Below are 72,089 nucleotides of genomic sequence, written 5' to 3'. Positions count from 1 at the left end.
ACACCCCTGATACCTCCTTTGTCCCACCTCCCACATATGCGGTGACCTCACCCATTACAACCAGCATGTCCAGAGATAAAACCTCTCTCATCATCACCCAGTGCCTTGGCTTACCTCCGCCGTACCCGCATACCACCATACCCCTGTCTGTGCATTATGCCCTGAATATATTCTACCATGCCCAGAAACCTGCTCCTCTTATTCTCTGTCCCCAACGCTCTAGGCGACCAGTTTTGATAGCCCTTAGCCGCACCCTCATACTACTCCTTCTCTGTTCCGCGGGTGATGTGGAGGCAAACCCGGGCCCTGCATGTCCCCAGGCACCCTCATTTGTTGACTTCTGTGATCGAAAAAGCCTTGGTTTCATGCATGTCAACATTAGAAGCCTCCTCCCTAAGTTTGTTTTACTCACTGCCTTAGCACACTCTGCTAAACCTGATGTCCTTGACGTGTCTGAATCCTGGCTCAGGAAGGCCACCAAAAATTCAGAGATTTCCATACCCAACTATAACATCTTCCGCCAAGATAGAACTGCCAAAGGGGGAGGAGTCGCAGTCTACTGCAGAGATAGCCTGCAAAGTAATGTCATACTTTCCAGGTCCATACCCAAACAGTTCGAACTACTAATTCTGAAAATGACTCTCTCCAGAAATAAGTCTCTCACTGTTGCCGCCTGCTACCGACCCCCCTCAGCTCCCAGCTGTGCCCTGGACACCATTTGTGAATTGATTGCCCCCCATCTAGCTTCTGAGTTTGTTCTGTTAGGTGACCTAAACTGGGATATGCTTAACACCCCGGCAGTCCTACAATCTAAGCTAGATGCCCTCAATCTCACACAAATCATCAAGGAACCCACCAGGTACAACCCTAACTCTGTAAGCAAGGGCACCCTCATAGACGTCATCCTGACCAACTGGCCCTCCAAATACACCTCCGCTGTCTTCAACCAGGATCTCAGCGACCACTGCCTCATTGCCTGTATCCGCTACGGTGCCGCAGTCAAACGACCACCCCTCATCACTGTCAAACGCTCCCTAAAACACTTCTGTGAGCAGGCCTTTCTAATCGACCTGGCCCGGGTATCCTGGAAGGACATTGACCTCATCCCGTCAGTTGAGGATGCCTGGTCATTCTTTAAGAGTAACTTCCTCACCATATTAGATAAGCATGCTCCGTTCAAAAAATGCAGAACTAAGAACAGATACAGCCCTTGGTTCACTCCAGACCTGACTGCCCTCGACCAGCACAAAAACATCCTGTGGCGGACTGCAATAGCATCGAACAGTCCCCGCGATATGCAACTGTTCAGGGAAGTCAGGAACCAATACACGCAGTCAGTCAGGAAAGCTAAGGCCAGCTTCTTCAGGCAGAATTTTGCATCCTGTAGCTCCAACTCCAAAAAGTTCTGGGACACTGTGAAGTCCATGGAGAACAAGAGCACCTCCTCCCAGCTGCCCACTGCACTGAGGCTAGGGAACACAGTCACCACCGACAAATCCATGATTATCGAAAACTTCAACAAGCATTTCTCAACGGCTGGCCATGCCTTCCGCCTGGCTACTCTTACCTCGGCCAACAGCTCCGGCCCCCGCAGCTCCTCGCCCAAGCCTCTCCAGGTTCTCCTTTACCCAAATCCAGATAGCAGATGTTCTGAAAGAGCTGCAAAACCTGGACACGTATAAATCAGCTGGGCTTGACAATCTGGACCCTCTATTTCTGAAACTATCCGCCGCCATTGTCGCAACCCCTATTACCAGCCTGTTCAAACTCTCTCTCATATCGTCTGAGATCCCCAAGGATTGAAAGCTGCCGCAGTCATCCCCTCTTCAAAGGGGGAGACACCCTGGACCCAAACTGTTACAGACCTATATCCATTCTGCCCTGCCTATCTAAGGTCTTCGAAAGCCAAGTCAACAAACAGGTCATTGACCATCTCGAATCCCACCGTACCTTCTCCGCTATGCAATCTGGTTTCCGAGCCGGTCACGGGTGCACCTCAGCCACACTCAAGGTACTAAACGACATCATAACCGCCATCGATAAAAGACAGTACTGTGCAGCCGTCTTCATCGACCTAGCCAAGGCTTTCGACTCTGTCAATCACCATATTCTTATCGGCAGACTCAGTAGCCTCGGCTTTTCGGATGACTGCCTTGCCTGGTTCACCAATTACTTTGCAGACAGAGTTCAGTGTGTCAAATCGGAGGGCATGTTGTCCGGTCCTCTGGCAGTCTCTATGGGGGTGCCACAGGGTTCAATTCTCGGGCCGACTCTTTTCTCTGTGTATATCAATGATGTTGCTCTTGCTGCGGGCGATTCCCTGATCCACCTCTACGCAGACGACACCATTCTATACACTTTTGGCCCGTCACTGGACACTGTGCTATCTAACCTCCAATCGAGCTTCAATGCCATACAACACTCCTTCCGTGGCCTCCAACTGCTCTTAAACGCTAGTAAAACCAAATGCATGCTTTTCAACCGATCGCTGCCTGCACCCGCTTGCCCGACTAGCATCACCACACTGGATGGTTCCGACCTTGAATATGTGGAGACCTATAAGTACCTAGGTGTCTGGCTAGACTGCAAACTCTCCTTCCAGACCCATATCAAACATCTCCAATCGAAAATCAAATCAAGAGTCGGCTTTCTATTCCGCAACAAAGCCTCCTTCACTCACGCTGCCAAGCTTACCCTAGTAAAACTGACTATCCTACCGATCCTCGACTTCGGCGATGTCATCTACAAAATGGCTTCCAACACTCTTCTCAGCAAACTGGATGCAGTTTATCACAGTGCCATCCGTTTTGTCATTAAAGCACCTTATACTACCCACCACTGCGACTTGTATGCTCTAGTCGGCTGGCCCTCGCTACATATTCGTCGCCAGACCCACTGGCTCCAGGTCATCTACAAGGCCATGCTAGGCAAAGCTCCGCCTTATCTCAGCTCACTGGTCACGATGGCAACACCCATCCATAGCACGCGCTCCAGCAGGTGTATCTCATTGAGCATCCCCAAAGCCAACACCTCATTCGGCCGCCTTTCCTTCCAGTACTCTGCTGCCTGTGACTGGAACGAATTGCAAAAATCGCTGAAGTTGGAGACTTTTATCTCCCTCACCAACTTCAAACATCAGCTATCTGAGCAGCTAACCGATCGCTGCAGCTGTACATAATCTATTGGTAAATAGCCCACCCATTTTCACCTACCTCATCCCCACAGTTTTTATTTATTTACTTTTCTGCTCTTTTGCACACAAATATCTCTACCTGTACATGATCATCGGATCATTTATCACTCCAGTGTTAATCTGCAATATTGTAATTATTCGCCTACCTCCTCATGCCTTTTGCACACATTGTATATAGACCCCCCCTTTTTTTTCTCTCTACTGTGTTATTGACTTGTTAATTGTTTACTCCATGTGTAACTCTGTGTTGTCTGATCACTCTGCTATGCTTTATCTTGGCCAGGTCGCAGTTGCAAATGAGAACCTGTTCTCAACTAGCCTACCTGGTTAAATAAAGGTGAAATAAAAAAATAAATAAAAATAAAAAATCACCAGGCTCCTCCTGTGAAGAAGAGACAGAGGAAACAGGAGGGATAGCAGACATTAAACATTTCACATGACAAGAGACGTTCCAGGAGAGGATAGAATTACTAGACCAATTAATAGAAGGATTATGACAAACTAGCCAGGGATGGCCCAAAACAACAGGTGTAAAAGGTGAACGAAAAATTAAAAAATAAATGGTTTCGCTATGATTACCAGAGACAGTGAGGGTTAAAGGTAGCGTTTCACGCTGAATCCTGGGGAGAGGACTACCATCCAAAGCGAACAAGGCCGTGGGCTCCCCTAACTGTCTGAGAGGAATGTCATGTTCCCGAGCCCAGGTTTCGTCCATAAAACAGCCCTCCGCCCCAGAGTCTATCAAGGCACTGCAGGAAGCTGACGAACCGGTCCAGCGTAGATGGACCGACAAGGTAGTGCAGGATCTTGAAGGAGAGACCAGAGTAGTAGCGCTCACCAGTAGCCCTCCGCTTACTGATGAGCTCTGGCTTTTACTGGACATGAAGTGACAAAATGACCAGCGGAACCGCAATAGAGACAGAGGCGGTTGGTGATTCTCCGTTCCCTCTCCTTAGTCGAGATGCGGATACCCCCCAGCTGCATAGGCTCAGCACCCGAGCCGGCGGAGGAAGATGGTAGTGATGCGGAGAGGGGGGCAACGGATAACGCGAGCTCCTTTCCACGAGCTCGGTGACGAAGATCAACCCGTCGCTCTATGCGAATAGCGAGTTCAATCAAGGAATCCACGCTGGAAGGAACCTCCCAGGAGAGAATCTCATCCTTTACCTCCGCGCGGAGACCCTCCAGAAAACGAGCGAGCAAAGCCGGCTCGTTCCAGTCACTGGAGGCAGCAAGAGTGCGAAACTCAATAGAGTAATCTGTTATGGATCGATTACCTTGACATAGGGAAGACAGGGCCCTGGAAGCTTCCTCCCCAAAAACAGAACGATCAAAAACCCGTAACATCTCCTCCTTAAAGTCCTGATACTGGTTAGTACACTCAGCCCTCGCCTCCCAGATTGCCGTGCCCCACTCACGAGCCCGTCCAGTAAGGAGAGATATGACGTAGGCGATACGAGCTGTGCTCCTGGAGTAAGTGTTGGGCTGGAGAGAAAACACAATATCACACTGGGTGAGGAACGAGCGGCATTCAGTGGGCTCCCCAGAGTAACACGGCGGGTTATTGATTCTGGGCCCGGAGATTCGGAAGCCCTGGAAGTGGCCGGTGGATCGAGGCGGAGATGGTGAATCTGTTTTGTGAGGTCGGAGACTTGGGCGGCCAGGGTCTCAACGGCATGTCGAGCAGCAGACAATTCCTGCTCGTGTCTGCCTAGCATCGCTCCCTGGATCTCGACGGCTGAGTGGAGAGGATCCGAAGTCGCTGGGTCCATTCTTGGTCAGATTCTTCTGTTATGCAGGTGAGTGAGGACCCAAAAGCGGTTTAACAAAAACAGAGTCCTTTAATGTCAAAACACAGGGAAGACATAGATCCTCTTCAGATGTATTGAATAGCAAAATAGACAACCCGCAGAGAGGGCGACAAATAAATCATAAAGTCCTTCTGATATTACAGAAAAGTCCCCTTCTTAGCAGCAGAGGAGAATAGCAGGGTTAGCGGCGACAGACTGCTGGTCTCTCTGGGTAGGCGCGGGTTGTAGATGACAGAGGTACCTGATCGCACGTAGCATCAGATGAACAGGCAGATTCCGACAGGACGAGACAAGGGTGAAGCAAACGTGACGATAGTTTGGTTCTGGCATGAGAAACTCAAAACGAGAATCTGACAAAGACAGAAGCAGGAACAGAGAGAGAAATAGAGAACTAATCAGAGGGAAAAAGGGAACAGGTGGGAAAAGGGTGAACGAGGTAGTTAGAGAAGATCAGGAACAGCTGGGGGAAGGAAAGGAAGAGAAGGTAACCTAATACGACCAGCAGGGGGAAACGAAGTGAAGAGAAAGAACAGGAACAAGACATAACATGACAATACATGACATTCTCCTGCTTTTTGCATTCTCCTTTTTCTAGTCCTCCTGGTTTTGCCCCTTGCCTGTTTCTGGACTTTGTACCTGCCTGCCTGACCATTCTGCTTGCCTTGACCACGAGCCTGTCTGCCACTCTGTACCTCCTGGACGCTGATCTAGTTTTGATCTGTCCACGACCATTCTCTTGCCTACCCCTTTGGATTCATAAACATTGTAATGCTCCAACCATCTGCCTCCTGTGTCTGCATTTGGGTCTCGCCTTGTGCCTTGATATTGGATACCATTTGGACCACATATCTTGTACACAAAAGCAATTATGATACTCTACTCCCGTGTTCTGTAACTCATCGAGCATAAAACAAACTAGGAGGTTGAATTAGAGTTTTTCTGGATGATTTCAGCTGAGCTCAGGGAAAAATCAACCCAATCCCAAACAATCATCTGATCATATCAAAAACACTCATGACGTGACAGAACTGTTGGGGGGTGGGAGAGAGAAAGTGTTGACAACGGATCTCTCTCTCTCTCTTTCTTACCTTATTTAACTCATCCTGCCCTTTACAGAACGGGTCCTGAAATGACTTAGTAATGCCTGTGCTGTGAGTAAGATTGATGGCATCTCGTGAAGGAGAGTTAGGAGACTCTCCTCTCCTCGGGACACTTGCGGCATTCACTCCCATATGCAGCAAGATTGATGGGTGAATTTGTGGCAGTGAATCGAAGATCAGAAACTACTATGCATATCACGATACGTGTGTGCACAAAATGAGTGTCTTGAGGCCGCATGGCATCAGTTTGAGTCAGATTCACAAATGTTGCCTTATGCTATTAGTTCTTGGTGCTGCTCATACTGTTTAAATGTAATGGCTACATAGGAAAATGATAACCTGAACTGACACTAACCAGGGAATACCTAGATGTCAGAGAATAACAGCTGCAGAGGACTGAGTCCCATATGGCACCCTATTCCCACTTTTGTCCAGAGCCCAATGGGGCACGGTCTCACTATATAGGGAATAGGGTGCCATTTGGTACTCAAACGAGGTCTCTCTTGTCTCCGTTTTCTGTATACGGCAGATCCTGCATAACTAAAACCTCTAAAATGCACTAGTCACATATGGCTAAAGGGACCATACTAAAAAAACAGGGAGATAACCAACATGTGGTATCAGCACATTTCAACCAGATGACATTGGCCTTGAACACCTGTCAAACTCAAGGGCTGTGTGTCTGCTGGTTTTTACTCCTTCCTTGTATGTGACTGATCAACTAAGGTAATTGATTAATTAGGAACTCCCCTCACCTGGTTGTGTAGGTCTTAATTGGACCCAAATTGAAAGTAAATAATAAAAACCAGCATACTAGCCTTCCTGGAATTGATTTTGACACCCCTGCGGCTTAGATGATAAGTCTGACAATAGAACTCATGCTAAGATACTTGTTGGGTCAGGTCTGTACAGCATGTGCAATTGTATATCTGATACATCACATGACAGAACTGTCACAACAGAGAAGAGTACACATTGACTTTGAGATCACATGGACTTCATCCCTGATTCTTCTGTCACTTTTTAGCTTGTTTTTCTCGCTCTCCCGTCTCGCGTCTTTATTCGCTGCCTCTGAGAAGAGGATTTGCAGCCTTCACCACTACCACCTAATTAAAGGCTCTGTGAAGGATCGTCTCCGTCTCCATTCCCATCTCTGTTGCTGCTACGCTAATAATTAAAATGATAATGAGACATTTTTATAGCTCCGGATAGCATGCAAATGAGGCCCTCTCTCTCTCTCTCTCTCTCTCTCTGTCTCTGTCTCGCTCTCTCTCTCTGTCTCTCTCTCTGACACAAACGATGCTACTCCATCTCCCCAGCAAACTAAACTCCCCACAACTGCTGCTTTTCAGAGAGGATCAACAGAGAAACGAGAAATACACCTGCAGCGAGTTACCCTGCGTCTGAACTCTGATTCATCTTGTCTTCAACAGAATTATAGATGAGAATATTAATCAGAGTGATACTGTGATGTTCAACAGACCCCGGTTCGATCCCGGGCTGTATCACAATCGACCATGATCGGAAGTCCCATAGGGCGGCACACAATTGGCCCAGAGTCTTCTGGGTTAGGGGAGGGGTTGGCCGTGGTAGGCCGTCATTGTAAAATAAGAATTTGTTCTTAACTGACTTGCCTAGTTAAATCAAAATAAAAGAAATAAACATGACTGTGACCTCTCTAGTGAATTGTTTGTTTCTGCACGTGGAACACTGTTATGCCATAGTATGCTCTGAAATGCATGGGCAAGACCAGGCTTCATCAGAAAGCCGTGAGAGTCTTTGTCTTTCCTCACTTCAACAGTCTTTCCTCACTTCTCTTGCATATGTAACCTACCGTGGCTGTCAAAGCAGACAGTAAGTAGCTCCACATAAAAGTGGTATTTCTTCTCTTGTGTTAACCCACACTCCAGAGAGAGACAGCCAGGGTTTGGATTCAGTCTGACTGAGCCTCCACAGACAGATGCTATTAAGTCTTTCCCCCCCCCCCCCCCCCCCCCTCTCTTCTCTATAATCTGTTGAGCTGTTGTGGGGAATTCGACAGAGAACCGGCCATAGATCATACTCCTTCTTTCAGACTTGAGTTGTTACAGCTTGTTTACTATGTTAAAACTCGTAAAAGTGTTTTGGAATATAATTATAGCACGCTTCGGTCCCCCTTCGAAACATGCTGCATCAAATGGCTGTCTAATGTCATGTAATTGTCCATGAAGGACGAAGTCTCAGTTATTGTTTGCCCATCAATGCTCACCTCTATGATCCTCTATTAACCTGTATAACCTTTTATGTCTCCCTATGAACTCTTGGTTCATGACAACTGTCCTTAAAGACCCTGTTTGTTGATATGTCACACCCTTAGGGTTTGTCACAAGGCAGTTACTCAAACTGTACTTTGCTTACATAACACTGCAGTTGATTTCTATCCTGACTAAATGGAAAACGGGATTTCAGGCTATACTTTCCTCATCTCTCAATGGCGTATCAGTCTGAAACCCTCTGGCAAACATGGGAAAATCCCAGACCGGTAATGGAACTTACATAACACGGAAAAATACACAATAAAACATATTGAAAGGACTTCTACATTCTTTTATGCAAACTCTCAAAAGAACGAGGGTCTGAATAGTTACGAGCTTTAGGGCCCTTAATTAGTACATAGTCTATAAAGGGTTATAACAAGTCAACCAAGTCAAAGGCTCTTTGACAGAGTCCAAGTGTCTCCTCTGGCTCTTTTCCTTACACTTTGATCAACAAATGGTTAATGGCTAATGTGAAGATTAAGACGTACGGTTTGAGAGATAAAAGAGGAGAGGAACGAGGGGAAGAGAGTAGTGTTCTATTTGAATAGAGGAATAACGGAATTGAGGACAACACACGTGTAGTCCGAGTGACTATGAAGCTGGCACATGTTCACGTGAAAAAAAAACCACATGTCCTGACTAAACATGTGCAACCTGCATGTCAAAACAGCCATCGTGTTCTCCGAGTGACTATGAAGCTTGCACACGGTCACTGAATGATGGCCCGACAGAATGTGTGCAATCTGCTCGTTACTCTATACCATTATGATGCCTTCCTAATCGCTGAGCCACATGGGAAAGGAGAAGGCGTAAGCACATTCCCATCCCCATCATCCCTGTTTGCGGAGGATAAAGCAGCCTCGAGCTCAGTGGGAGGAAAAAAAGAAGCACAGTCTCTCTTCTCCTTTCGGGAAGGAGCTCAGCTGATGTCGCTGGAGATGAAAGTCAATGGATTCATCTACTGAAGAAGGAAATAAAACAGAGAGATTTAAATATCCCCCACATTCATTCATGACCACCGAAATAATCCATAAGGAGAGGGGGCTGAAAAAGCAAGATTATTCAGTATTTAAGACCTGGATGGATAAACAAAAGAGAGAGTACAGTATATAAATGTGGATTAGTAGGTCTGTATTTTTTTTTTACAGTAGGTTAGGAATGAATGAGTGAGAGAGAGAAACAGCAAAACAGCGAGAGTTTTATGTGTGAGTGGGTGGGAAATGACGCAGGGGAAACTAGGGCAACAAAATAACACAGTCAATTGGAATTATCTTTATCTGTAGCTCCCCTGTCTGTCTCTGCTTGAGTCAGAGAGAAATAGGTGAGGAAATGTTTTAACCTGAGTTTTTGTGACTCTCACTGAAGCTGCCCGAGGAGGCCGTTGAATAAATGGCCACTTTTTTACCAGCCATGTACTTGACTATATAGAGAAACATAAAGTATATGCAATTATACACCTATGGAGTCACTAGTAATACTTACCACCTGAAGTAGACCTATTAGAGAAATCAGGCTATTTAAATCGACTAGGAAATTCAGTTGAAGATTAAGAAGTAGAAGAAGAGAAAAGGGGCACGGAGAGCAGAAACTAGTACTCAACTCCAACATCTAATGGGCTCCTTATAGCAGAATAACAACACTCTCTCTGCAGACATACCTCCAGGGCCTTTCACTTCTCATTCCTGAAAGTGAGTGCATCTCCTCTACATGCCCCCATAGATACATGTGTTCACTGACATCCCCTTGCTTTGCCCTGCTGTAAGAGCAAGGCAAGGCAAGCCCACCAAGGGGAAATGGCACGGCCGGGATGGAGGATGGAGTCTGTGTGTGTGAGTGTGTGTTAGGAGATGAGAGTTAAAAGCCTCTGTGAGAGGCAGTGAAGAGAGTATGGATGACAGGTGAAAGGATGTGAGAGGAGACAGGAGCAGAGTGCGTGCACTTCAGGACGAGTTTGTGGGAGAGAGAGAGGAGAGAGAGGAGAGAGTGAGAGCAAGAGAGAGAGAGAAAAAGTGTATCAAAAATGTGCACTAGATGTGCACTAGACAGCTGCTTTCACACCACTCTCACTCAGGTAGGAGTGTAGCAAAGTTGTGTGATGGAATGTGAGGGAGGAGATAGCTCCTGAATATTTCAGGAAGTGAGAATGAGTGCCTGAGTCCAATCCCTAGCTGGGTGGTGTCCCAAATGGCACCCGATTCCCTATATAGTGCACTATTTCTAACCAGAGCCCTATCGGTCCTGGTCAAAAGTAGTGCACTAAATAGGCAATAGGGTGCTATTTGGGACTCGCCCTGGTATCCTACAGTAGTTTATCCTAGAGGAACCACTCCTTTAGAGATCCAGAATTCCCTTTCATGTTGTATTTAATTGGCTGTGGTGTCTTACTTTAGACTGTAACCCAATAGCTACAGTCCAGGAGGAATATGCATTTAGTACACTAATGTTATGGTTGTACATAGTTTTAAATAGATTTATTGTGATTGCTATGCCAAATGACAAGCATTGTGTTTTTCAATTGGCATGCATGATTATGAAGGAAAACATGTTATTACATTGCTATTTCAATCTAGAAACTTAATAACCCATTGTAAACAACAGCTTCACAACCCAAATGTATATATGAAATTTGAAGATGACAATAGGGGTTTAAATGCTGTTTGTGCAAGACATTGCATTACCACCACAATAATACTGGATATCACTATGACTATAATCTTGTAGTATATAATGGCAATCGAAACAATATCTCTTTGGTTTTCAAAAGAACACATAATAGCGTCGACTAAGTCAGGTTAAGAAAGCTATATTCCCTCCCTTTGCAACCTGCACAGTACAAAAATGTCCTGTTCTTTTTAGGGTAACTTACTGCCAGCCAGTTGCCTGTAAGTTACCGTAAAAAAGGTACCGTATGTTACCATACCATATTTTACGCTATCCATACAGTTTCTGTAATTGTTGTTGTAGTCGCTTTACAGTAACAAATACTGTTATGGTAATCTTTGGTACCGTTGTTTTACTTTAAGTGCCAGAGAGTTACTGTAAAATCTGCACAACAACACACAGTACACAGTACATTACTGTAAAATGTACTGTGTTATACTGTAAAAACTTAAATTCTACTTTAATTGTAATGAATGAATGGATTAATTCAATTAATTGAGGGGAGGTCAGACTTGTATTTTACAGTATTGTACAGTAATTACTTGGGATTGGTGCAAGCATCGGATCCTCAAGAAGCTCAGGCAAAGCGTCAATCCAGCACTAAGATCGAATCGTACTACACCGGCTCTGACGATCTCGGATGTGGCAGGGCTTGCAAACTATTACATACTAGAAAGGGAAGCACAGCCGAGAGCTGCCCAGTGACACGAGCCTACCAGACAAGCTAAATTACATCTATGCTCGCTTCGAGGCAAGAAACACTGAAACATGCATGAGAGGATCAGCTGTTCCGGACGACTGTGCGATCACACTCTCCGCAGCCGATGTAAGACCTTTAAACAGGTCAACACTCACAAGGCCACAGGGCCAGATGGATTACCAGGACATGTTCTCCGAGCATGCGCTGACAAACTGGAAAGTGTCTTTACTGACATTATCAACCTCTCTCTGTCAGAGTCTGCAATACCAACACATTTCAAACAGACCACCATTGTCCCTGTGCCCAAGAACACGAAGGTAACCTGCCTAAATGCCTACTGACCCGTAGCACTCAAGTCGGTAGCCATGAAGTGCTTTGAAAGGCTGGTCATGGCTCACATCAAAACCATTATCCCAGAAACCCTAGACCCACTCCAATTTGCATACCGCCCCAACAGATCCACAGTCGATGCAATCTCTATTGCACTCCACACTGCCCTTTCACACCTGGACAAAAGGAACATCTATGTGAGAATGCAATTCATTGAATACAGCTCAGGGTTCAACACCATAGCGCCCTCAAAGCTCAACACTAAGCTAAGGACCCTGGGACTAAACACCTCCCTCTGCAACGGGATCCTGGACTTCCTAATGGGCCACCCCCAGGTGGTAAGGGTAGGTAACAACACATCCGCCACGCTGATCCTCAACACGGGGGCACCTCAGGGGGGGTGCGTGCTCAGTCTCCTCCTGTACTCCCTGTTCACTCATGACTGCACGGCCAGGCACGACTCCAACACCAAATCAAAATCAAATCAAATGTATTTGTCACATACACATGGTTAGCAGATGTTAATGAGAGTGTAGCAAAATGCTTGTGCTTCTAGATCCGACCATGAAGTTATATCTGACAAGTAATATAACCTAACAATTTCACAACAACTACCTTATACACACACAAGTGTAAAGGAATGAATACGAATATGTACATAAAAATATATGAATGAGTGATGCCCGAACGGCATAGGCAAGATACAGTAGATGGTATAGAGTACAGTACAGTGGGGCAAAAAAGTATTTAGTCAGCCACCAATTGTGCAAGTTCTCCAACTTAAAAAGATGAGAGAGGCCTGTAACTTTCATCATAGGTACACTTCAACTATGACAGACAAAATGAGGAAAAAAAATCCAGAAAATCACATTGTAGGATTTTTAATGAATTCATTTGCAAATTATGGTGGAAAATAAGTATTTGGTCAATAACAAAAGTTTATCTCAATACTTTGTTATATACCCTTTGTTGGCAATGACAGAGGTCAAACGTTTTCTGTAAGTCTTCACAAGGTTTTCACACACTGTTGCTGGTATTTTGGCCCATTCCTCCATGCAGATCTCCTCTAGAGCAGTGATGTTTTGGGGCTGTTGCTGGGCAACACGGACTTTCAACTCCCTCCAAAGATTTTCCATGGGTTTGAGATCTGGAGACTGGCTAGGCCACTCCAGGACCGTGAAATGCTTCTTACGAAGCCACCCCTTCGTTGCCCGGGCGGTGTGTTTGGGATCATTGTCATGCTGAAAGACCCAGCCACGTTTCATCTTCAATGCCCTTGCTGATGGTAGGCTTTGTTTGTTTGGTCCCAGCTCTCTGCAGGTCATTCACTAGGTCCCCCCGTGTGGTTCTGGGATGTTTGCCCACCGATCTTGTGATCATTTTGACCCCACGGGGAGAGATCTTGCGCGGAGCCCCAGATCGAGGGAGATTATCAGTGGCCTTGTATGTCTTCCATTTCCTAATAATTGCTCCCTCAGTTGATTTCTTCAAACCAAGCTGCTTACCTATTGCAAATTCAGTCTTCCAAGCCTGGTGCAGGTCTACAATTTTGTTTCTGGTGTCCTTTGACAGCTCGTTGGTCTTGGCCATAGTGGAGTTTGGAGTGTGACTGTTTGAGGTTGTGGACAGGTGTCTTTTATACTGATAACAAGTTCAAACAGGTGCCATTAATACAGGTAGCGAGTGGAGGACAGAGGAGCCTCTTAAAGAAGAAGTTACAGGTCTGTGAGAGCCAGAAATCTTGCTTGTTTGTTGGTGACCAAATACTTATTTTCCACCATAATTTGCAAATAAATTCATTAAAAATCCTACAATGTGATTTTCTGGATTTGTTTTCTCATTTTGTCTGTCATAGTTGAAGTGTACCTATGATGAACATTTACAGGCCTCTCTCATCTTTTTAAGTGGGAGACCTTGCACAATTGGTGGCTGACTAAATACTTTTTTGCCCCACTGTATATACATGAGATGAGTAATGTAGGGTATGAAAACATTATATGAAGTGGCATTGTTTAAAGTGGCTAGTGATACATTACATCAAGATGGCAAGATGCAGTAGATGGTATAGAGTACAGTATATACATATGAGATGAGTAATGTAGGGTATGAAAACATTATATAAAGTGGCATTGTTTAAAGTGGCTAGTGATACATTTAATTACATCAAGATGGCAAGATGCAGTAGATGGTATAGCGTACAGTATACACATATGAGTTTACTAATGTAGGGTAGGTAAGCATTATATAAAGTGGCTCGTGATAAATTAATGACATCGATTTTTCCATTATTAAAGTGGCTAGAGTTGAGTCAGTATGTTGGCAGCAGCCACTCAATGTTAGTGATGGCGGTTTAACAGTCTAATAGCCTTGAGATAGAAGCTGTTTTTCAGTCTCTCGGTCCCCGCTTTGATGCACCTGTACTGACCTCGCCTTCTGGATGATAGCAGGGTGAACAGGCAGTGGCTCGGGTGGTTGTTGTCCTTGATGATATTTTTGGCCTTCCTGTGACATCGTGTGGTGTAGGTGTCCTGGAGGGCAGGTAGTTTGCACCCGGTCATGAGTTTTGCAGACCTCACCACCCTCTGGAGAGCCTTACAGTTATGGGCGGAGCAGCTGCTGTACCAGGCGGTGATACAGCCCGACAGGATGCTCTCGATTGTGCATCTGTAAAAGTTTGTGAGTGTTTATGGTGACAAGCCGAATTTCTTCAGCCTCCTGAGGTTGAAGAGGCGCTGCTGCGCCTCTTTCACCACATTGTCTGTGTGGGTGGACCATTTCAGTTTGTCTGTGATGTGTACGCTGAGGAACTTAAAACTTTCTACCTTCTCCACTACTGTCCCGTCAATGTAGATAGGGGGCTGCTCCCTCTGCTGTTTCCTGAAGTCCACGATCATCTCCTTTGTGTTGTTGACATTGAGTGTGAGGTTATTTTCCTGACACCACACTCCGAGGGCCCTCACCTCCTCCCTGTAGGCCGTCTCGTCGTTGTTGGTAATCAAGGCTACCACTGTAGTGTCGTCTGCAAGCTTGATGATTGAGTTGGAGGCGTGCATGGCCACGCAGTCGTGGGTGAACAGGGAGTACAGGAGAGGGCACCCTTGAGAACGCACCCTTGTTGGGACCCAGTGTTGAGGATCAGCGGGGTGGAGATGTTGTTACCTACCCTCACCACCTGGGGGCGACCCGTCAGGAAGTCCAGGACCCAGTTGCACAGGGCGGGGTCGAGACCCAGGGTCTCAAGCTTAATGACGAGTTTGGAGGGTACTATGGTGTTAAATGCTGAGCTGTAATCGATGAACAGCATTCTTACATAGGTATTCCTCTTGTTCCGATGGGTTTAGGGCAGTGTGAGTGTGATGGCGAATGCATCGTCTGTGGACCTATTGTGGCGGTAAGCAAATTGGAGTGGGTCTAGGGTGTCAGGTAGGGTGGAGGTGATATGGTTCTTGACTTGTCTCTCAAAGCACTTCATGATGACGGAAGTCATTTAGATCAGTTACCCTAGCTTTCTTGGGAACAGGAACAATGGTGGCCCTCTTGAAGCATGTGGGAACAGCAGACTGGGATAAGGATTGATTGAATGTCTGCAAACACACCAGCCAGGTGGTCTGATCATGCTCTGAGGACGCGGCCGGGGATGCCGTCTGGGCCTGCAGCCTTGTGAGGGTTAACACGTTTAAATGTTTTACTCACATTGGCTACAGTGAAGGAGAGCCCGCAGGTTTTGGTAGCGGGCCGTGTCAGTGGCACTGTATTGTCCTCAAAGCGAGCAAAAAAGTTGTTTAGTCAGTCTGGGAGCAAGACATCGTGGTGCGCGACGAGGATGTTTTTCCTTTTGTAGTCCATGATTGACTGTAGACCCTGCCACATACCTCTCGTGTCTGAGCCATTGAATTGTGACTCCACTTTGTCTCTATACTGACGCTTAGCTTGTTTGATTGCCTTGCAGAGGGAATAGCTACACTGTTTGTATTCGGTCATGTTTACGGTCACCTTGCCCTGATTAAAAGCTGTGGTTCGGCTTTCAGTTTTGCCCGAATGCTGCCATCAATTGAACAGGCCTGCTTCCTGTTTTAGTTTCTGTCTATAGGCTGGGAGCAACAAAATGGAGTCGTGGTCAGCTTTTCCGGAGCGAGGGGGGGCTATATATGCGTCGCGGAAGTTAGAATAGAACAGTGATCTAGGGTTTGTCAGCCCTGGTAGCACAATCGATATGTTTGCCGATAACACAAAAGTGGTAAGCCTGATCACCAACAGCATATAGGGAGGGCATGTGGAGCCAGGACAACAATCTCTCCCTCAATGTGATCAAGACCAAGGAGAAGCATGTCCCCATTCTCATCGACGGAGCTGTAGTGGAGCAGGTTGAGAGCTTCAAGTTCCTTGGTGTCCATATCACCAACAAACTAACATGGTCCAAGCACATCAAGACAGTCGTGAAGAGGGCACGACAAAACCTATTCCCCCTCAGGAGACTGAAAAGATTTGGCATGGGTCCTCAGATCCTCAAAAGGTTCTACAGCTGCACCATCGAGAGCATCTTGACTGTTTGCATCACTGCCTGGTATGGTATCTGCTCAGCCTCCGACCACAAGGCACTACAGAGGCTAGTGCGTAGATCACTGGGGCCAAGCTTCCTGCCATCCAGGACCTCAAAACCAGGCGGTGTCAGAGGAAGGCCCGAAAAATAGTCAAAGACTCCAGCCACCCTAATCATAGAGTGTTCTCTCTGCTACCGCACGGCTTCTAAACAGCTTCTACCCCGAAGCCATAAGAATACTGAACATCTAATCAAATGGCTACCCAGACCGTTTGAATTGTCCCTCCCTCCTGTCGTTTTTATTTTTCATGGTTGGTTAAGGGCTTGTAAGTAAGCATTTCACTGTTGTATTCGGCGCATGTGACAAATACAATTTCATTTGATTTGAGTATCAACACTGTCCACCCACCCGACAGTATCTGCTTGGAACATCGCAGTGCGATATCAGACAGATTCATTTTACCTAGGTCCAAAATACTGTCGATCGTTTTTACATTATGCTATGAGACTTTTTTAACATGAATTCTTTGTTTTTATATTCATTGATGATGTGCTGCTGCTATTGGTGTCTGTGTGTCCTTGTTGTGTTTTAATTGTGTGTTTATTGGTGATGTACTCTATGTATTACCATAATGGCCTGATTGGTGGAGTGCTGCAGAGATGGTTGTCCTTCTGGAAGGTTCTCCCATCTCCACAGAGGAACTCTGGAGCTTTGTCAGAGTGAACATCGGGTTCTTGGTCACCTCCCTGACCAAGGCCCTTCTCCCCTGATAGCTCAGTTTGGTCGGGCGACCAGCTCTAGGAAGGGTCTTGGTGGTTCCAAACTTCTTCCATTTAAGAATGATGGAGGCCACTGTGTTCTTGGGGACCTTCAATGCTGCAGACATTTTTTGTTACCCTTCCCCAGATCTGTGTCTCGACACATTCCTTTCTAGGAGCTCTACAGACAATTCCTTTGATCTCTTGGCTTGGTTTTCACTCTGACATAGACTATCAACTGTGGAACCTTATATAAACAGGTGTGTGCCTTTCCAAATCATGTCCAATCAATTTAATTTACCACAGGTGGACTCCAGTGAAGTTGTAGAAACATCTCAAGGATGATCAATGGAAACAGGATACACCTGACCTCAGTTTTGATTGTCATAGCAAAGGTTCTGAATACTTATATAAATAAGGTATTTCTGTTTTAATTTGCATAAATTAGCATATATAAAAAAAACTGTTTTGGCTTTGTCCTTATGGGTTATTGTGTGTAGATTCATGAGGATTTTTTAAAGTTATTTTTAATCCATTTTAGAATAAGGCTGTAACGTAACAAAATGTGGAAAAGGTCAAGGGGTCTAAATACTTTCCGAATGCACTGTATATACAGACTTATTGGATCCCTTGATAAAGATGAGCAAAAAAGACTGTATAAAATAAATCATATATATATATTTATTTTACTATATTAATACAATTGCTCAGAGAAAGAGATTTTGTATAACAAGTATTAAAAAAATCTTTAGAAGAATAGGGGTCGAAATGATTGGATCCCTTGTTTTTCTTAGACCAGTCCGCCATACAGAATCTTTCCAGATCCTTGATATCCTTCGTCTGCTCTTATGGACTGCCCTCATCAATTCCAACCACATGGGGTTCAAGTCTGCAGACTGAGATGGCCATTGCAAAATGTTGATTTTGTGGTCAATTAACTATTTCTTTGTAGATTTTGATGTGTGTTTGGGGTTATTGTCTTGCTGGAAGTTCCAAGTGTCAGCCTCCTGGCAGAGGAAACCAGGTTTTTAGCTAAAATGTCATGGTACTGGTAAAGTTCATGATGTTGTTGACCTTAACGAAGGCACCAGGACCAGTGGAAGCAAAACAGCCCTATAACATCAAAGATTCAACAGCATATTTTACAGTAGGGATAGGGTTATTTTCTGCATATGCCTATTTCTTTCAACGCTAAACCCACCACCGGTGTTCATGGCCAAAGAGCTCTATTTTCATGTAATATGACCGTAGCATAGGTTCCAATCCAAGTGCCAGTGTCGTTTAGCAAACTCCAGGCATTTACATTAGATGACATGAAAATAGAGCTCTTTGGCCACGCACACCAGTGGTGGGTTGGGAGTCGAAAGATATAAAATATCGTCTCTGTCTGATGAAAACCTCATCTCCAAAACAGAAACTTTTCAGGAAATTAAACAAATGGACACATTTGACCATTAACAAACCTAAAATTACCATACTGCAGAAACTATTTTGCATACATTGTCTTGGTCCTAGAATCATGAAATGATCAGAGTACATTGAGGAGAGTTACTGCTTTTAATACATGCAAAATTCTGCACAAATTGAGTTACAAGGTTTTCATCAGACAGCAACGATGAAGGATATCAAGAATCTGGAAAGATTACGTATGGAGGAATGGTCTAAGATCCCTCCCAATGTCTTCAAATAAAACATTTTATAAACAGGCTCCATTATCCTCACAAGGTGAGGTATTGAAAGATATTGAAAACAGAGGCGCCAGTAAATTTAACCATTATCTGTCAAGATTTTTTTTAAATTACCTGTTAAAAAAATCTCTTTCTCTCAGCAATAAAATAATTTGTATAAAAAAACATAATTTCCCCCTTTTTTTAAGCATTCAGTATTTGTATGATTTATTTCATAAGGGTTCAATTTATTGACAACCCTGTTTTCAATACCTTTCAATACCTCACCTTGTGAGGATAATGGTACTGATAATTGTGAGGACAGACACTTGGAGATGAGAAGCAAGTACAGGGAGTGAACATTTAATAAATAACAGAAATGAAACCGAACACAGACAGTGTCTTACCAGGGGAAACAAAATGACATTAATGCTGGCATGGGCAACAAACTGAGGAGCAGACAGATATAGAGGGGGCAATCAACAAAGTGAAGGAGTCCAGGTGAGTCCAATGAAGCGCTGATGCGCGTAATGATGGTGACAGGTGTGCGTAATGATGGGTAGCCTGGCGCCCTCGAGGGCCAGAGAGGGGGTGCGGGAATGACAGATAATGATATTAATATATATATTTAGAAACTGGGTGGTTCGAGCCCTGAATGTTGATTGACTGACAGCCATGGTATGTCACAGGTATGACAAAACATTTATTTTTACTGCTCTAATTACGTTGGTAAAACGTTTATAATAGCAATAAGGGGACCTCGGGGGGTTGTGGTATATGGCTAATATACCACAGCTAAGGGTTGTATCCAGGATCTCCATGTTGCGTTGTGCCTAAGAACATCCCTTAGCCGTGGTATATTAGCCATATACACACCCCCTCGTGCCTTATTGCTTAAATATACAGTACCAGTCAAAAGTTTGGACACACCTACTCATTCAAGGGTTCTTCTTTATTTTTTTACTATTGTCTACATTTTAGAATAATAGTGAAGACATCAAAACTATGAAATAACACATATGGTAACATGTAGTAACCAAAAAAGTGCAAAAACAAATCAAAATATATTTTATATTATAGATTCTTCAAAGTAGCCATCATTTGCCTTGATGACAGTTTAGCACACTCAGGCGCACCGATGATCATACCATGCTCAAAGTCGTATATCACTTGCATTTTTAAAGGCCTTATCAAAGGCTTCCAAACTAGCAATGACTACAGTGCAAAACAGACCAAAGGACATGGCAAATACTCAATCATTACTTACTGACACTCCAATCTGTCCCCTATACACATGTAATTGTTGGTAAACTACTACAGTACCACATATCAATGAAATGGGTACATCACTCTCACTAACGGGTGCAATACATGCACCCTCTTACAAGGCACGCCTCAAAATATGTTAATGAGAGAAAAGGTTATAGGTGCTCCAAAAATACAGTGGGTACTGTATTCTGTGGAGTGAAATTACAGGACCATTCGAAATACAGCAAGTCTTTACAGTAATTTACTGTTAAACTACTACTGTTCTTTGGCATTTATTGGATAATTTACCAGACGTGATTGGGAGTCCCATAGGGCAGTGTACAATTGGCCCAGTGTCGTCCGGATTTGGACGTCATTGTAAATAAGAATTTGTTCTTAATTGACTTGCCTAGTTAAATAAAGGTCAAATAAAAAGAAATATCTGCCTAAGTCTATTAGCCTCTGTACCTGAGATGTAACTGTGCGCACACATTTTGTCACACTGTATAAGCAGTTTTAAAATGTAAGAATGAATGATGTATTTTGTATACCTCTTCACTTTTTAAATATTCTACCTACTACTAAAAAAACATCCTGTCACAACACAGTTGCATAGATTTACTCAGAAAAAGAACCGTTTCAAATGCAAATCTATCTGCATTGGACAATCAGCCAACAATCTCCACATTTAAATTACTCAGTAAAATAAAATGACCTCCACACATTTACTAGCATACCATTAAGTGTCAAAACCTCTCAGGAAAGTAAATAAAAGTGTACAAGTTTTTTTAACAAACATTTTAATTTCGAAAAAAATATGAATGTGTCTTACTGTACATACAGTTTGGTTTTTCTATTGTTGGCTAGTTATTATTCTACCAATAATTATTCTATATATACTGTATATATATATTTTTAAACCTTTATTTAACTACTACCAATGTAAACGAGGACGTAGCAACTAGAACACGGGTGAGTATCATGCTATTGAAGTGAGAACACATAGGTTGCGGTCCCAACACTTAAAAGACACACCCTCGTCCACTTGCCCTCGCCTTATGCCCTTGGGGGAATCCCCGTCGCCATCTTGGAAGGAGGTCCAAATGATTAGCCAAGCAAGGGGAGTTTGTAACGTAAGCCCCTCAGCCCTCGTTTTTAGTCGGCTTTGAGAGTGTACAATTATGTTCACTCCGGGGCCTGAAACTCTCCAAAATTCAATTTGCGACGATTGTACATCCGCTAAGAAAAGTCCACGAAAACTTAAAAACAACATCAATGGAGAAGTCAACATACAAGTATAAGTAAAAACGAATGCAAATAAGTTTGAAATTGTGATACTAATGCACATGACGGCACAAGCACGTCTCGTAAAAAGTAAATATGTTTTGTTTGGTTATCTTTTAGAAATTGTAGAAATAAAAAAATTTCCTTCTTCAGAAGTTCCAGCTACAGCAGTCAGGCTAACATTAGTTAGCTAATTCATTTGCTAGCTACAAGTGGTAGGCGTATATTAATAATTATATATTTAATATAAGTAGACATGCACTCAAAATTGACTGTAGGGCATACATGAAAACACAATCATTATGTGAAAAAACATGGGACCATCATACCACTCAGGAAGGAGACGCGTTCTGTCCCCTAGAGATGAACATACTTTGGTGTGCGAAAAGGGCAAATCAATCCCAGAACAACAGCAAAATACCTTGTGAAGATGCTGTAGGAAACAGGTACAAAAGTATCTATATCCACAGTAAAAGGAGTCCTATATCGACATAACCTGAAAGGCAGCTCAGCAAGGAAGAAGCCACTGCTCAAAAACAGCCATAAAAAAGCCAGACTACGGTTTGCAACTGCACATGGGGACAAAGATCATACTTTTTGGAGAATTGTCCTCTGGTCTGATGAAACAAAAATAGAACTGTTTGGCCATAATGACCATCGTTATGTTTGGAGGAAAAAGGGGGAGGCTTGCAAGCCGAAGAAGACCATCCCAACCGTGAGCACAGGGGTGGCAGCATCATGTTGTGGGTGTGCTTTGCTGCAGGAGGGACTGGTGCACTTCACAAAATAGATGGCATCATAAGGCAGGAAAATGATGTGTATATATTGAAGCAACATCTCAAGACATCAGTTAAGTTAAAGCTTGGTCGCAAATGGGTCTTCCAAATGGACAATGATCCCAAGCATACTTTCAAAGTTGTGACATAATGGCTTAGCAACAAAGTCAAGGTATTGGAGTGGCCATCACAAAGCCCTGACCTCAATCCTACAGAACATTTGTGGGCAGAACTGAAAAAGTGTGTGCGAGCTAGGAGGCCTACAAACCTGACTCAGTAACACAAGCTCTGTCAAGAGGAAATGGCCAAAATTCACCCAACCTATTGTGGGAAGCTTGTGGAAGGCTACCCAAAATGTTTGACCCAGGTTAAACAATTTAAAGGCAATGCTACCAAATACTAATTGAGTGTATGGAAAGTTCTGACCCACTGGGAATGTGATGAAAGAAATAAAAGCTGAAATAAATCATTCTCTCTACTATTATTCTGATATTTCACATTCTATTAAGATAAAGTGGTGATCCTAACTGACCTAAAACAGGGAATTTTTACTAGGATTAAATGTCAGGAATTGTGATAAACTGAGTTTAAATGTATTTGACTAAGGTATTTTTTACTTCCGACTTCAACTGTGTTTAAATTTATCTTGCAACTCTTGCGCACGCAACGCGAGTCATGTGGTCAGCATGTAACACGGAACCCAATCCGACTGTGCGCATGCGCCATCGTGCATAAATTTCCCCCCACACCAAACACGACACACAGGTTAAAATATCAAAACAAACTCTGAACAAATTACATTAGTTTTGGGACAGGTGAAAAGCACTAAACATTTATGGCAATTTTGCTAGCTAGCTTGCTAGCTAATTTGTCCAATTTAGCTAGCTTGCTGTCGCTAGCTAATTTGTCCTGGGATATAAACATTGAGTTGTTATTTTACCTGAAATGCACAAGGTCCTCTACTCTGACAATTAATCCACACACAAACCGGTCATCCGAATCATTTCTAGTCATTCTTCTAAGCTTTTTCTTCTATGGACTTTATATTGAGATTGGCAACTTTCATAAATTAGGTGTATTACCGCCACTGACCTAGTTCGTCTTTCAGTCACCCATATGGGTATAACCAATGAGGAGATGGCACGTGGGTACCTGCTTCTATAAACCAATGAGGAGATGGGAGAGGCAGGACTTGCAGCACGATCTGCGTCACAAATATAACTGATTTCTATTTTAGCCCTTGGCAACGCAGATGCTCGTTGGCGTAATAATTTAATAATATAGATTTTTAAATGTATTTTTGCAACGCGACGCGTGCGGTGTAGTCAGCCTGTAAGGCGAAAGTAAGTGAATGATGATGTGTCTTTTAAGTGTTTGGACTGCAGTCCCAGACTTTCTGAGTGGGGGCTAATTACTGTTTCATTAAAATTACACTATAGTGGCCTGGAAATCCGATGATGTTGCTGAAGAAGACAAATAATTAGTAGAAAACAACTTTGCCATCATTATGATGGCGTCAAGTTTACTTGAGAGAGATGACAATGTTGCCGTGAGATAGCAAAGTTTGTCAGAAATAGGTACCAATGCTAATGTTAGCTAGCAAAAATGTTGCACTCTCCCCTCAATCTTAGCTAGCTAAAGTTATACTGCATCTAAAGTCAATCTGGCGACATAACAATAATGACAAAAGCTTGTCCTACTAATTATTAGCCTCCTTTCGGAATATAATCGTGTTTCCAAGCCACAGTAATGCACTTCAGACTAAATCTTCATCGGCACTGCATTAAGTAGAATGGGCATCAGTCATAAAACAAACGTTCCAAATAATATTGTGGTGAAACGTGCAATATATGAATAGGCTTCTATATTCGAAAGACACCTTAACCCCAATATAGGCTATTGTATTCTACTATAAAACAGCACTGTTTTCCCAGTTATCAAATGAGCAGAGGAAATATTAGAAAGAAATGGACGGTCTCTCTCAATGTGTTAGTAACATAAACAGAGCTCGCAGTGGGAAAATAAAATTATAAGCATATTGATTAATGACGTTCATTCCAATCAGGAAATAATGTGGGCTACTCCAGTCTGTCAAAAAGTGCTGTGTAGGCCATGCACTCTTCAGGAGAAAAAAAGTATTGACAAGAAAATACTGTGACGCAGCAACAAACAGGTACCAGCCTGTCAAGGACAGTTCTGATAGCAAGAGGCAAGTTTTTATTTTCCTCCCTCTGTGTAATTGAATGTAACAGCACAGCTAAAAGTGACTAGCTTCACCAATAAACCCAAAGCTATACAGTGGATCATAACAAGAATCACCTGACATGCCCACTATAGCAAAAGTCACGGTACAGTAGCAGGCAGCTCAGAAGATAGCGGTCAACTTCACAGTAATGAGTTTTTATCTCTTTTTCTTTTGTTTCAATGATTTCCTTCGTTTCACAATCATTTCATACAGTTTATCCATGCCTTCATGGAGACCTTCACCTATGATGGCACATGCAGGCTGGACATGGTAGGTGGTAGAAGGGCTGAGCTCGTGCAGTGCCAGTTGCTTCTCAATCTCATGGACCGGTAGAGACTTGGGCAAGTCCTGCTTGTTGGCTATCACCAGTAATGGAGTCCCCTGGTTTTCTGCGAATTTGGTAACTTTATGCAGTTCTGTTTTGGCTTCCTCTAGTCTGTCCACGTCCACTGAGTCCACTACGTAAATTATGCCATCCGTGCACCGACTGTAGGATTTCCACAACGGTCTCAGCTTCTCCTGTCCCCCGACGTCCCAAAAATGACAACTAATCCCTTTGGCGGTACCGTTACTCAGTTTTATCCTCTCGGTGTTAAATCCGATTGTGGGAACAGTGTTCACAAATTCGTTGAATTTCAGGCGGTACAGAACAGTCGTTTTACCGGCAGAATCTAAACCCAGCATAACAATATGCAGGGACTGAAAAGCAGCTATGTTAGAAAAACTGTTGCCCATTTTACGCACTAGTGAATGAGAAGTCCAATAAGAGGGACCTGCTTTAAGCTAGGCATACACATGGGCTATAGCTTTCAGAGATCTATATGAAAAAAGTCATTGTTGTTCCATCTTCTGCTAATGCGTTCTGCAAGCACGCATTTCTCGAGGTAGATAACCTGTATGTGTTGTAGACGAGCACAATTAAATACTATCTGAAATTGTTATTGTCATCAGTCCCCCTTGGTCTATCAATAAATGCTGCGATGAGATGCAGTCACCTCTGGCACGTTGTCTCCCGTCGCATACAGCTGCAGCCAACAAATGCTATTCAATAATCGGATGCTGCCTAACAATCCACCACGGGTTGTTGTATTAACATCTCGTCTTGAAATGAATTAATATGCAAATGCAGACCTTCTCTGAAGAGGCCAGGTAGCCTAAATAAAGAACATTTCTGTTCTCAGCGAAAAAAATAACATCCTGAAGCCCAGCGCTGTGGAGAGACTGTTGGTTCACAAGGTTGCCACAGTGGTTACCATTCAGCGTTGCGCACACAAATTAGTCTACTACACTAGGAGACTCCGCCTTCGCGTAGCAGACAAATCAGGAATGCTTATAGACCTCAGTATGGAGGGGAGAAACTTCACATTACCGGTGCCGCGTGTGCATAGCGGCAAGCAAACTGCACTAAGGGTCAATAGTGAAACGAAACTTCAAGGTTACAAAACTTTGTACAGTGTTATATTTATTTATTTATTCAAATAAATTCCTGGCACCCGTGTAAGCTATGACATACACATACAAATAAATATAGAAATTTAAAATATGTATGCCTATGACATGAATACTGCACCATAATTGAGGAGGTTGAGTTTAGACACATTTATTTGCCGGGTAGGCCTATTGCCTTTTTTTTTTATAATGACCCATGGCAAGTTGCATTTTCATCACATTACAAAACATGCATGTGTTGCAAAGATACACCACTAGATGTCAGGACAACTCCTCAGCAGGCTTCCATAGCAAACCAAGTGGCAGGGCTGCCGTTTTATTGTGTGGGCCTTTACAGCCTGCCTCAGGGGTTATTAACTAAGCACCTAATTCATATTTTCTCCATTTATCACAGTTCAGCCAGGGATGCATTTTATTTTCAGGTCAGCCTTTCTTAATCGTATATGAGACCATTTAGGGTAGGTCTATTAGTGAATTCCTATGCTTTGTAACTAAATAGTTTATGCATAAATACACACAGTGCAACATATAGACTTGTTGGCTAATAGGCTATATATTTTGTTTCTTCATACAAAAACGTTTTATCCCCAAAGAAGCAAACTAATTATACAGCTCAACTCAAGGAGAGAGGGAGAAAGAGAGAGTTAGAGTAAAGAATGATGCTCCTACTAGGATCCAGTCAAGGGAGGCCTATAGCCTTTCTACATATCTAACTGTGCAACCTGACTCAACAGGGCCGTGTTCCCCACAAATGGCTTTTTATCCTTGCGTGGCTCATTGATGCAGCATGTGGTGGGAGCTGGGATCAATAAAATGAAAGAAAGCTGAGGCTCATCACAAATCAACACATTGCAAATAATGTTGCCTTATCCAGCTCCCTATAGGAAGACAAAAGGAGTCTCTTTTATCGCTCTCTCTCCATGTGAAATGCCACTTCTTTATTGGTGTTTAACCAGTCCTACTGCCTGACACCTGAGCCATCCTTCCAGCCATGCCAGCTCATGCATTTCAAAGTAGCTCTGATGTAAAGTGCTTCAGTGGCATAAAGAGACATCAGTAACATTGATTTCCTTCCAGTTCTCTCAGTTCGAGTCTCAAATGGTCGTCTTTTCCGTATAGAGTGACAACTTTTTACCAGAGCCCCATTGCATGTGGTCAAAAGTAGGGCACTATGTAGGGAACAGGGTGCCATTTGGGATGCAGATGTGACTCGTTTTGATGGGGTAAATAATGACACAGGCCAAATCATGGATCTTTAGTAGAAGTGTGCTTGGCGTTCTTGGAGGCTTGAAGCGTTTCTACCAATACTGCAATCATCACTTTGTAGCCCAACATTTTCTCTCTCTAAGTAATGTAGCATTTTTGGTTGAACTTTCAAGGTTCCAGAACTTTCTTTTAATTCATGTTGTACATTGTTAGTTTTAAAAGAACATTTGGTGCCAAACAAAGTGATTTTAGTAGCCTACGGTTTCTGTATATTACCCGTGAAAGCCTGATTAACAGCTAAATGAGGATACATTTCATGTTCTAACTTCTGCTCTATCTAGTTCGGCATTCAGCAAGGTTTGACATTTCTCCTTCCCTGAAATCGACCCCCACACACTCGGAAGTCCCTTCACTTTTGTCTTCCACTCCATCTCCAGTGTACCTGGTACTGCCTCTGCTATGGTCCAGTGGACACAGCCTGCCTGCAGAGGAGAGGGTACACTACAGGTGGAGGGAGAAACACTGCTGCTATTTTCAGTAGGGAAACCGGAGTAAAATGGAGACCACACACACACACACACACACACAAGCACGCCCGCATGCACAGAAACACACACACACACAAGCTGTTGTGAAGCAGGATTTGCATATTGTCTTTAACCAAAAATGTAGTTAACAGGGAAAAAGATGTACTTTATTCTATTAAATGATATTTGTTTATAGATTAAATCAAACATGGCAGCCTGTCACCTACACGCAATTTCTTAGAGGAGCTTGAAATGGTGTGTGGATTAGAATAATATACATATTGAAATGGAAAGCAGAACACTCAACACATCCGAACACATGGGACCCATTCTGTTGCTAGGCACTGGCAATTTCAAGAGCCTTGGAAGTGTTCCTGAGACGAAAGGAAGCGTGTCAAGGTATAGACACAAGAATGCATTCAATGGAGAATAGCAACACCCAGTAGACTTAGTTTTGAGCTCAGACTTAAGCAACGATAAAGGTTCAAACCAGAGAGATACAATGCAATTCCATGCTGTGGCTAAAACACAGAACAGCCTATTTTTAAGTTTAATTTAATTTCATAAATTTTTTTAAAGGGGTGGATCAGCTTTAATATTGCGGAAAGATTGTTGCTTCCATCAATGTAATTGTCTGCATCATTTCCAATCTCCCATATATGACATAAACATTCATATATATACATACATACATACATATACAGTACATACTTTTTTTTAGAATATACCTTTATTATTTCCCGCAAACCCTACCAGCCTTCCTCCAATTGTAAACTAATAAACAATAACACTTAGGCTTCTACCATCAGTTTATACACATTTTACAGACAGTCTATTTTACAATAGTTATATTTTTTATTTGTTTTTAGTCCTTCCTCTATTTCTGATGTCCATTCAGTTCCATTTCTATTTGTAACTGTGCTATTTCACAAGATTTCTGAACCTATATACATTTTACAGACCCTGTATGTTTTACATTGGTTATCTTGTTATTAGTCCCACCCTTCATCTCTGTTCAACCCCTCCCATCTATCTCTGAACACCATCCATTTTGGATTTCTATTTGCCATATATTTTACAACTGTGCTGTGATGCTTCACAAAAAAATATGGACAGTACCAAAATAAATGATCTAATGACTCTGCCTCCTCACAGCAGAATCTGCAGAGCTGGGAAGATTGTATCCCCCAAAATATATAACATTCTATTGGTTGCAAGAATTTTGTAAAATCATTTAAATTGAAAAATTCTACGTTTTGCGTCCGGGGTTGTTTTGCATGTCAATACATAAACCACGTGCAATGGAAATCTCAAAAATCTCTTCCCAACTATTTTTCAATTTATCTTCCTTGCTTTTTTCCCCTTCTACTTACCTCTTCCATTTTTTGTGGTAATGCTGCAATTAGTTGGTTGTAATTTTGGGCAGAGCAGACATTTCCATATGTCTGTGGTAGCTGCATGTGTGACATAACGCCACCACTCTGTACAGCACTTTCTGTACAGCACTTTGAGATATCAGCTGATGTACGAAGGGCTATATAAATAAATCTGATTTGATTTGATTTGATTTGATTCCTATTTATGATATCATTTACAAAAGTCATACATTTTTCAATTTTTTAAAATCAATTAGTATATTTAAGTTTAACCACACTATATTTGTTGTATCATTTGTTCTTTCTTTTCAGGTGGATTAAACTGAAATTGCAACCAACTTTCTAAGGCTTGTTTAAAAAATAACTGTATTTTGGAGACGATTTTGTTTTCAAACAACCGAAAGTGAGCAGTTGTAATCTGAATAAAGGGGAAAAGGCCATTCTTGAACATGGGGTGAGACATTCCTACCAATTTACTGGAGAACCATTTCGGATTTAAGTGTAACTTTTGTATGACTGATGCATTTAGTGAGAGGTCTAATGCTTTAATATTTAATCATTTCTGCCCTCCGAATTCACATTCGTTATATAAATAGGCCCTTTGAATTTTTGTCTGGCTTGCCATATTTTTTGCTCATATCATTTAAGAAGCAGGTCACTAGGTGTAGGCAAAACCATAAGCAAATAGGTCAACTTATTTAGAACGACAGTGTGGCAGAAATCTACTGTGGGTTAAATGAAACTCCAGTCATGTCCTAGTATAGTTAGAAGAGGGGATGGTCTAATAACCTCCTATTGATTATTTTTACATTTTTAAATGTAAACCCTTATTTAACTAGGCAAGTCAGTTAAAAACAAATTCTTATTTACCATAGCGGCCTACCCCGGGCCAAACCCGGACGACGCTGGGCCAATTGTGCGCCGCCCTATGGGACTCCCAATCACGGCCGGATGTGATGCAGCCTGGATTGGATAGAGAACGAGAGAGAGACAAACAGAGTGAGAGAGAGTACCAGTCTCCCTTCGCTGCTGAACTAGTGAGACTGTTAATTAAAGTGTCCACTTTGTGCCATGGGTGTCCTGGCCATTCCCTCCTGTCCTGTCCTCCTCCCGCCCGCCCACCTGACTATACTCTTATTCTCATGTGCTGACAGTATAATTTACAGAACCCTGCAAGACTCCATGGGACATTAGTGAGAAAGTGAACAGGAAAAGTAGCAACAAGGCCATTTGGTATACTGCTTAGGACAGCATTTTTATATGACCAGGCCTAGAGAGTAAGACAACTGTAACTAGCCTACACTGGTTTCACCGGAAACTAGGTTTGCAGCATTTTGTTGCCTGGTTAGGTTATTTATTTTTCACAGCTAAAATATTTTTGAATATTGTAGAAGCATTGAATTGAAGTCAACAAGATTTACGATGATCACTGTGTGTAGTGTTGTAGAGTGACTAGGCCCTCCCCCTCTCTCTCCCTCAGTGTCAGGCTGTTGGCAGTAGAAACTCAAGTGCTTTCCCCCTCTTCTCAGACAGAGGCAAGCTCACTCCCTTGGCAAGTGTTTATATGGAGAGGTTACCATGGAGACAGCAAATCATCAAAGCAGCACATTCAGCCAATATGTTCTCCCTCCCTATAAATTACAGTACTTTGAGTGAACACACACACATACACTGGCACATGGACACACTGGCACACACACCATGGAGTCACATACACACGTGCACGGACGCGCACACACACACACACGGAGTCAGGGACAGAGGTGATTATTCATGATCCCAGGGAGACAGGATATGAAATCAAACAACATTTAGTAAATGGGACAAGCCTCGCCCTCAGCTCACAACATCTTCCATCTGTAGACTAATGATCACATCATCATTACCTCAAAAAGCTTCCTCCATTATAAAACCCACTAGCCTAGGCACCTCTTTTGACCATAACAGTTCATTTACATTTTGAGAAATAAAAGAACACATGAGGTGAAACATGGGCCTGGGAAACTAAGCCCCTGCCCTGTCCCAAGCTTCAATTCCTCAGCTTATCTGAGAAAGTGACGATTGTAGGCCTGCTTTGCATTTGTACTTTGTATTTGCGTGAGGATTTCTTTCACAGCCATCCTCAATGTCCCAATACACTGTGTATGGTCTGGACTGGCCTTAATGTCTCATGGGCATTCATTGGTTTATGCATGATTCACAAGCAGAGGGTCGAACCCCAGACAATGGTGTGACCCTCTCTCTGAGCACGCACGGTGAAGGCCATTGAGCTGTAACCAGGCGACGGGCAGGGAGGAATGTTTATCGCCGTGGTGACTCATATGGAAGCAGGAAGAAGGGAACTGCAGGTGCCCTCCGTCGCCATGGGGAGTCTGTCTCCGTTATGGAGGAATAATTATCATAGATTGAGTTTAATTAATTAACCCCATTATTATTATATAAAGGTGCGACAGGACAGACAGCAACACAATACTAGATGTGATCTATACGTTTAGGAATGCATTGGTGTCTGGCCACTCTTCTCCATCTCCTCTTTTTTGCTCCCCCTCTTTCTCCTTCATCCTCCTCTCTTTTAATAGGTGCACGTCGAGCCTGTCCTCTCTCTGTCCAGACTGTGGAGAGGTGAGGGGGTGGTACATTTCGATCAGACCTATGGAAATCACATTGATTCAACTGCTGCAGTGCCCTTCCAATGAGAGCTCTACCTTCAATATTGGGCACAGAGAAAGTTTCATACATTTAAACATCCTTCTACTGAACTATGTGTAATGCCTCGGCTTGGGTATCCACTCTCATATTGCTAGAACTCAGATAAACCAAGGCCTCCCACGAACTCCAACAACTAGTGACGCAGGGCCTAATCCGGGCACTAGTCATATCCCGTCTGGACTACTGCAACTATCTGTTGGCTGGGCTCCCCGCTTTTGCCATCAAACCCCTGCAACTTATCCAGAATGCCACAGCCCATCTGTTTTTCAACCTTCAAATTAATACAAATAAAAGTTGCACTTGTCTTGCTTTATTGAGGAAGAATTGACTTACTACGACTGAGATGTGGTCGTCTCACCTAGCTATCTTAAGATGAACGCACCAACTGTAAGTCGCTCTGGATAAGAGCGTCTGCTAAATGACTCAAATGTCAAATGTAACTAACAGACAGTCGCTGCAACCCAATCTCACTTTTTGATGGCATAATTTGCCGTTTGACTTGCAATTAGACCTTGGCGCAAGTTGGACGAACGTCAAGACTGGAAATTTGTGTGTGAGATCCTGTTGCATACAGTATTTCATCCATCCATATATTACTGTGATTTGTTGTTCATTATAATATCTTTGTGTTTTCATGAATTCAGTTACCTCATTAAAAGTACCTTTTTTATGGGAATACAAAAAAACTTTTGCAAGTCTACAATTAATTGTGTTATTTAAATTCAGTATGAGATTGTTCTCCTGAATCAGCCTGATGCAAGTGCTTAGGAATGCCTTAAATTAGCAAACAAGCCAACTGGCCACTAGCCCAAGAGTCCAATAACTCCTCACCAGAAAACACTGTATCCTAGGCTATTCTTTCACTGTGCTCCTTTGTGTAGGGCCATACTGAGACAAATCATGTTGAATAATGTCTGTGAATGTAGAATCACGGGAACACAAATTCCGACCATGAACCTGCACACTGCCTGACAGAGGCACTTTAGAATTGTCAGTCATTTTATTGAGTCAATATGAACCAACAGATAAAGATAACAACTAATGGAGGCATCGATGGGCAGAACTTGTCAATCGGTACCGTCACAGACCAGTGTGACCATTTAACTACGCAAATAATACTACTGACATTTCATCTGCATTCACAAAACACAGCTCTTGCACTGAAAACACACAGTAGCGTTACACAAAGAGAAAGACTGTATAAAGGTTCAAAGCTCCAGAGTTTGAGCTTTTGATTGATAAAGGGTATCATTGAAAATGGAAAACACAGCAACCAAAATATATTTCTGAGCAAATCAAGGACAAAAAGGCATCACTAGTTCACAAGCTTTAAAATGGCGTATCAAGCAATTGAAACCATCACAGCCTATTTATTTCCTCAAAAGAATTGTTCACAAATGAAAAGAAGAGACGATGTTGTGAGGTAATTCTGCGTTTAAACTTTCAGGAAACAAAGAGAAAAGATCCTTGTTGGATACATTATGTAATTATTATTCAGCTTTTTGTGGCACGCATTTTGTCCTAAAGTGAACGTAGAGGAAACTAAACCAAAGGGGGTTTATTCTGAAATTATGAGTCTTTTATGTAGAACAATAAACTGTGATCTAGGCTAGCACCTAACTGTTTTGGCAAGCAAAAAGTACAAAGAGCAGTCCAAAAGAGATTTGAAGCACAGGAACACTTAAGGGGGATAGAAATAGAAATCCAAAGAGGTTGCGTATAATATAATGCATTTCAAAAATCAAGTTTCTGTACATTTTTCATTTGAAATATATCTCTATATATTTAGTGGGAAAGAAAGCAATAAAAACGAGTGCTATGTCACTTTCTGTAGAAAAAAAGGTGTAGCAAAAGACAATACAGATTAAAAACCACCCTTTAGAAATCACGTCAGTATTGTGGCTTAATAATAATCTACTGTAAATTCCAATGAGAGTGTTGAGTGTTTAACCCGCTAGAGAAACAGACCTACAGTAACATGTGCTCTGTGTGAAGTGGTGGTTACTGGTTACAAAGCATTGTAGTCCTGTGCAACAGGATGGGAGCAGGGTCAAGAGTTGAAAGTTCAAGGAATAACAGCTACGGTCAAGGTCCGATTGGTGATTGGTCATCCTGAGGGCTGGAGGAGACCAGTAGTAGTCCTGCTGGATCCATAGTGCCAAGCTCCAGAGACTCAGATTGCATCCTAAATGGCACACTTTTCCCTATATATCGCACTACTTTTGACCAGGTTCTTGCAAAAACTAGTGCACTACTATGTAGGGAATAGGGTACCATTTCTGACATAGATTCAAAAATCTCTGGGTGTGAACTCTAACTTCAAGTTAAACCAAACGCTCACCTAGTCTCCCACTGACGTCAATGCATGACTAAGTTAACATTTCACGTAAGTGGGAGTTAGGAATCACCCCTCAGATTGCTCCTGAGACTCACTATTTCCTACATAGTGCATTACTTCTGACCAGGCTCCAGCCAAAAACGTGTGGCCTACTATGCCTGCATTTACACAGGCAGCCCAATTCTGATCTTTCGTTCACTAATTGGTCTTTTGACCAATCAGAATAGCTCTGAAAAAGATCGGATGTGAAAAGATCTGATGTGGCTGGCCAATTAGTGAAAACACAGCCTCTTTAGGGAATAGGATGCCATTTCAGACGTAGCTGGTTACAGATCAAATGGCATAGTCCCCCTGTCCTACAGGGCTGAAGGCAGAGCTGCGTAACGTATCTAGGCTGTTGACCAGAATGAGGGTTCCGGTGAGGTGCTTCCAGCGCTTGGTTATGGGATTCTTCATCCGGTCCAGGCCCAGGTGCAGCTCCTGGATCACGTCCCGGTAGCTGTCCCCAATTTGGGCCGCCCAGGTCAGCAGGAAGTCATAGGCTGGCTTCCACATTGACTGTCAACATAGAATCAATCAATTGACTGTCATAGAACAAACGATCAATCAATAAATCCAATGTACTTATAAAACCCTTTAAGATCAACAGAGGGGACAGAGAATCATTCCAAATGCGCGTCTAAGGTCAAGTCTGACTGGCTGATATGAAAGAACACTGCACACAAGAACCAGATGGCAGGGTTAGCATTTTCTCACGTCCATTTTGATTACCGGTCTGAGGCAGCCAACACCAGTCAAACCCAGTAAATGTTACAGTACCTAGAAGTAATGGGCTGATAATCTCACCTCATTGTCCACCAGGCCGTTCTTGTCCCTGTGCGGAGCCTCGTATTGCTCCATCTGCTGCTTGTTTACCCGGGCCAGCTTCTCAGCCAGCTCCCTCCAGCGCGGGGCCACCTCCACGGCCGTGGTCAGCAGGACAAAGTCCATGATCAGCCTGGCCACCAGACCCTGGCAGTCCATCTTCAACAGGGCCTAGAAGAAAGGCCACACAAAGACCACTTGATTTACTAATTCAGGCTTTGAATTCCTGCTGGAGCATAAGTCGTCGACAACAGAAGACAACATTTAGCTACGACACAACAGTTCAAAAAACACACCCCAAAGATCAGCAATGACACACCATTGTGTCACATGGTGTTCACCATTAAAGGGGGTAAAGACATGACTCTCTAGACATAGTGAAAGGAGTGGGGAGGAACAGCATTAGGGGGCCAGGGTATTGTCTTGATACAATACATTTGCGTCTCTAACTATGGCTACACTGTCCCTCCCGACTCTCTATAAAGCCTGCTGTGTACTCTCGAGGGTGAATTAGAGCATGATTCACAAGAGCCTCTCTAGGTCTTACCACACAGACACACATACTGTATGTGTTGAACGAGAATAAAACCAGGAGGCCAGAGAAAATACACTAGTAATCCCCTCCTCTCTTCGCCAAAAACACCACAGACGAACAGGGGGTGAAAGAAACAGAGAGACAGTAAATCAAGTCTATCAGGATCCCACGAGGAGGTGGGCTGACACACAGCATGTCTGCACTGTGTAGGCTACAACCCAGGAGGGCTATATAATATCAAAGGATAATGGAAAGTACAACCCAATAAAAAACAATATGTTTTAATGTACAGGAACTCATGTTTTCAAGTCTGAGCCAACCAGTTAAGCCTGCCAATAAGAGGCCGCATATTTTTCACCACTATATCTTACAAAGCAGATAATACATAAACGTTTTTTCAACTTTAAAGTCTCTCTGGAGAGTTTGCCTGCGACTTGACAGGATCTACTGAGACAGGTACACTATCTATATTTTGCACAGTACTGTATCTAAACAGAAGAGCCAGCATTTGTTTGCTTTGCAGAAAGAGAATGAAGCATACTGGGAGCTGAGTGCCTGTTGCATCCCAAATGGCACCCTATTCCCTATATCGGTGTTTCTCAACTCCAGTCTTCCAGTACCCCCAACAGCATATATTTATGTTGTAGCCCCGGACAAACACACCTCATTCAACTCATTAGGGCTTGATGAATAGTTGAATCAGGTGTGCTCATCCAGGGTTATGTTGGGGTACTCGAGGACTGGAGTTGGGAAACACTGCCTTACATTTATTACATTTTTTATTTAACCTTTGTTTAACTAGGCAAGTCCCCTATGGGCCGTGGTCAAAAGTAGGGCACTAAATAGGGAATAGGGTGCTACTGGGACATATACACTGTCTTCAAAGCATTCCAGTACTCCTCCAGTCACCTCGGCCACCTGGCCTGACTCTGAACAGCAATGTTTTAATGAGCTGTCCTCTGTTCTGCACTGACTGCTGAATCAGAACTCACATTTCTGTCAAAGTTACTCAAATAGAACTGCAGCAAAACACCCTCCATCACCACCACCTGTCTGGCTACTGGGCCCGGCTTTTTCCGCCATCTGCCAACACTGGCAACTGAGTCAACTGTGAATGACACAGTGGGGAGTGACTCAGTTCAATCACAGACCTAATGCTGTGTCATTCACAACATCTGACACTGGTCCTGCAGGGCCAAGGAGTCAACATGGTAGCGTAGTCACTAGGGTGAGTCCCAAATGGCACCCTATACCATATATCAGGGGTATTCAACTCTTATCCTACGAGGTTCGAAGCCTACTGGTTTTCGGTTCTACCTGATAATGAATTGTACACACATGGTGTCCCAGATCTAAATCAGTTCCTGACTAGAGGGGAACAATGAATTTTTTTTGTGGAACTGGCTTCGAGGTCCAGAGTTGAGTTTGAGGGCCCTAATATAGTGTACTACTTTTGACCAGACCCTTATGGAGCACCCTTTGGAACACAACTCTAGTTACCATGTCACAGTTGTGCCATATAGCCTTCGACCAGCAGGAAGATTAGTTGAATCACTGTCTCTTTAAACCTCTTAACTCAACATCTATCTTCATAATCCTTCAATCACTTCCTGTCATGGAAAACTCAAACTAAATGACATGTCTTTTTCCCACACAGTGCTGATGAGTTGGGTAATTTATTCCATGGCAGCAGATAAACAATGCTTGAATGCTGCTTAAGTTATATCCCATAACATGAGTAAAACCAAAAACTTTGTGATAATATACTATGGTTCATGCAGAACTCTTTTATGAAACCAATAGCTAGTAATGTCATACTCCATTATCTTTATCTTCAGAGAGGTACTGTATAAAAAGGAATCCAGCTCTTTTGAATGACCTCCTGCACAGTTCACTGAGTGATCTCATTTATTTTTCAAACATTCCAGAGTTCAATGGAGCCTTATAAAAACTTCCAAATCCAAAAGGCCTTATGCCATTCACGTTTACCTCTCGTTTCAACTCTTAATCTAAACCTATGATAAAACTATGTAACTCGCTGACATTTTCTGAAGCGCATCCTATATGTGTGTGTGCGCCTGCGCACACGCACACTCAGACAGTTTCCCATTCGATCAGAAAGCCAGTGGTAAGCAGGCTGATGAAAATGAGGAAGCTGTAGTGACATCCTTCAAAATGTCTCTCTCTGTGTGTGTGTGTGTGTGTGTGTGTGTGTGTGTGTGTGTGTGTGTGTGGATTACTCCATCTCTTTGACTTGATCCACATGTCCACTGGGGGAAAGCCCTGACAGACATGACTGACATCTCAAATTTACCCTGTGCACCAGAGCTCTCAGAGGCAGTTATCTCTCTAAGCTCCATTCCAAATGAGCCTGTCTGGCTCTTCTCCCTGCATTTAAAAGGCAGGGAAATGAGCACGCACACACACACACACACACACACACACACACACACACACACACACACACACACACACACACACACACACACACACACACACACACACACACACACACAGTGTCCCTGAGACTAACAGCAGGGGAGAGGAGAGACAGGAGGGGGGAACACAGTAACAAGGACTCAACCTCCTCATTAAAGTCAACCAGGGACTTTATAGGTGAGGGAAAAGTTTCTACATCAGCAGTCTATAAACTTCTCTGTAGTTTGAAATAGCGAAAGCAGGCCGAACAGTGACTTTCAGTCATTTCATTTAATGGTGTGTACAGTACCTAGCATGATGGCAGTGGTGACTGAAATCATTGCCATATCTATTTGTCAAAAGTGTCTGTGCAAAGTCATTCTCAACTTGTAGTGTCTTACTACACACAAAATGTATTATATGTATTTATTGTTTAAATTTGTATTCATTTATCACAATTCATATTTAAAGATTGATTACATTTCATATTTACAGATTATTTTTAATTAAAATGGTCAAAAATATATAAAAAAATAGCTTCTTGGTAAAGAGCAATTTATGAAGCAATAATTTTGCTCGGACTGTCTGGGTGTGGCCTGAGTAAGGAGGGGAAAACAGAAAACTAGCTGTTAATGGCAGAGAGGTTTGGAGCTCCTTCCCACCAAAATAGGCTGAAATTTCAGGCGGGCTTTTCAAACTTTAACAATAAAAGGGCATTTTGGTCATTTTCACAATTTCACAGTATTATTCCAACCTGATAGTATGGATATGTACAGTTGAAGTCGGAAGTTTACATGCACTTAGGTTGGAGTCATTAAACCTCGTTTTTCAACCACTCCACACATTTCTTGTTAACAAACTATAGTTCTGGCAAGTCGGTTAGGACATCTACTTTGTGCATGACAAGTAATTTTTCCAACAATTGTTTACAGACAGATTATTTCACTTATCATTCACTGTATCACTATTCAAGTGGGCCAGAAGTTTACATACACTAAGTTGACTGTGCATTTAAACAGCTTGGGAAATTCTAAAATGTTATGTCATGGCTTTAGAAGCTTCTGATAGGCTAATTGACATCATTTGAGTCAATTGGAGGTGTACCTTTTTTACATTTTTTAAATATTTTTTTTAACCTTTATTTTACTAGGCAAGTCAGTTAAGAACAAATTCTTATTTTCAATGACGGCCTAGGAACAGTGGGTTAACTGCCTGTTCAGGGGCAGAACGACAGATTTGTACCTTGTCAGCTCGGGGATTCGAACTTGCAACCTGTGGATGTATTTCAAGGCCTACCTTCAAACTCAGTGCCTCTTTGCTTGACATAATGGGAAAATAAAAATAAATCAGCCAAGACCTCAGAAAAAATATTGTAGACCTCCACAAGTCTGGTTCATCCTTGGGAGCTATTTCCAAACGCCGGAAGGTACCACGTTCATCTGTACAAACAATAGTATGCAAGTATAAACACCATGGGACCACCTAGCCATCATACCGCCCAGGAAGGAGACTCATTCTGTCTCCTAGAGTTGAACGTGCTTTGGTGCGAAAAGTGCAAATCAATCCCAGAACAACAGCAAAGGACCTTGTGAAGACGCTGGAGGAAACAGGTACAAAAGTATCTATATGCACAGTAAAACGAGTCATACTGACATAACCTGAAAGGCCGCTCAGCAAGGAAGAAGCCGCTGCTCCAAAACCACCATAAAAAAAGCTCGTACTTTTTGGAGAAATGTCCTCTGGTCTGATGAAACAAAAATAGAACTGTTTGGCCATAATTACCATTGTTATGTTTGGAGGAAAAAGGGGGAGGCTTGCAAGCCGAAGTACACCATCCCAACCATGAGGCACGGGGGTGACAGCATCATGTTGTGGGGGTGCTTTGCTGCAGGAGGGACTGGTGCACTTCACAATATAGATGGCATCATGAGGTAGGAAAAGTATGTGGATATATTGAAGCAACATCTCAAGAAATCAGTCAGGAAGTTAAAGCTTGGTCACAAATGGGTCTTCCAAATGGACAATGACCCCAAGCATACTTCCAAAGTTGTGGCAAATGGCTTAAGGACAACAAAGTCAAGGTATTGGAGTGGCCATCACAAAGCCCTGACCTCAATCCTATAGACAATATGTGGGCAGAACTGAAAAAGCGTGTGCGAGCAAGGAGGCCTACAAACCTGACTCAGTTACACCAGCTCTGTCAGGAGGAATGGGCCAAAATGCACCCAACTTATTGTGGGAAGCTTGTGGAAGTCTACCTGAAACGTTTGACCCAAGTTAAACAATTTAAAGGCAATGCTACCAAATACTAATTGACTGTATGTAAACTTCTGACCCACTGGGAATGTGATGAAATAAATAAAAGCTGAAATAAATCTTTCTCTCTACTATTATTCTGACATTTCACATTCTTAAAATAAGGTGGTGATCCTAATTGACCTAAAACTGGCAATTTTTACAAGGATTAAATGTCAGGAATTGTGAAAAACTGAGTTTAAATGTATTTGGCTAAGGTGTATGTAAACTTCCGACTTCGACTGTATATAAAACACAGGGATATCATGTTTTTGACTATACTGGGTCTTTTATATGTGTACTGTGGTAATACAGGGATCATTTGTAAAAGAGATCCTTGTCTCAATACGACACCCCGTGTAAATAAAGGTTAAAGAAAGAAAGAATCTGGAGGTGTCTTTCTGCTACCCATAGAGATCCTCATGTGATATTCATTGATGAGAGAAAAGCAGTCCACTTGTATAGCCTAATGTCTAGCTACTCTGTGGAGTCTGCAGGTGTCTCTCTCTGTCTTTCTGGTTGGCCGTTGGGATCTATTTCAGTGATGAGCAGTGGGATGGCATTTCAATTGTCTACTACCTGAGCAACGCCATCCTTCACATTGAGAATTCTTAGCGGTGTCAGTTTGCGTTGGTCGCTCAACCCCCTCCCCCCTCCTGGCCTGCGATCTGGCCTGACCAATGTCTCCTTTCCTCTCCTCACATTTCAACTGACAAACACCTGTCAGACCATGCTAGCGACTCAGAAAAAAAGGGAAGGCAGGCTAGTAAATCCCATAGAGCACAGCGTTGTTTAGGCTCGACAGAGCTATGGATATGGTGGTCACACCTGTGAATGAACGCTTTGTGAGGAATTTGAATCATAGGCCACTTGGCTGATAAATTATCATCTTGGTTATCTTCTATTAAGAGACTTGTATATAATAATCAGCTGCACTATATATACAAAAGTATGTGGACACAATTTCATATTTGTGGATTCGGCTATTTCAGCCACACCCGTTGCTGACGGGTGTATAAAATTGAGCACACAGCCATGCAATCTCCATACACAAACATTGGCAGTAGAATGGCCCGTACTGAAGAGCTCAGTGACTTTCAAAGTGGCCCCGTCATAGGATATCACCTTTCCAACAAGTCAGTTTGTCAATTTTCTGCCCTGCTAGAGCTATCCTGGTCAACTGTAAATGCTGATATTGTGAAGTGGATAGGTCTAGGAGCAACAATGGCTCAGCCACGAAGAGGTAGGCCACACAAGCTCACAGAACAGGACCTCTGAGTGCTGAAGCGCATAGCGTGTAAAAATCATCTGTCCTCAGTTAAAACACTCACTACCGGGTTCCAAACTGCCTCTGGAACCAACGTCAGCAAGAGCTGTTCGTCGGGAGCTTCATGAAATGGGTTTCCATGGCTGAGCAGCCTTAAAGGGAAGGCCCTTTCCTGTTTCAGCATAGCAATGCCCCTGTGCACAAAGCGAAGTCCGCAGAAATGATTTGTTGAGATCGGTCTGGAAGAACTTGACCGGCCTGACCTCATTCTCATCGAACACTTTTGGGATGAATTGGAACGTTGAGTTCAAACATCAGTGCCCGACCTCAATAATGTTCTTGTGGCTGAATGGAAGCATGGAGTAGAGGCTGTTATAGCAACAAGGGGGGGGGGGGGGATCAACTCCATATTAATGCCCATGACTTTGGAATGAGATGTTTGACGAGCAGGTGTCCACATACCTTTGGTCATGTAGTGTATTTTTTGTTGTTGTGTTAATTCAGACAAGCATATGACCTAACCGTGGTTCTGTTCTGTCTAACAATGCCTACTAACTGAGCTTTAAAGCTTCTTAGTTTAGTTCTTGCACACACTTTTTGATTAACACTTTTAGTCCAGAGAAGTAATTACTACTGTGTGAGATTAAGGTCACCAAAAGGGCAAATTACTAAATTTGAGGAAAGGCCACAGAACCACAGAATGACCACAGAACAACAGAAAAACCACATAACTCTCACTAGACTCTCACCATAGACTCTCACTATAATGACATGATGTGCTGCAATATTGTCAAACCTTTGTACAACCATCTCCCCCACACAAACCTTTAAACAGATCTCGTATCTTAATTTGAGCCAGTTTCACACCGCAGATAAATAATCCTGTAGCAACAGGAAATGTGAATTCTTATGTGGAATATATTTAATGAAAGAAATGTATAGGGGTTGATACATTTTTCATTAGGGCAAATCAAGGAAATTACTAACTTTAGAAGCCTTTTTAAACCTCGACTACATTACACATTTTGCATTTCTTCTTGCGGTGCAGGAAAATTCCTGCAACAACAGGAGGATCAAAGTAAGACATGGCATCTGTAGACTACAACACAGCAATATCAATGGTCCTCAAGATCCTCCTCTAATGTACAGTATTTCAGGGATCAGTATGGACCAACAGCTGTGTCACATGTTATATCTGTTGTGTCTTGGCCTGATCAGGATAGGCAACAACACTCTTGTTTCTACAGTGGCTAGAAGGCTATCAGGACTGGCTGAAATGAAAAGATAAGACATGGATCTAATTCAAAGACCGCTTCCAGACCACCATTAGCAGAGTTGCCAACAACCAGATGCCTCCAGGTTTCAGGGATACAGCTAATTCAACCTAGCTTCCTATTCTACTGAAAACCGGATGTGGGAAATCCACTCATGTGTTTTCTTTTACGCTTGCTATGTTAGGTTACTCCCAGGCTAGTGGGCATATTAAACAGATCTGTGTGTCCACCATAAATAATGTGTGTGTGTGTGTGTGTGTGTGTGTGTGTGTGTGTGTGTGTGTGTGTGTGTGTGTGTGTGTGTGTGTGCAAGGGTGTGTGCGTGCGAGCGAGGGTGTGTGTGTGTGTGTGTGCTTGCGTGTCCATGCCGGGGGGCAAGTCCACTGAGCCAATTAAATGAGCCGTTGCACATGCCTTATCTTGTCCACTTGAGCAAACAAGCTATGTTCTGTTGTTGTCCTACATGTGATGAATACCATGAAGTGAACCCTAATTGATATGGTGATAAATGCTCATAAATATCATACGATTGACTGTATGACTAATCAATTTTGTGTGTGTGTGTGTGTGTGTGTGTGAGGAAGGGTAGTATGAGGGCTTTGGGCAAGGTTCATTGCTTTCTGGGACCAATCCATCGTCATCCCTTTGTCTACTCAGCTTATCATGCCTGATGGCAGAAAAATGGTTGCTTGTTTGAATTCTAGCCTGCCTTTGATCAGAATACCATTGAAAGGCATAGACAACTGTTATATTTCATGTCCAAATAAACTGATATATGCTAGCTCTTACTGATAAGATGTTTACAAAAGCAAGCATTGTGAAAAAGACATCAACCTCACTTTCACAGAGAGATCCAATTTCTCCACAGATCCAAATTCAAGCAACTGTTGCCTGTTTGAGATAGATGCAATGTGGGGTATAGTTACATTACCAAGCACTTCTGTCTAAAACTTAAAAAGGACAAGGGTGACTGGAGACTCTCTCGAGAGGGAGTGGGAGGCATGTTGAGTCAACACTTTCTGTCACAACAGCAACCCTGCCTGCTTTGTGGAGATTCTCTCAGGATATTGTCGTCTCTGTTTGTGTCTCAGTCTCGGAGTTGCACTGAAGGAGGTGAATTAGCTGTGTTTTTGTGCATTGTAAGTCACACCACACATATTCTCCCAACAAGTAGGCCTACTCTTAAGGCACCCTGAGGCGATAAGGACAACTGCTTACCACATGTGACTGAATAAGCTGAGTACAGTAACATATCAGCCCCCCATCTCACAGTACATCACAGCCCATTGCCTCTGACAGAATGGGAACACCATGTCAACATCTGCTACTGGTGGAAAATAGGAAATAAACACAGAAGCACTATACATTTCCAGGTGAAAGTGGAATTTGCTATTTTTTTTGCTTTTGATAAGGTTTCTGTATTGAACCATACATTTGAATAGCTTCTACAGCCTAAGAGGTACAATGTGCATGATGAGGGGTTTCCAAACACACACACACACACACGCACGCACGCACGCACGCACGCACGCACGCACGCACACACACACACACACACACACACACACACACAAACGTACTGTCATGAGTTCCTTCTGGAAGGTCTTTCTCTCCTTGATGTCCATGTTAGTGCAGTCCTCCTTGAGCTTCTCCAGAACCGACGCAACCTTCTCAGGCTCGTTGTCCGGTTCAGTCCGACAGAAATAAGACAAAGGTAAGTTCCCATATCCCAGCGCATCTGCAAAGGCCTTCCAGTTCCCTATATTCTCCATGAGTACCGTCCTCACAGAGGCGTAGATGTATGTGAGAAATTTGCAAGGCTTCAGAATCTCCTCCACTAGCACGGTAGTCGTGAGGTCCGGACCACAGAAATAAATAGGCTTGACTTTCCCCAAAACCAGAACATTTTTCGCGTGAACAAGACCGGTCTTTCCCTGATAATATCCAATATACCACTCTTTGGTCCACAGTTGTCCTCGTAGTTTGATTTTCTCCTCACTCAGCAAGGCGATCACGTCTCCCTTCTTGTATTCCAACAGGTATGTGCTCTTGTTTTGCCTGATCACAGTTTTGAGCAACTTGCCAAACTTCAGGTTGGTGATGCAGCGCTCCTGAAACTGTGGATATTTGGCAGTGATGGCCAGAGGTGACAGAAGAATCTTACCCACCACCTCTTTCTTCTTCAGGAACCTCCTTTGGCCGGAGTTCCGCGCTCCACTCTTTGGAGGCGGTTGCGGTGTTTGGACGCAGAACTGAGCCAGGATACAGTCCAGGCAATCTTTGACCTGGACCTGCAAGGTGAAGTCTGAGATGTCTTCAGGGTTGTTGGATGTGATCATGTAAATGAGTCGGCTAACCTTCCCCAGTTTGACCTGGAAGCCCCGAATAATCCGGGCTTGCTCATTAGCCTTGATCATATAGTTAGACATGTTGGAGTATAGACCAACCTGGAGGTCCTGGGGCCGTCCCAGAAAAAACTGATGCTTCCCCCACAGCGTGAGAGCCACTGGAGGGGCGGAGTGGGCCTGCTTCCCCACCTCACTCACCAGTAGGGTGTTAGGGGCACAGTCATGCCCAAATAGGGCCACGACCGTCTTGAAAGAAGGATGGATGTGCTTGGGCCCATAGACACCCAGGGTGACTTTCTTCAACACATTGTCCCATACAGTTGTATTAAGGTTGACGTGCTGGGCCTGCACCACTACCACCACGTACATACATGGCTCCAAGTTATCCAACTGGACTTGTACTGTGTCCTTGTATAGGTAGGCATGTGGGATGATTATATAGGGTCCCTCCTTGCAGTCACTCCGGACGCAGAGCACCTCGGCTACCTGACCGCTGTCTTTCTTCACCGTCACGGACACAGTCATCTCCAGAGTGATGAAGGACTTGGTATCCATGTTGGACAGTTTGATTTCCACCACTGGGCTGACCGTGGAGCAGTGGTCATTGTTCAGCTCCAGTGGAGGGTCCAGTAGGGCCTTCATGGAGATCTGCTGGGTGTCTTCAGGACCCACGTGTCCCTCAGGGACATGGACGCTGATCTGGGTGTCTGGAAGCTGAACGGCCCCTCCACGACTGTCTAGTTTACAGACAATGTTGGTCTCCACCGGCTGAGTCTGTCCCCAACCAGGGCTCTGCCCCAGAGAGTCCAGGTCATGGCAAGATCTGGCCAGCTTCCGATGGTTTAGCCACGCAGTCCTGAAATCCTCCCTGCTCTGAAACTGCTCTGGCGAGGGAGCCTTGAGGCCAGTGAAGAACCCAGAAGAAGGCAAAGGGGGGTTGGATTGTGTCTGTAGGACGGACAACTCTGATAAACTGTACGATCGCTTGCTCCTGAGGAATGGGTTATCCCTTCGCAGTGTCTGTAAAACATGTAGGTCCTGGTTGGGGCTGGTGGATGGCGTCATATCAAAGATGTTGCAGTTACTGAAGCCATTGATCATGGTGTTGCTGGAGGTAGAGTTAGGTACCGAGGGGGAGACTGACGATTCCAGGGAGTCAAAGACGAGCAGGTCCGTGGACCTTCCCCTCTCATTACAGTTCTGGTCCAGAGAACCACGTAGATGAGCACTGTTGATAAAGGGGTTGGTGGAGGAGGTATGGAGAGAGAAGGGGTTGCTGTTAAAATAAGGCGAATAAGGAGTGGTCTTAACGGACACCCCTGTCCACTCCCCTAGGAGATCCAGCTCCTTAGCCACTTCGTCTGTACACTCCCCTAGATTGTCTATCATGCCACTATCACTGAGCGACGAGTTTCTACAGTTGATGGGCTGGACGTATGCTGAGGGGATGTAGCCCATCTCTGTGTTGTTGTGGGCATACCACCACTCTCCACCCGACGTGTCCATCACATAAAGCCGGTCACCTTTGGAAAACTTTAACGTGGTAAAGCTAGACGGGCAGTAATCTTTGATGGCGACGACTTCACGAGCAGTTACGAGGGAGGCTGAATTGTCCAGCCGTAAGGCACTGGAAGAAGGCACTGGATGAAAAGAAAAGGAAGATCAGAAATTCACATAAACATTCTCAATTCATCCTCAATTTACATTTAAATCAGTATATCTTTAAATGCTGAATAACTGTCTGGTACATTAGTCAGTATTGAATCCTGACCTTTGACATCTGTGAGGCTAGCCTCAGAGAGCCCTTCGTTGAGGTCAATGAGCGTGCCCTCCGATTTGCAGCGAGGGAGAACATGGTTACTGTTGGTCCCTCTGATGATCCGGTGGGCCGCCATCTTGGTGTGAATTGCCCGAGTTGCAGTCGCACTACTACTCTTCCATTTCTCCAATTATGATATTCAGTCTTTGGCAGCTCTCCATTATATCTATACGAAAGGAAACAAAAATGAGAACATCTTCATTAGCTGTGACTGATCCATTCTTGTAAGAGCCATAAATGATCAAATCATCACAGTTTACAACATGGTTTGATTCAGTAAGAAGCGGGGACAGTCTTGGCTAAGGACTAAAATTAATGGGATTCCAGTAGATGCCAAATAATATCCAGTGAAGTGGATAAACATTATGAGCAGTGAACCCTGCCTTGGAACAGTTTATCATCTTATGACACTCATAATCCACTGTTCACAAACTGGTAGAATCAACATTATTTCAAAGTCATTTTGACTAAATTTCATTGAACCAATGTGGAATAGACGTTGAATTGACAACTGTGCCCAGTCGGTCTTCTGCTATTTTAACACCTTTCCAATTACTTTACAGTCATTGGTGTCCTCAATATGCCTGAATTGGCTAATTCTGAGTTCTGTATCTCAGTGTGCAGTTGAGGATGACAATTGCATATTTTCCATCTCATTCTGTTGCTTTGCGAAGCATAAATCCTCAGGGCGGGACACTGAATCACATGGAGGATAAACAGGAAATCATGGACCATTCCCTTCTTAAACCCTCTCAGATGTACAATATTCAGTAAAAACCTAAGTGCAGACTAGATACAGTGCCTTGCAAAAGTATTCACCCCCTTGGCATTTTTCCTATTTTGTTGCATTACAACCTGTAATTTAAATGGATTTTTATTTGGATTTCATGTAATGGACATACACAAAATAGTCAAAATTGGTGAAGTGAAATAACATTTTTTTTAAATAATATATATATATTTTTTAAATGGAAAAGTGGTGCGTGCATATGTATTCACTCCCTTTGCTATGAAGACCCTAAATAAGATCTGGTGCAACCAATTGCCTTTCGAAGTCCCATAATTAGTTAAAGAAAGTCCACCTGTGTGCACTCTATGTGTCACATGATCTGTCACCTGATCTCAGTATATATACACCTGTTCTGAAAGGCCCCAGAGTCTGCAACACCACTAAGCAAAGGGCATCACCAAGCAAGCGACACTATGAAGACCAAGGAGCTCTCCAAACAGGTCAGGGACAAAGTTGTGGAGAAGTACAGATCAGGTTTGGGTTATAAAAAAATATCTGAAACTTTGATCATTCCACAGAGCACCATTAAATCCATAATAAAAAGAATGGAATGAATATGGCAGCGCAAAAACCTGCCAAGAGAGGGCCGCCCACCAAAACTCACGGACCAGGCAAGGAGGGCATTAATCAGAGAGGCAATAAAGAGACCAAAAATAACCCTGAAGGAGCTGCAAAACTCCACAGCAGAGATTGTAGTATCTGTCCATAGGACCACTTTAAGCCGTACATTCCACAGAGCTGGGCTTTACGGAAGACTGCCAGAAAAAAATAAGCAAACATGTTTGGTGTTCGCCAAAAGAAATGTGGGAGACTCCCCAAACATATGGAAGAAGGTACTCTGGTCAGATGAGACTAAAATTGAGCTTTTTGGCCATCAAGGAAAACGCTATGTCTGGCGCAAACCCAACATCTCTCATCACCCCAGGAACACCATGTGGCAGTTTCCCATCGGCACGGAATGGGAAACTGGTCAGAATTGAAGGAATGATTAATGGTGCTAAATACATGGGAATTCTTGTGGGAAACCTGTTTCAGGCTTCCAGAGATTTGAGACTGGGACGGAGGTTCACCTTGCAGCAGGACAATGACCCTAAGCAAACTGCTAAAGCAACAATTAAGTTGATTAAGGGAAACATTGAAATCTCCTGGAATGACCTAGTCAAAGCCCAGACCTCAATCCAATTGAGAATATGTGGTATGACTTAAAGTTTGCTGTATACCAGTGGAACCCATCCAACTTGAAGGAGCTGGAGCAGTTTTGCCTTGAAGAATGGGCAAAAATCCCAGTGGCTAGATGTGCCAAGCTTATAGAGACATACCACAAGAGACTTGCAGCTGTAATTGCTGCAAAAGGTGGCTCTACAAAGTATTGCCTTTGGGGGAGTGAATAGCTATGCAGGTTTTCAGTTTTTCTGTCTTATTTCTTGTTTGTTTCACAATAAAAAAATATTTTGCATCTTCAAAGTGGTAGGCAGGTTGTGTAAATCAAATGATACAACCCCCCCAAAAATATATTTTAATACCAGGGTGTAAGGCAACAAAATAGGAAAAATGCCAAGGAGGTGATTACTTTCGCAAGCCACTGTAGGTCAGATAGCTTCCTTCCTTGACATAGCTATTGTCTTGACAAGAATTTGGACATGACTTTGTGTAATTTGACTTGATTTCACATGTAACATTTCAAATGTATGTAATGTGTATAGTGCAAGCAACTATCGCACAGCTGAGTACCATGTCACACAGCCTCCTCGACTTACAACAAACTAGCTCAAAGACCTCGCTCATGATTTCACATTTAGCTAATCCATAATTCAAAACACACTGTCAGTCGATGTCAGGAGGAGAGTACTTTTATATGAGTGAGACCATATTCTTGATTCCAGCATTTTCTCTCACACAGGAAGCAGGAGGGGGTAGCGAGCTACACTACACCTCAATGCAGTGAACCATACAGACCTGGCCTAAAAGCTAAAAGGTTTTGTTCAGAGACACTAAAGTCCCCCAGAGATGTCAGGGAGAGATTTCACACCCACTCTCAATCCTTGAGGAAAATATGTGGCTCAATGTAACCTGTTCGTTTCTCCTTCCGCGTGCCAGGGAGCTAGCTAGGCTCGGGGGACAGTGACAGTCCATCGATGTGAGGATCAATAAAGCTCGACTGACAAACAGACTGTCATTCACTTCGACGCTACAGCGGGGTCAGATTGCTGTCGATGTTCTGCACACCAAGCTAAATAGCAGATCCTTTTCTGAGATGAATCCACAGATACCACAGCCAGACGTGATGAATTGGAAACGGAAGCCACTTCTCCTTGTCACTGAGTCTCTCTAGATGCTATCAATCTTCAATTCAGTTCATGCAGCATAATCCAACCTTTCCCAATCAGGCTAATTACGTTGTCAAACGTAAGGATGTTAATCACGATGTAAAATGTAATAAAATGTCCAAATTATTTATGAGACTCAAGAGTTTTCCCTTCAATACATCCCGAAAGGCCACATTTCCGTCAATACATTCTGAAAGGCCTCATCTAATCTAGACGACAAAGTGGAAAGGGTATATTGTTTCAGCAAACCGTTCCTTAAACACACGCGAGGGAGCTGAGACTTTAACACGCTTAATTAACTCCACAGCCATATTCTCTAATCCCCGATTGACTTTCTACTTTAATTACTTATTTTCCAAGTATGTTCTCATAGATTGTCTTTCCCTCGTTTTTATAGCAATATCATTAAGCGTATGCCTACCGCTTTTGGCTCCTAGAAATATCTGTGGTCATTATAGGAATGAGAAGCCTGTCAAAAAGACGCAGTCTATGTAAAAAACAACCATTCATGGCAGGCCCTCTCAATAACAGTTACAGGACGCACAATTTCAACTGATGTGTAACAACTGTTTATAACTCATCTATAAACTAACATGAACAGTTTCTAAACTATTTATAACCTTGTTTAGTATTTTTTTTTGCATATCTTCACCTTAATGTAAAGTGTTATCTGATTTTCTTACACTATGTTGACTGATTCATGCCAATGTCATCATTCTGTCCTGCTTCACTGACAAGCTAATTACTTTGTCAAAAGCAAGGCTGTTCAACCCCATACAAAAAGAGTAGCAAAATACATTAATTATTTTACGAGACTCTTAGACGATGTGAATGATGAGTCTGTAGGTTCCTTTAATTTGAGACCACAGAAAGATAATTGTTGAAGTAAATCAAAACTGGGTTTAGTTCCTAGCCGAGGGATGAGAGTATACTGCAGTAAAACAGTAAGGACTTATACTTCATTCAACATAGACCATTAGACCTTAGTCAGCATAGACCTATTGTTCTAATGTTATAACCAACAGTACTATATTATTGGTGTCCACTTTGGTGTAGAGAAGATCTCTGCACAAGAAGACATGGGTATGGTAGTCAACCGCTAAATCATTTGAATGCATTAGCATTAGTTCATTAATGAATTGGTGTTAAAGCCTCCATTATATCCCTGGAAACAACTAACAAGAGAACTATAGGAGCCTGATATTGAAGTCATGCCGTAGGCGAGGGAAGGATAAATTAGCTCTTAAAGAAAGCAGCCTTCCAGGAAGCTCAAACGTTGATTATTAAATTAATTTCCAACACAGTGACACAACATCATAATTGAGCTAAAGTTATTTCTCAGCTAATGGAACTAAGTGGAGCTTTCTGACACTAATGGGCTTCAGACTGTTTCACTGTGTGTGTGTGTGTGTGTGTGTGTGTGTGTGTGTGTGTGTGTGTGTGTGTGTGTGTGTGTGTGTGTGTGTGTGAGAGAGAGAACATGTGTGTGTATGCAGGCTGTAATAGCTAAGGCTAGGCCTATATCTCACGAGAATACATTAAATAAATAGAAATGAATTCTTCCCTAACTCATTTAGTGCCTCTGCATTTAATGTCTCTCCTCATAACAGAGGTGCTCGGGTGTTTTATCAAAAGGATTAGTAAGCAAGGTACTTGTGTTTAGCCCAACCATTAATTATGAAGTGGAAAGTTGGAAAACGATGTTATTTTTCAGCCTTAGCTTAGCTAGCTCTACACCCCCTGATGGAAAAAGGCTTCCAGCATTACCAAAACCACCAGATGAACAAAACCAATTTTGGAGGTACATTTGTTCCAATATTTTGAGATGTGTATGGTTGATAGCCCAATATTCTCCTCCTGTCGGGTATGTGACTTCTAAAATTGATGTGAACCACAATGTGTGTGTATGCTCTCGTGTTTGTGTATGCTTCGTGTGTGTGGAAATGGCCCACACTATGATTGATCACATACTCTCATTGCCCTTGTTCCTCCATATTTGAGTCCAGTCCTCTGGCACAGCCAGGCCTCGTTAATATGATGCCAGCCTCTGAACGGGAGCAGGGTTAAAAGAGAGGTTGACTGGTGAGTGACCCAGCCAGCATGACAGAGACTGAAACCTCATCATTATACTGTACTAGAGGTCGACCGATTATGATTTTTCAACACCGATGCCGCTTATTGGAGGACCAAAAAAGCCGATACCGATTAGTCTGCAACTTTTTAAAATGTATTTATTTATTTGTAATAATGACAATTACAACAATACTGAATGAACACTTTTAGTTTAACTTAATATAATACATCAATAAAATCAATTTAGCCTCAAATAAATAATCAAACATGTTCAATTTGGTTTAAATAATGCAAAAACGAAGTGTTGGAGAAGAAAGTAAAAATGCAATAAGTGCCATGTAAAAAAGCTAACGTTTAAGTTCCTTGCTAGGAACATGAGAACATATGAAAGCTGGTGGTTCCTTTTAACATGAGTCTTCAATATTCCCAGGTAAGAAGTTTTAGGTTGTAGTTATTATAGGAATTATAGGACTATTTCTCTTTATACCATTTGTATTTCATATACCTTTGACTATTGGATGTTCTTATAGGCACTTTAGTATTGCCAGTGTAACAGTATAGCTTCCGTCCCTCTCCTCGCCCCTACATGGGCTCGAACCAGGATCACATCGACAACAGCTACCCTCGAAGCATCGTTACCCATCGCTCCACAAAAGCCGCGGCCCTTGCAGAGCAAGGGGAACAAATACTTCAAGGTCTCAGAGCAAGTGACATTACCGATTGAAACGCTATTAGCACGCATCCCGCTAACTAGCTCAGGAGTTGATAGGCTTGAAGTCATAAACAGCTCAACGTTTGAAGCACAGCGAAGAGCTGCTGGCGAACACACAAAAGTGCTGTTTGATTTAATGCTTACGAGCCTGTTGCTGCCTACCACCGCTCAGTCAGACTGCTCTATCAAATATCAAATCATATACTTAATTATAACATAATAACACACAGAAATATGAGCCTTAAGGTCATTAATATGGTCAAATCTGTAAACTATCATTTCGAAAACAAAACGTTTATTCTTTCAGTGAAATACGGAACCGTTCCGTATTTTATCTAACGGGTGGCATCCATAAGTCTAAATATTCCTGTTACATTGCACAACCTTCAATGTTATGTCATAATTACGTCCAATTCTAGCAAATTAGTTCGCAATGAGCCAGTCGGCCCAAACTGTTGCATATACCCTGACTCTGTGTGAAATGAACGCAAGAGAAGTGACACAATTTCCTCTGTTTAATATTGCCTGCTAACCTGGATTTCTTTTAACTAAATATGCAGATTTAATCAAATATAGTTCTGTGTATTGATTTTAAGAAAGGCATTGATGTTTATGGTTAGGTACATTCGTGCAACGATTGTGTTTTTTTCGCAAATGCGCTTTTGTTAAATCATCCCCCGTTTGGCGAAGTTGGCTGTTTTTGTTAGGAATAAATAGTCTTCACACAGTTCGCAACGAGCCAGGTGGCCCAAACTGCTGAATATACCCTGACTCTGTTGCACAGAACGCAAGAGAAGTGACACAATTTCCCTAGTTGAAAGAAGTTCATGTTAGCAGGCAATATTAACTAAATATGCAGGTTTAAAAATATATACTTATATATTATATTGATTTTAAGAAAGGTGTTGATGTTTATGGTTAGGTACACATTGGTGCAACGACAGTGCTTTTTTTGCGAATGCGCATGTTAAATCACCCGTTTGGCGAAGTAGGCTGTGAATCAATGATAAATTAACAGGCACGGCATCGATTATATGTAACGCAGGACAAGCTAGATAAACTAGTAATATCATCAACCATGTGTAGTTAACTAGTGATTATGTTAAGATTGATTGTTTTTTATAAGATAAGTTTAATGCTAGCTAAGGCCTTACCTTGGCTCCTTGCTGCACTCGCATAGCAGGTTGTCAACCTGCCACGCAGTCTCCTCGTGGAGTGCAATGTAATCGGCCACAATCGGTGTCCAGAAATGCCGATTACCGATTGTTATGAAAACTTGAAATTGGCCCTAATTAATCGGCCTTTTCCGATTAATCGGTCAACTTCTATACTGTACTGCACCAGACAAGCTAGCAGAGAAGGGAGACAAGCTTCCTAGGAAACTCCAATGCGACAGTAACGGGTAACCATCTCCCTCCATTATATTCCACTCTGTGTACCAAACATTGAAAATCATGTACAGTAGACATTGTCTTGACAATTGTGTCCCCTATCGTTCACCTAAAACAGGTAAATATCTGGGATTTGATTTATGTTTTGAGATGCGTATTTAGAGTTTATTTGGCTATAGCTTGGTAAACTAATAATTTGTGATGGGGGATTAACTCTATGCAGTTACATATGGGGATATTATTTATATCGTGTGGTATTGTTTGGACAATTTTTGCGCTAGTTGGCTGTACCGGTCCTGCACCAAAGAATATTTCATTCATAGCTTGTTCTCCATCTTCTTTTTAAACAGGAAGACCATTTGTTTCCAGCACTTTTATTGCCATGACAGATGAAAACTTGTTTTCTCATGTCTCTCTCTTGTCCCTCTGCAGCAGACATATGTTTGGAACATCGAATCACAATTATGGAATTGAATCACAATACATATAGAATCGCTATACATATCTTGTCAGCACAAAAGTATCGTGCTAATATCATATTGTGAGGTCCCAAGCCTCTCCCATCCCTAATAATACAAATATATACTGGTCCTGTTTCACACATGTACAAGTGTGTATTATACACATGTAAAAATGGAAATGTGCATATCTCAACTCCCCCTGAAATTGGGGTCACAGCCAGGGTCAGCCATTATCAACAGCGCCACTGAAGAAATTAGGATTAGGTGCATTGCTCAAGGGCACGTCAACAGATTTTTCACCTTGGGCATTCAAAATAGCTATCTTTCAGTTACCAGCCAAACGCTCTAACCGCTAGGCTACCTGCAGCCATTAATGGGGAGGCTGGATTGAGGCTTTTGAGGACTGTGACACCGTTTGCTCTTCACAGCTCTGAGATGGCAGGAGAGAGAGTGAAGAGGAGAAGAGGAAGATCATTTGAATGTTAAAATCACCTTTATTGGGAGGTCAAACTCCCTCCCGACTGTTCCAATTGATTTATTTTTACGTGCTAGGATATTTTGTCATACCATGTCCCTGAGAGTATTAAAGGAGACCTGACCAAGGCCCCTTTCACCCTCTCATATAGGAACCCCAGTTTATGTATTTTGTCTTGCAAAATTCTGTCCAGACCAGGGTCATTCTGTGTGAGCAGTTTTAGCTCAATAGAGTTTATATCCTGCTCAAGTGCTCTCAGTTCCTGTTTACATACACACGTAAGGGTAAATCAACGAGGGTCTATGCGCTATATGGAAAATAACAACCGACGTGGAAGGTATTTTCCACGATGTGCTAGGGAGTTGCATTATTTTCCAAGGAATGCTAAAAATGTGTTAATGTGCAGGTACAAATGTATTCGACATCCACTGAAATAGCTAGCAAGTTTACCAGATAGCTGCAGTATTTGTTTTGGTAACGAAACAAATAGACTTGCTAGTTTTGCTAACCCAACTACCTTGCTAACATGGAAATCAAATTAAACAATGCCACTTTTGCTTTCAAAAGCAGCGTAAACATAGAACATTTAAAAATGAACTATAGCCATTGAATTCTCCCGTTATGACATACAGTGTGTTACAGGGAAATAATGCACTCTCTAGAATGCTCTTGCCTTCAAGCCAATCAGAAACAAGTATCCAACACTGCCATGGTATAAAGAGATATATACAGTGCATTCGGAAGTATTCAGACCACTTGACTCCCCCCCCCCCCAAAAAAAAAATTACGTTACAGCCTTATTCTAAAATGAATTTCATTTAAAAAAAATCCTCATCAATCTACACAAAATAAATATAAAATAATATAAAGACAAAGTGAAAATAGCTTTTTAGACATTTTAGCAAATGTATTAGAAACAAACAAGTATTCAGACCCTTTTCTACGAGACTCGAAATTCAGGTGCATCCTGTTTCTATTGATCATCCTTGAGATGTTTCTCCAACTTGATTGGAGTCCACCTGTGGTAAATTCAATTGATTAAACATGATTTGGAAAAGCCCACACCTGTCTATAAAAGGTCCCACAGTTGACAGTGCATGTCAGAGCAAAAACCAAGCCAAGAGGTTGAAGGAATTGTCCGTAGAGCTTTGAGACAGGATTGTGTCGAGGCACATATCTGGAGAAGGGTACCAAAACATTTCTGCAGCAATGAAGGTCCCCAAGAACACAGTGGCCTCCATGATTCTTAAATGGAAGAAGAGCTGGCCGCACAGCCAAACTGAGAAATCTGGGGAGAAGGGCCTTGGTCAGTCTGACAGAGCTCCAGAGTTCCTCTGTGGAGATGGAAGAACCTTCCAGAAGGACAACCATCTCTACAGCACTCCACCAATCAGGCCATTATGGTAGAGTGGCCAGACAGAAGCCACTCCTTAGTAAAAGGTATGACAGCCCGACTGGGAGACCAGTCAGGATCGAGGGAAAGATGAACGGCGCAAAGTACAGAGAGATCCTTGATGAAAATCTGCTCCAGAGAGCTTAGGACATCAGACTGGAGTGAAAGTTCACCTTCCAACAGGACAACGACCCTAAGCACGTGCCAAGACAACACCAGAGTGGCTTCGGTACAAGTCTCTGAATGTCCTCGAGTGGCTCAGCCAGAGCCAGGACTTGAACGCAATCGAACATCTCTGGCCAGACGTGAAATTAGCTGTGCAGTGACACTCCACATCCAACTTGACAGAGATTGAGAGGATCTGCAGAGAAGAATGGGAGAAACTTCCCAAATACAGGTGTGCCAAGCTTTTCACGTCATACTCAAGAAGACTCAAGGCTGTAATCGCTGCCAAAGGTGTTTCAGCAAAGTACTAAGTAAAGGATCTGAATACTTATGTAAATGTGATATTTCAGTTTATATTTTTTATACTTTTGCAAAAATGTCTAAAAACGTGTTTTTGCTATGTCATTATGAGAAAATGTGCGTAGAGTGAGGAGAACAAATAAATATTTAATCCATTTTAGAATAAGGCTGTGACGTAACAAAATGTGGAAAAAGTCAATGGGTCTGAATACTTTCCAAATGCACTGTACTGTTGTCAAAAGACACATATTTGGGCTTTTCTCCAACCATTGTCTTAAAGGCCCATAGCAGTCAAAAATAACGACATATGTCCACACTATGAGGTTAGAATAATACTGTGAAATTGTGAAAATGCCCTTTTAGTGTAAGAGTTTCTATCTGACCATTTTATTTTAAACAATCACAGTAAGGTACTTAATTGTTACCCAGAAATGATTTGATATTGAGATTTAAAAAAGGCTGCATCTGACCTTTAATGTCTCAATGTGACAAAATGCTAATCTGTAAAACCCATAGGAGTAATGGCACACTGCATAATTCTACCACTGTAGTGGTCAGATACATACAGCATGGCTAACCTTGCTACACTGACCTTACCATCACTGTCCATGTGTACTGCCTAACTTTTGTGTGTTTTGACCCTCCACACATCAGACAGCTTAAACTCAGTTAGTAGACTAGACAGACAGGTGACTGACTGTAGGTTATGGCTCCTCCTCACCAGTGTGAACAACAGTGAAATCCACAGTACAGTTCCAGTCCCCTCCCAAAAGTATACACCCCTCCTATCCTGGTCACACTGTCGTGAAGTTTCCTTTATTTGATCAAATACAGCAATATGCCCTGTACCGGTAGAAAAACGATATTAAGCTTTTTCTGTCTTACTTCTGAAACCAAAGCCCTCTTTTTCCTATGCCCCCCCCACATTAATTAAGAAGAGGACGAGAAGAAGAGAAGAAAACAGGAAGGAAGAGATGCAGTAGAGGAGAGAAGAAGAGAGGAGGACAAGATGAGAGCAAGACAAGAGGAGATGCTTCTCTGATGGGAAACAGACCAACTACAGGCAGGTCTCCGGTCTACTACAGTACAGCACCTCTCAGCCCACATTCCTGCTGTATCTTAGAATCCCCCAAACCCTCTGGTTTAAATCATCTCAGCCAGGAAATGAAATGGTGTCTGATGTCACACAGCGAGGCGGCAGAGCTAAGCTGCATTCAACAGCCTTGAATAAAGTCATGAGAGTCATGTAAGGTGCAGTTACTATGTTATTGTGATCATTTCTTTTTTTCACCCGTCACAGGTTTAACAACATAGATTCTGGAACGTTTGAAATCATGGGGTACAAGATATTTCCTTTACTGAATCATAACTGTGCTTGGGAAGGACCGGCCTATGACAGAGTCTGATACATTCATTCGAGTCAAAGGCCCACAATGTTGAGTGACAACAGTAAAGGGTAGGCGTGAGGGGCATGTCAAATGTGAGTGAGAGCTGCATGTTCTCCAACACGTCCTGAGCCTTTGGTTTGTGTCCCAAACGACACCCTATTCCCTATAAAGTGCACCGTCAAAAGTAGTGCACTGTATAGGGGATAGGGTGCTATTTGGGATGCACCCTGGTGGATAAGGTCATTTGATAAGCCTAAAATCCCCTCACTACCCAGGCAGGCAGCTACCCACGCCCCCGTCTCAGTCCCAAGCCCTGATCCACTTCTAATGCAGTCTGAGAGAAAGGCAATAAGGGCCTCCCAATACCAACAACAATGCTGTTCTGCTGCCACACACACAACACACACACACAAACACACACACACACACAATAACATACAATAACACACACATACACTATGAATATGTAATTACCAAAATAATACTGAGGATAAATGGTCTGGCTTCAAAATCATTTTGGGAAAAAAATTGTATCAAATTTGAAAGACTCCAATAGCGTAACCCTTTTCCTCAGTCAAATGACTAGTGTTACTCATATTTTTCAGAATTCCATAATTAATAAACAGACTTTTTTTAAACACCCGGAAATCTGTCCGTTTTGTTATATTTCCGTCTTCTGTGATGTATATAAAGTGTAATATTGGGATGCAAACTATAACCATGTGTGTGAGGTGTATACTTTTGTTTCAAAGTAGATTTGTTTAAGACTACCAAGAATGACTCTTTGTGACTCTGATTTAGCCCACTGCAGTAAAAGGTTCATGAATGTTACAACATGGAAAATCGCATCGTTCATTACTTTCTATTTCTCCTTGAATTGAATGTGTGATATTTAGGCGCATATCCCTTCATTATGACAACAGACATGATATATGATTTGCTAATAAAGAATGGAGGAAGAGGAGAATAGGTAACAAGAGAAAGAAGAGTATGATGATGATGGTTTCTATAGTTCTATATTTTTATGCTATGTTATAGTATAAAGGTGATGTTGATTTTCTTATTTCAATTATTTAACTAGGCGAGTCAGTTAATAACAAATTCTTATTTACAGTGACGGCCTACCCCGTCAAAACTTAAAATGAGCCAATTGTGCAACTACCCTATGGGAGTTAGCCAGTTGCGATACAGCCTGGAATCGAACCAGGGTCTGTAGCGACGCCTCTAGCACTGAGATTCAGTTCCTTAGACCGCTGCGCCACTCGGCGTGATGCTGCTGGTGAAAATGTATTATTTGGCAACACTGCAAACATTACAGGGAACCCCATACTGTTTCATAGCAACAGCTCTTGTGGTAGTAGGCTACACATGGTCAACGGTGTGGTATGAAGTGTCAGTTACCGCTATTTGCTACATTCAACAAAGAGAGTTTCATAAAAGACTATTCAGGGGCATAGTGAATACTTTTAAATTCATTGCTCATTAATACAACCATTTATACATTATGTAACGGATACGACAAGTTAAGGCATGACTTCAGAAAGTATTGGAAACCCAATACGATGACTTGGGTGCTTCATCATTTAATCGGTTGGTTATCATAAATAGGCCTACTGTATCTTGACATCTCTCTCGTTTAACGAAATGTAAAATAGTTTAGAAGCTTGACATACCTTACCAGGGTTTGTAAACACTAAATCAAAATGTTGAACACCTAATCAAAATGTTGACCGGGTTCCAAAACGTATCGGAAACTTCGGAAAAGGGCTCCGGACGTTGCTCTTTTACAGCTCCCTTAGATGAGTGCTCGTTCTGTAAAAAGCGCTCTGCTCTAAGAGATTGGTGACGTCATCAATGAGGGGAGGAGACTGGAAACGGAGGCTAAACGAATGAATCAACATTTAATTGTACAGCCTCAGTCTGTAATGACGATGATTAGAGCTATAAATACGTTACAATGTTATGTTCAATGTCATCATTGATCCTAATATCGTTAATGCTGTGTAATTGTTTTTGTGTATCAACTTTATAAAAACTCATTGTTCCTATGAGGCTACAAGAGAGAAGACAGAGATAGAGATAGAGGCTAATATAATTTTCTCTTTGGAATCTTGTGTGGTTTTGGTGGTTGATAATCCCTATTAATTTCAATTCATTTATAGGGATTCGGCGGTAGATTTGTGTACCTTTTAGTGTAAGTAGTGAAAGTAGCGCGCTCGCAAGCAAAAAGCTGTCCCCTTTAAATTGCCTGCTACATCACATACAGTGCCTTCAGAAAGTACTCACACCCCTTGGTTTATTGTTGTGTTGCAGCCTGAATTTAAAATGGATTAAGTCACAATACCAAATAATGTCAAAAAGAAAACTTTTTTATTTACATAAGTACTCACACCCATGATTCAGATACATGTAAGAAGCACCTTTTTGCAGCGATTACAGCTGTGAGTCTTTTTGGGTGAGTCTATAAGAGCTTTGCACACCTGGATTATACAATATTTTTCCCATTATTATTTCAGAAATTCTTCAAGCTCTGTCAAGTTGATTGTTGATCACTGCTAGACAGCCATTTTCAAATCTTGGCATAGATTTTCAAGCCAATTTAAATCAAAACTGTAACTAGGCCACTCAGGAACATTCAACGTTGTCTTGGTAAGCAATTCCAGTGTATATCTGGCCTTGTGTTTCAGGTTATTGTCCTCCTGAAAGGAACATTTGTCTCCCAGTGACTGTTGGAAAGCAGACTAAATAAGGGTTTCCTCTAGTATTTTGCCTGTAATTCTGATTAGTATTGTGGAGTAACTACAATGTTGTTGATCCATCCTCAGTTTTCTCCTATCACAGCCATTAAACTGTGTAACAGTTTTAAAGTCACCATTGGCCTCATAGTGAAATCCCTGAGTAGTTTCCTTCCTCTCCGGTAACTGAGTTACTACTATCTTTGAGGTGACCGGGTATATTTATACACCATCCAATGTGTAATTAATAACTTCAGCTTGCTCAAAGGGATATTCAATGTCTTTTTTCTTATTTTTTTTCACCCATCTACCAATAGGTGCCCTTCTTTTTGAGGCATTAGAAAACCTTTCTGGTGTTTGTGGTTGAATCTGTGTTTGAAATTGACTGCTCGACTGAGGGACCTTACATATAATTGTATGAGTGAGATGAGATGAGATGAGGTAGTGATACAAAAATCATATTAAGCACTATTATTATTGCACACAGTGAGTCTATGCAACTTATTATGTGACTTGTTAAGCACATTTTTTACTCATGAACTTATTTAGGCTTGCCATAACAAAGTGGTTGAATACTTATTGACTCAAGACATTTCAGCTTTTCATTTTCAATACATTCTTCTTCTTTTTTTTTACTTTGACATTAGGGAGTATTTTGTGTAGGCCAGTGACACAACATCTCAGTTTAATCCATTTTAAATTCAGGCTGTAACACAGCAAAAATGTAGAAAAAGTCAAGGGGTGTGAAAACTTTCTGAAGGCGCTGTATGTGCAGATATGTCCACCATGTTATTGCTTCCTCTCTCCCTCTGCTGTGGGTGCATCATGTGCATCTTGCTAACTGTCATTCATATGGCGAGGGGCTGAAGCTCATTGGTTCATCTCGAATTGCTACGGGCTGACCCACTTGGGGTTAAAATGTACTGAAAATGGCGCGGCACAGCTTCCAGAAAATCATTGCTTTCAAACTAGGGATTTTGTAGCTAATTGAGGAAAAACAGTACTTTTGTTCGTAGATTAGGGATGTATGAACCACACATTGAAACATCCAGCCCAAAGCGGGAGGTTTAAAAAATACTTACTGTACTACTCACCAAAGTCCTAGAGCATGTCTTTTAGTACAGCCTACCGTAACTGTCTGAGGTTTAGGCCTTCCTCCAGCTAACAGAAGTTATGCCCAAGTCACCTAACTTCAGCTCCCTGGAATGTGGAATGTGAGCAGCACTGACTCAGACTCTACTTGGTTGTACATTCACTACCATATCTGGCACTTTGTTAGAGGGTGTCAAGTTTTTGGTTGTTGTCTTCTGGAAAGAGTTGGTAGGTTACTCACTGGGAAACAAATACACAATAGCAGACAACAGAACTTAGATATCAGGATAAATTAACTTTATAAAAAGCAGAGGAGAGCAAGACCATGTATTTGTTATTTGGAACCCCTTAGCTGTTACAGTCGACAGCAGCTACAAACGATGGCTTTCCTTCCTCGCAGGCTGGAGTTGAAAAATTGCTGATCAAGAAAGAAAGCATCTGTCAAGTCAGTTGACTGTGGGGAGCATAACTTAGATATGGAAGGTACAAGTAACGTGTACTTTTCTCAGAGCCAGAGGATTAAAAAAATAAAATCAAAAATTGATCGTAACTGCTCTCTCCTTCCGTTTCATCTCCCTGTCAGAAGGCCATCTACTGTACGATGGATCTCCATGCAGAACTCCATAGCAACGGTAGACTCCAAACCGTATTGTCTCCAGGTGATAGAGCCAATGTAATACTCCGATATTGAGGCCGTACTTTGCTTTTTGCTGTCACCTTGACTCTGAGAGCCAAGCACTATGACATATGACCACTGGTTAAAAGGTCTAAAGCTTTGACAAGAGCAAGGGACTGTGTTTCATTTGAAAACAGCGTAACATTTTTTGTAAAAGCAGAATATTTCACTCATCCCATTGGAAGAGATGGCTGTTCTGGAGAGTGCCAAGAACTTGAGAGGAACCAACATCTTCCTCAACAAGGACTTCTCTGAAGCTGTGTGCCGTCGGCAGAAATAACAGCTATGAAAGATGCCAAAGAACACAGCGACATTGCTTACATCTGCTATGACAAGCTCATTGTCCACCCTCCCTCCCAAAAGCCTGGGATGAGTGAGAGAGCCAAGCCTCCAGGTCAGTATCTTCAACCCAACATCACACACACACCAACGGACAAGTATCTGATTGACTAACTCTATTAGCCAAACAATGTCTTTATTTTGATTTGATTGATTTGTTGTCCAATAATCTACCCAGGAAAGGGCTAAGAATAACCCATATTAATATATGTAGCCTTAGTAATAAAGTTCATGAAATCAATAACTTGCTGACAAGAGATATGGGGGGAGGTGTTGCTGTTTATATGTTCCGAGTCATATTCCTGTAAAGCTTAGAGAGGATATCATGTCAAATGTTTTTGAAGGGTTGTGGTTTCAAGTTCACCTGCCTCATCTAAAGCCTATTTTTGGGGTGCTGCCATAGGCCACCAAGTGCTAACAGTCAGTATATGGATAATACTGTATATGTGCAATGCTTGATAATGTGTGATGATGTTAACAGAGAGGTCTATTTTCTGGGTGACCTAAACATTGACTGGTTAGCAACTAGCTGTCCTCTCAAGAGGAAGCTTCTAACTGTGACTAATGACTGTAATTTGACCCAGGTTATCCCTCAACCAACTAGAGTGCATACCTATAGTGCATTTATCATGTCTTCACTAATGCTGAAGAGCTTTACTCCAAAGCAATATCAGGTCCCACTGGCTGTAGTGACCATAACATTGTGGCAATAACAAGGAAAGTCTGTCCTCAGATAATCGCATGGTTTGATTTAGCCGTAAAGCCTTTTTGAAATCTGACATTGGATTAAAAAGAAGGCTTTATTTTGATGTATTACACTTGTGATTTTATGAAAGTTAAATATTTATAATACTGTAGTTTGAATTTCGCGCTCTGCAATTTCACCGGATGTTGTCGACTTGTCCCGCTAGCGGCACGCCTTTCCCAAAGTTAACACCCAGAGGTGTCTGTATTGCAGAACTGCAGTCATTATGTGTCTACCTGGTCTTTAAATAGACCAGGCTCATCAGTAGGTACGACTACTCTGGTGGGCCATATGGAGAGTTAGAGCACTGGATGGGCTCTCTATAGGCAGGGTTACCCACAATACAACTCCTATCCACCTGCATGTGTCCGGTAACCACAGTGAGTCTATACAGTTTATGCTCATCAAGTCTCCTCAGGTTCCCATGGTATTGGGGTTTTCTTGGCTCCAGCGCCACAATCCCCTTATCAACTGGACTGCTGGTACTATTGTGGGCTGGAGCCTGTTCTGCCAGGCCCATTGCCTGAAGTCGGCACAGCCTGCCCCGGGATGTCTTCCTGTGGGCTCGGAAGAAGCCTCGGACCTCTCCGCTGCCCGCTCCCAGGTCCTGGAATGGGTTCATTCATCCAGGCTTGCCTGCCACCCTGGCTCCCGTCGGACCCTGGCCTTTATGCGACAAAGCTTTTGGTTGCCCTGCATGGTCTGTGCTCAGAACAAGACCCTTTGGCAAGCTCTGGCTGGCCTCCTTCAACCTCTTCCTGTCCCTCACCATCCCTGATCACATATATCTCTGGACTGCGTCACTGGTCTCCCTCCGTCTGATGGCAACACCACTATCCTCATGGTGGTGGACAGGTTTCCCAAAGCCACCCATCCCCAAGCTACCTTCAGCCAAGGAGATGGCCCAGCTCATGGTGTAGCACGTCTTCTTCTGGGTCCGTGGACATGGTTTCCGACTGTGGCCCTCAGTCCCGGTTCTGGAAGGCGTTCTGCACACTCATTGGGTCGTTCGGCCAGCTTATCCTCCGGGTTTCATCCCCAATCCAACTGCCAGTCGGAGTGTGCCAATCAGGACCTGGAGACGACTCTTTGGTGCCTCGTTTCAGGCCAACCCCACCACCTGAAGCCAGCAACTCGCGTGGGTGGAGTACTCACGGGAACACCCTTCCCTGCCCGGCCACTGGGCTCTCGCCCTTCAAGTGTTGCATTGGTTATCAGCCCCCACTCTTCCCGGAGCAAGAGAAAGAGGTCAACATACCCTCTGCCCAGATGTTAGTCCGCCGCTGTCGGCGTACCTGGAAGAGAGCCACTGGACCCTGGCTCCCCACTATCATCTTGGGCAGAGGGTATGGCTGTCTCCTCGGGACCTGCCCCTCCGGGTATAGTCCCGCAAACTCTCCCCGTTTTATCGGCCCTTTCCCCATTTCCAAGATCCTTAGCCCCTCTGCTGTTCGTTTTCAGCTGCCCCGTACCCACACATCCCACATTTCATGTATCAAGGATTAATAAACCTCTGTCTCACATCCCTCTGTCTCCTCTTTCCAAGCCAAGGTAAATTACATGAAACACAATAGAAAAATACTTTGGCGGTGCCGTAAATGATATCATGGGGAAAAAAACAATCCATCTACATCGTTCATTGTGTCATTTATAACAAAACCGATATTGGCAATCATTTCAATGACTATTTCATTTGGAAAGGGGAATAACTCAGAAGTGAAATGACGACATTGAATAGTGAACCATCCTATTTTTGTATAAAATATCTAATAATGAAAGAGAAGGATTGCTGTTTTGATTTTGGTCAAGTTGGTGTGGGAGGCTGGCTAACAGCCTCCCAATCAGTTTGCTGCTTGTTCAGAATAAACTGATGATGAGAATGGTGTTTGACCAAATACAATGCTTTTTTTCAGAGAACAAGATAAATACTGACTTTCAGCATACATATATTTAAGGGGCACTCAACTTGTACTGCACTGAATCAGATGACTGATGATTTGTTATTCAATCAATAACATTTATTTATAAAGCCCTTATTTTTTATTATTATTTTAATTTAATTTTACCTTTATTTATAGAGTTTTATTTTCTCATTGCGATCACATCTCTTTTCCAAGAGAGACCGGGTCCAATAGCAGCAGAGGGCACAACGTTTCAGACAAAACAACTTACATACACTAACACAACATTAAACAAAACTAGAAACAAACATACAGTACAACAAAAACATTTTACACTAAAAACACAAACGTCTTGACTAAAAACAGCTGGCCTAAAAACAATTACACTCTTCTATGATAAAAACATCAACCAAGTGTTTAAACTCCACCAACGAAACTACTTCTTACATCAGCTGATGGCACAAAGTGCTGTACAGAAACCCAGCCAAAAACCCCAAACAGTAAGCAGTGCAGGTGTAGAAGTACGATGGCTAGTAAAAACTCCCTAGAAAGGCCAGAACCTAGGAAGAAACCTAGAGAGGAACCAGGCAATGAGTGTTGGCCAGTCCTCTTCTGGCTGTGCCATGTGGAGATTATAACGGAACATGGCCAAGATGTTCAAATGTTCATAGCTGACCAGCAGGGTCAGATAATAATAATCACAGTGGTTGTAGAGGGTGCAACAGGTCAGCACCTCAGGAGTAAATGTTAGTTGGCTTTTCATAACCAATCATTCAGAGTATCGCTATCGCACATGCTGTCTCTAGAGAGTTGAAAACAGCAGGTCTGGGACAAGATAACACATCCAGTGAACAGGTCAGGGTTCCATAGCTGCAGGCAGAAGAGTTGAAACTGGAGCAGCAGCACGACCAGGTGGACTGGGGACAGCAAGGAGTCATCAGGCCAGGTAGTCCTGAGGGCTCCTAGGGCTCTGAGAGAAAGAAAGAGAGAGAGAGGGGGAGAGAGAGAAAGAGAGAGAAAAAGAGAGAGAGAATTAGAGAGCATACTTAAATTCACACAGGACACCGGATAAGAGAGACTGACCCTAGCCCCACGACACATAAACTATTACAGCATAAATACTGGAGGCTGAGACAGGAGGGTTCGGGAGACACTGTGGCCCCGTCCGACGATACCCCCGGACAGGGCCAAACAGGCAGGATATAACCGCACCCACTTTGCCAAAGCACAGCCCCCACACCACTAGAGGGATATCTAAATAAATGGATAATAAGTGTCACGCCTGCACCCGCTCTCCCTCCCTGTTAAACAGCCACCACTAACATTGAGTGGCTGCTGACAACACACCGACACTGACACTGACTCAACTCCAGCCACTTTAATAATGGGAATTGATGGGAAATTATGTAAAATATATCACTAGCCACTTTAAACAATGCTACCTAATATAATGTTACATACCCTACATACCTCATCTCATATGCATACGTATATACTGTACTCTATATCATCTACTGCATCTTTATGTAATTACATGTATCACTAGCCACTTTAACTATGCCACTTTGTTTACATACTCATCTCATATGTATATACTGTACTCGATACCATCTACTGTATCTTGCCTATGCTGCTCTGTACTATCACTCATTCATATATCTTTATGTACATATTCTTTATCCCCTTACACTGTGTATAAGACAGTAGTTTTGGAATTGTTAGTTAGATTACTTGTTGGTTATTACTGCATTGTCGGAACTAGAAGCACAAGCATTTCGCTACACTCGCATTAACATCTGCTAACCATGTGTATGTGACAAATAACATCTGATTTGATTTGGTGCGCAAAGGCGCCAGGCTCCCCAGCATTGTGCACTCCTTCCACCATCAGTACACACACCTGCCTTTCCCCGTCATGCGCATCAGCGTTTTATTGGACTCACCTGGACTCAATCACCTGTTTATTACCTCCCCATCTCTGTTCCCCACTGCTGCATGATTTGGCATTTGTCCTTGTGCTGACGCTGCTCCTGTCTTGTTCTCTGTCTGTTCCTAATTAAATGTCAACTCCCCGTACCTGCTTCTCGACTCCGGCGTCGTTTCTTACAGGATGCGGCAGCCATCGTATGAAACATTGGGGAGGGCTGGCGTTCCGTTTGGTGGTGACGTCAGGTTACGGGGCCGACATCGATGGAACCAGGGGTAGCCAAGCCAGCTCGTCCCCTTATGCCGTACTTTCTCAATTGTCAGTAGAAACCACATTTGTTTAAGCAAGTTAGTCGTATCATTTGTGTTTTTTCATAAGGCAGTAAATGAGGCTGAATGAACTGTTTCGCTGCCAGACAAGGCTCCGCTGAAAGTCAGGTGTAGCAGTGGTAAGGTGTTGGGACTGCTGTTGGGGTCTTAACAGTTTGTGGGCACAGTATAGTGCAATTCATGTATTGTTTAGTGTTTTGTTGAGTAGTGGCTTTGCTGGCATGCATCCCACATGTATTTCTTTACCCCCACCAAGATAGCTAGTCATCTTTTGATGGTCATATCCACATGCTGTGGGTTTGAAAGCAAAACAGCAATAGCACTTGTATTATTTAATTAAAAACTCCTGCTCATGGGAATCTACTGTTCCTGGACGAGATGAACACCAATCTATCATATGTGTCTACTGTAACACACACTGAGTGGGATGGCAGATCTCTGGGCTGGCTGTCACGCACTGACCTTAGAGAGCCGTTCTATTTCTCTATTTGGTTAGGTCAGGGTGTGATGTGGGGTGGGCATTCTATTTTTTGTTTTCTATGTTTCTTTATTTCTATGTTTTGGCCGGGTATAGGTCTCAATCAGGGACAGCTGTCTATCGTTGTCTCTGATTGGGAATCATACTTAGGTAGCCCTTTTTCCCTCGTTTCAGTGTGGGTAGTTAACTATGTTTGTGGCACTTAGCCCTGTACGCTTCACGGTTGTTTCTTTCGTTTGTTGTTTTGCTGGCGACATTTTCAAATAATATAAATGTACGCTCACTACGCTGCACTTTGGTCCACTTCCTTTGACGGCCGTGACAGAACTAACCACCACCAAGGTTTCAAGCAGCGTGGCCAGGAGGAGCAGGGATCCTGGGCCCGGGAGAGGAGAGAATGGAGGACATCTTGGACATGGGAGGAGGTTATGGCAGGGGACAAGACCCTGCCATGGAAACAGGCTGAAGTAGCGAGGGAGGAACGACTTCGCTACCAGGAGTCACGGCAACGGAGCAGGCACGAGAGGCAGGGGGAGGCACATGTGGAGATTGGCGGAGTCTGAGTTTAGACCTGAGCCAACTCCCTATGCTTACCGTGGGGAGCATGTGACTGGTCAGGCACCGTGTTATGGAGTGATGCGCACGTTGTCTCGAGTGAGCATTCACAGGCCTGGGTGCTCTGTGCCAGCGTCCCGCATTTTCCGGGTGGAAGTGGGCATCCAGCCAGAAAGGGTTGTGCCAGCTCTGCACTCGAGACTTCCAGTGCGCCTTCACGGCCTAGTGTATCCGATGCCCGCACCACGCACCAGGCCTCCTGTGTGTCTCTCCAGCCCGGTGAGTCCTGTGCCTGCTTCAACGACCAGGCCTCCTGTGTGTCTCCCCAGCCCAGTGAGTCCTGTGCCTGCTGCACGAACGAGGCCTCCAGTGAGGATCCATGGCAAGAAAGCCTCCAGTGATGATCCATGGCAAGAAGCCTCCAGTGATGATCCATGGCATGAAGCCTCCAGTGATGATCCATGGCACGAAGCCTCCAGTGATGATCCATGGCAAGAAGCCTCCAGTGATGATCCATGGCAAGAAGCCTCCAGTGATGATCCATGGCACGAAGCCTCCAGTGATGATCCATGGCACGAAGCCTCCAGTGAGGAGTCATGGCACGAAGCCTCCAACGACGGCCTCCAGTCCGGAGCCTCCAGCGACGGTCTCCAGCGACGGTCGCCACCGCGGATAGATGCCCGCCCAGACCCTCCCCTATAGGTTCAGGTTTTGCGGCCGGAGTCCGCACCTTTTGGGGGTGCTTTTTCCCTCCTTTCAATGTGGGTAGTTAACTATGTTTGTGGCACTTAGCCCTGCAAGCTTCACGGTTGTTTCTTTCGTTTTTTGTTTTGCTGGCGACATTTTAAAATAAAATAAAATGTACGCTCACCACGCTGCACTTTGGTCCACTTCTTTTGGCGGCCGTGACACTGGCTGTGGAGTGAGCCTAGAGAAAAGCTCCTTTGAAGTCCAATCCATGCTCTTCTGGTTCCCATGGTACAAGATAGAACAAATGGCTCATAAAATAGATACCCAAAAGCTCTAATTGACCAACACCATGGAAGTATTGGTCTGCTCAACCAATCTACCCTTTTTATACAAGTGCTATTGCTGTTATGCTATCAAACATACAGCATGTGGATATGATAACCAAAAGAAGACTAGCATCATGAGAACATTTGATATAACAACTGCCATGAGTTGAGTACATGTATTTACAGTGTATACTGCCCAGATAGACTACACTGCTTCCCTCATCTGTCTCCTACATTTTCATGAGAACGTGTCGTTGAGGGGGAATCATAAATGCATAATAACAAAAATCCCCATCAAAATCCTTCAGTTTAAGCTGGCGATATCTGGTGTTTTGCATCTCAATACACGTGAGGCCGGTTGAAAGTACTGCAGAATTCTCTAAAAGAACGTTAGAGGCGACTTTTGGTAGAGAAATGAACGTTCAATTCAGCAGACATCTGTGGGATTGTGTTGTGTGAAAAAATGGCACATTTTAGAGTGGCCTTTTATTGTCCCCAGGACAATCCCTAGCACAAGGTGCACCTGTGTAATGATCATGTTCTTTAATCAGCTTCTTGTAAAGCCACACCTGTCAGGCTGATGGATTATCTTGGCAAATGAGAAATGCTAACTAATTTGAGAGAAATAAGCTTTTTGTGCATATGGAACATTTCTGAGATCTTTTATTTCAGCGCATGGAACATGGAAACAACACTTTACATGTTGCGTTGATATTTTTTGTTCAGTATAATATGACCACCCTGTGGAAAGATGAGACTCACTCACGAAAACGATGGTCCATTTTGCTCTACGACACCTACAAGCCCCATGGGACTGTTCTGAAGGTAACCCATACAAATGAATGGACGTTTTGAGGAAGTTTTGTGCCAACAAAAATAAGGAGTTAAAAATGTTTTAAAAAAAACAGAAATACTTCCTGAGCTTTACAATATCTTCTAGATATACGACATACGCATCAAAACCTAACTCGTTATAATAAATGTTTTGACTGTCTCTTTTGCCATTTATGAATGTGTTATTCAACATGTTTCTATGGGCTATAGTAGTAAAGACCAAATTCAATATTTTATCAAATAATTATTTTCTATTTTTTGGTGATACCTAAAGGGGTACCAAAATGTTAAATCAAATAGCTAAATTATCTAATGTATGACCATCTTTAAAAAAATCCATATGTTAGTTCAGTAGAACAACCCCCCCCCCCCCCCCCCACCCCCACACACACACACACACACACACACACAAAGTCAAAATAACTGTGTGTAAAATAGCTAGATCCGTTCAGACATAAGTCCAGCTCAGGAGATGACAACACATTCACATTAATGTAACCTAATGCACATTTACTGTACAAATACATCCCCCTCTTACTGTACATGTTGACATACTGCAGAGACTCTATGCATTCAAAGGTGGAGGTGATTTGACATTCATTACAACACAGTAATACCTGGGAGAACTGATAATGGGCAGCAAACAGGCATTCAGTTTTAATTGACGACACCGCTGTCAGCGCTCTGTCTCAGGTGAGATCAGTCAAAGACATGGAATAGCTGTCTGGGCCTCACGCTAGGGAAAGGGGGTACCTAGTCAGTTGCACAACAGAATGCATTCAACCAAAATGTTGTCTTTCGCATTTAAACCCAACTCCTCTGAATCAGAGAGGTGCGAGGGGCTTCCTTAATCGGCGTCCACGTCATCGACACACCAACAGCATAACAAACGAGATGACATCTTGGAATATACTAATATATTGGAGAAATCAAACATCACACCATAGAGTG

At 42.9% G+C, this 72,089-nt stretch overlaps 2 protein-coding genes across 2 annotated transcripts; both read right to left on the bottom strand.

The window, feature by feature from the left end:
* Positions 1 to 23,382: 23,382 nt before the first annotated feature.
* Positions 23,383 to 25,845, bottom strand: LOC115129655 (ADP-ribosylation factor-like protein 4C). The gene has a single exon (XM_029660258.2). It carries the CDS (start codon positions 25,344 to 25,346, stop codon positions 24,768 to 24,770), a length of 579 nt encoding a protein of 192 aa, XP_029516118.1. The 5' UTR covers positions 25,347 to 25,845; the 3' UTR covers positions 23,383 to 24,767.
* A 7,014-nt stretch (positions 25,846 to 32,859) lies between these two features.
* LOC115129649 (SH3 domain-binding protein 4-A-like) lies at positions 32,860 to 60,300 on the bottom strand. The gene is made up of 5 exons (XM_029660249.2): positions 60,185 to 60,300; positions 46,989 to 47,202; positions 44,450 to 46,857; positions 35,063 to 35,251; positions 32,860 to 34,774 (listed from the first exon to the last, which is right to left on the bottom strand). The coding sequence occupies exons 2-5, from the start codon at positions 47,110 to 47,112 to the stop codon at positions 34,550 to 34,552; spliced, it is 2,946 nt and encodes a 981-aa protein (XP_029516109.1). The 5' UTR covers positions 47,113 to 47,202; positions 60,185 to 60,300; the 3' UTR covers positions 32,860 to 34,549.
* Positions 60,301 to 72,089: the final 11,789 nt, after the last annotated feature.

The sequence above is a fragment of the Oncorhynchus nerka genome, linkage group LG2 (assembly GCF_034236695.1).
Source record: "Oncorhynchus nerka isolate Pitt River linkage group LG2, Oner_Uvic_2.0, whole genome shotgun sequence".
NCBI classification, from domain to species: domain Eukaryota; kingdom Metazoa; phylum Chordata; class Actinopteri; order Salmoniformes; family Salmonidae; genus Oncorhynchus; species Oncorhynchus nerka.
Note: the sequence above shows the minus strand (reverse complement) of the source record. Positions and strands in the feature narration are given on the sequence as shown.

Excerpts from the sequence above, each read along its gene's own strand:
- LOC115129655 (XM_029660258.2), bottom strand. The coding sequence starts at position 25,346 with ATGGGCAACAGTTTTTCTAACATAGCTGCTTTTCAGTCCCTGCATATT.
- LOC115129649 (XM_029660249.2), bottom strand. The coding sequence starts at position 47,112 with ATGGCGGCCCACCGGATCATCAGAGGGACCAACAGTAACCATGTTCTC. Across the intron at positions 35,252-44,449 it reads TCCAGAAGGAACTCATGACA|GCCCTGTTGAAGATGGACTG; the intron begins GTACGTTTGTGT and ends CCTTTCTTCTAG. Across the intron at positions 34,775-35,062 it reads ACGGCCTGGTGGACAATGAG|TCAATGTGGAAGCCAGCCTA; the intron begins GTGAGATTATCA and ends CTATGTTGACAG.